We start from the raw sequence: 53,242 nt of genomic DNA, 5'->3' as shown, positions 1-53,242 counted from the left end.
TAAATACCCAGGAGCAAGGCTGCTAGGTGGATGGCAAGTATGCCATCTGGGTAATAAACTGCCAAAGCATTTTCCAAGTGGCTCCACCATTCTGTACTCTTATCAGCAGATCCAGTTGTCCCCCACTCTTGCCAACACTGAGTAGCATCAGTTTCCCTGGTAATTAGTGATGCTGGGCATCCTTTTGTGTGTTTTCTGGCCATTTATCTTTTATTATAAAGGGTTTTCAAATCCGTCTTTTAAAACATGATTATATTGCAGAGACTTGGGCACAAAAATTCTCCCTAAATCTGAGACACCTATCACTAATAGATGATAATTAAGTTTCTGGTGAACTCAAAACATTTATTGGGGCTGGGGTTGGGCCTCAGTAGTAGGCACTGGCCTCAAATGTGCCAGGCCCTGGGTTGGGTCCCCTGCAACCACAAAAAGGCAAAACCAAAGCCAAACAAAAAAAATATTCAGCGCCAGACATGGTACTAGTGCTTTGTGAGTTGTTTTCTTTCTCGTGATGGAATAGAAGCTTCATGTGGACAGCAGCTGTGTCTACTTCCCTCATCTTGTGGACTCAAATCTAGGATGTTGCCTGGTGCTTAAGAGGCACTCAACAAATGTCTATTGGATGAGCGAAGCAATGAAATAAGTAGGTGTTTATTATTCCCACATTACAGATGGGAAAAGCTAGGTCAAATTACATATAGATCATGTAACTGGGAGGTGCTGAGCCTGAGCCTTATGTCTTGGTTCCTTTGACCATAAAGCTCAGGTTTTGGCTACTCCCTGAAGCTGCCTCAGCCTCTCCTTCCTGCAGTGGGAGCTGAGGTTCAGCATAAAAGCAAGAGGCTTGATGGAGGTATCCTAAAAATAAAACCAGCCAGCCACAGGCTCCAGACTGCTGTTTTGGCCAGGAGGCCATATTTCCATCACATTCAAAGGCTTCCAAGGGTTTGAGATGGAAGGGATACCAGCAGTTTGAGTAAAAGATACTTAGTTTGATCCAACACCACACCGAGCCCTCATCAGCCACAGGCTCCCCTGTGCTTGTGGTCACTGAAGGAGCCGAAGCTGCTAAACTGACTGTAGTGTCCTGTTGTTTATGTTCTCTCGCTGGCTGCAATGCCCAGGTATTTGAATCCGGTCACCAACAAATGCTGCTGTTGTCATGTGCAAACAACCAAATAAATGTAGGTGGAAAAACCCAAGTTTAGTGATTTGGAGAAATGAGTTTATCTGTCATCCAGCCAGAGGTGGTATTCAATCACTCTTTGTTTGAGGAGTGATCACTCTCCCCCACCAGTACCCTCTGTCTCCAAGTCCGGCTATTTTAGAGACGGAGCAGCCCATATTTCTGGTTGGAGTGCCCCCAGGGTGGGCGTTGTTTTTGTCCATGGTGTGGCCTGGTGGCCCTTGGACTCCACCTCTAATATCATAATCGCCTCCTTTCTCCTCTTCTCCACAATGATCCTGTTACCTGTGATATAAATTGAGGAAAATAAACTCATTGTGAAAGAATTTGCTGTTTCTTATGTGCTGTTCAACATCAGCAGTTTTCCCCTTTTGTGTCTTCACCATGAACGTTCTTTGTGGTGGTTGTTTTGTTTTGAGGCAAAATAGCCAACCCTTAAAAAAAAAAAAAAAGTGGACAGCAGCTACGTACGGACCCTCTAACCCAACCACAGCGCCCCCATTTTGTAGATGGTAAGTTGAGTAGCATGGAGGTCAAGGCATTTCCTTGAGGTCTCAGAGCTCCTAAGTATTGAAATCAAAACCAAACCTCAGGCTTTGTGGGCTGCAGTTCAGTGTTCTCAACACTATACTGAATTACCTGTTTCGAAAACTTGCCATTTGTAATTATAGGGGACAATTTAGATGCAACTGAATTCTGTGTTTGCTCGACAAATTTACAATCTGTTGAGTCTGGGAATGTGAAGCTCCCTACCATCCAGTGAACAGAGACAGGAAAGAGAAAGATCATAATGTACTGTGATAGTTGCTAGAGTGGGGTCCCACGAGGTTATGGGACAGCTTGAGGGGCGTCAGAAAAGGGCTCCCAGAAGCAGTTTGCTATAAGTAGTAAAGACTGAATTACAGGCAACTTGGTGGGAAGGAGGGTCTGTAAGAGAGAGGAACTCTCAGCTCTTCATCTTTTTGCTTGTTTGTTTTGGTAGTGGGAATTGAATCCACTGAGTCACATCCATGGTCCTTTTTTTTATTTAAAATATTTGTAGTTGTAGATGGACACAATCACTTTATTCTATTTATTTTTTTATGTGGTGCTGAGGATTGAATCCAGTGCCTCACATGTGCTAGGTGAGTGCTCTACCCCAGGCCTTTTGATTTATTTTGAGACAGGGTCTCATTATGTTGCCCTGGCTAGCCTTGAACTTGAGATCCTCCTGCCTCAGGCTCCTGAGCAGCTGGGGTTACAGGTGTGCGCCATCATGCCCAGCAGCTCACCTGTGAAAGCTCACACTGGCAGTATGTCCAGAGCGAGCTGGAGGGAGATGGAGCTGGAGCCCAGTAAGGTAAGGAGGTATCTGCAGGAATCAGGGTGAGAAATCATGGAACTGTCTGAGGCAGGAGGGATGGAGAAGAGGCAACAGGCTCAAGAACTGCTGCAGACATCACCTGCCCCCCATGCTTTCAGTTGTCCTAACAGAAACCTGGCACAGAGTGACCAAGTTAAAAGGGATAATGTGGCTTGTACAAGTGCAGAGAACTGGTGCGTCCAGGGGCTCACAGTGTCATCGAGGACCCAGGTTGTGCCTATTCCTCTACAGAGTGAGGCCACTGGCAGTCAAAACTACATGGTTTCTTGCAAACAGAGAAAAAGAGAGAGGGAGAACAGACAGACAGACAGATGATCTCTCTTGTCATGACTTTTCCAAAGAACAGAAGGAGGCAGTTACTAACTTAAAATTGGTCAGGTACCTGTTCCTGAGCCAATCCTGTGGCCAGGGAATGCCACATTCCGAACCCCATGTTCAGGGATGGGGTTTCCATCAGTTAACAAGGACAGGACAACAATGGCTGATTTTGATGATCAAAGCCCATCCTGGAATCCTGGATCGAGTGAATGTTTAAGCTAGTCTGGGGCAGGAGGGAAAGAATGTGGAGAAGCTGCATCCATTAGAACGGTTCTTCGGGACAAGAAATAGAATACTCTGAATCAAACTGGCTTGAACACAGTAATAGCTACAAAGCCAATTTATTATAGCAGAAAACAAGAAAACCAGAGGCAGGAAGCTCCAAGGGTCAGTTTATGCAGTAGTTCAACAGCATCAAGGGTTTTCCGGGTGTGGCAGCCCACACCTGTAATCCCAGTGACTTGGGAGGCTGAGGCAGGAGGATCACAAGTTCAAGGCCAGACTCAACAACTTAGGGGGAAACTCTGTCTCAGTACAAAAAAGACTGGGGATGTGGCCAGTGGTAGAGCATCACTGGGTTCAATCCCCAGTACCAGTCCCCCCACCTTAAATACAAAAAGAGGCAAGTTCTTTTCACTTCGTGTCTCCATTTTCAGTGTATCAATATTACCTACAGACCACACTTCCTCCAGGTTGGCAAATTCCATGACAGTGCCCAATGGAATAAAGGACAGCCTCTTCTAGTGTCTCTCTGACAGCACAGAACCCTTCCCAGAGCCTCCATCACAACTCCCCTTACCTTGGTCAGAATTATGTCACATTCCTACAGCCAAACCCGTCATTAGACTAATCCAACCCTTCCCTGAGGCTTGGGAAGGCCTCCCATTCCCTGAAGCGGACAGATAGACGGGGGCAGGTGGATGCTTCTCTGAAGAACAACAGAGTCCTATCAGGAAGGAGGGAGGAGAGTGAAGAGGTGCTGGACAGGCAGGGCTGCTGTAGCGGACAACCAGGACAAGCTCAGAGGGACCTCCAGGTTGGCTGCCTGGGCAGACACATGAAGGACCCAAGGCAGAGATGGTGCGCTCGCTCTTGGACTCCTAGGCAAGCAGACCAGTCCAGAGGCTCTGTATATAAACAAGGGTGGACCACCGTGTTCCCAAACCCCTTTGTCCTGGCTTCCAAAACGCACACCGTCCCAGTTTATCGTCCACCTCTGCCATCCCTTTTCAGATCCTTGGTTGGTACCTCTTCTATGGCCTTCCAGCTCTGGAATATTGGGACTCTCTGGGGTTCGGCTGTAGGCCTCCTGCGGATTTTTCCCTCTACACTCTTGCTCTGGGGGAGCTCGTCTTCTGTGGCTTCAGGTGCCCAAACCAATGGCCCCAGTCAACCTTCTAGGCCTCATATCTAACCACCACTGGGCATCTCAACCTGACCTCTAGTCCCTCACCATGAACTTTAGTCCCTCCACACTCCCTATTATCTCTACAAGGTCTTTTCCTTTACTTGTCAAATGACAATTTTGGCTAATTGGTTTTTTGTTTGTTTTATAGAAAAATGTGCTGTACAAAGTAATGTCAAGCTGCCTTCTTACCCAGCTCTATTGCTGTTCTGAGCCCCTGTTGTCACTTCCATTCTTTACTCTCTTTCCCTGATCACTCGCATGTGTGTGTGTGTGTGTGTGTGTGTGTCTGTCTGTCTGTCTGTCTGTCTGCAGGCTAACCCCTGCAGACTAAGTTTCTCAAGCTCCTCTGTCAGAGGTGTGCAAGACTGGGTTCCTATTACCGATTCTTCTCTCTTCCCTGTAAAAGGAGTACACATCACCTCCTTGCCAAGTGCAGGGGTACCTTAGAGGACCTCCTGCAGGTGAGTATACTTACTCACCCGCTAAAGTGAATGGAAGTTGTTTATACCAACCATGACGAGAAGCATTAGGAACCATTCTATGGTTCAGCCATTTCTCTCCTCCATGAGACCAAGAAATACATGCTCCCTTCAGTCAGGACCTCAGACTAACAGATATGTAAAGCTGAGCCAAGTCAACCTGGAGCTGACATGTGCTCTGAGGAAGAAATGTGTGTTGTAACATTTTGGTGGGAGGAAGGTCGTCTGTTACAACAACATTATCTAGAAAAATGCACTAAGGGAGTAACTGGTACCGGGACCAGAATGCAGTCCTAAAATATGGTATGTCTTTTGCTTCAGGGCCTAATGGTGAGTAGCAGGGAAACTGTAGCCTTCGGTCACTTGGAAGGTAGGTAAGGTACCACGTAGCTTCCTAGTTTAGGCAAAGAAGTTGGGGAAGAGATTGTGACAAGTGTGCCTTGATTGCTCTGGGCTGCATTTCACAGGATTCTACAAGACAGAAATGAGCTCTGAAAAGAAATGGCTGTTGTGGGAGACCAACCTTGCATGTGAGTGGGTCACACTCCCCAGCTGGGTGCTGAGGCAGAAATGTGGCAGAGCTTTCCCCACCCTTCTTGGGTCCGAGGGTGGGTGTCTCCTGCATGGGTGTGTCTTGCTACAGCCCCATGGGTGAACCTGTGCTCACCTGTTCCTTTGTAATAGAACCCCTTGCCCTGTTTAGGATAGAATCTTCCATGGAAGTGCCTTGTGTGAGTCCCCTTCTCTTACTGTGCCCTTGGGTGTGGCCTACCCAGGTGTCAGTCAACCTGCTGACAGTGGACATCACAAAGATAGACTCAGCCCCCTGAAACCTGACCCCGTGCCTCATTTAAATAACTTCTCCTCAATAAAAGGGGTTAGCAAATGCTCTTGCTCTCTCTTCTTGGGGACCTTTAAGGTCAGAGGAGCTGTCACATCGACCCCAAAGAAACCGGTATTTGTGTCTCTTGTGTGGTTATTTCGTGCAGCCCAGTTAGCCCAATTCAACTGGAGTGACCCCTGAGCCTTTTAGTCGTGAGAACAGAAACCTGGCAGGCTGTTTTCTAAGCAAGGTTGGAAGGGAAAAGAGAGAATCCAGAAGTTCCATTGTTGAGAGACTATTGTTTATCTCTAACCAAGAAAGGATAGAAATTGAGAAAATGCTTTGAGTAACAAAGATGACAAAGTCTCAAAATTTAGCTTTGATAAAGGGCATAAGTAGCAACTCCCACTAAATTCTCCATTGAATAAAATGGCTCAGAGAAAATAAATTCAGGGCCTCCCAAAGAGGCCTGATAAATGCAAGTTACCTTAGTAATTAGGCCTAGAGAGAAAAGAATCACAGGTGTGGTGTGTCCTTAAGAGCTGTGTTAAGTCAAAATGCCCCTGCCTGGGCAAGGACTGAGACCTTGACTGTTGGAGAACAGTCTTGGGTTCCCAAGTTTCAGGGACAGGAAGAAAGCTGAAAAGCTACTCAGGTCCCAGGGAGTATATATATTTTCTAGACAGAGCCAAGAAGGATAATGGAAAAGAATGGATCTTTCCAGAAGATAAAGCCAAGATACCAGAGAGCTACTTTCAGGCAGCTGAAGCTGAAAAAAAGGAGTGTTTTCTAAAACCCCTAGCAAGATTTTGGAATTCAAAGAATGAGCGATGGTGGGTGCCTCCCCCTCTGTTTATGAATGGCAGTATTAATTTTTGTGGTTACTCTTTCTTGGTGACAACCACTGCATATTAAGTATAGATGGAAGGGTAGATAACATTTGTTTGCTTTTAAGTTCTTAAGTCCCTGGTTTAAGAGAAGCCATATCTGGACACAATGCAGAAACTATCATAAGATACTGAACTTTGGGCTGGGGTTGTGGCTCAGTGGTAGAGCGCTCACCTCGTACGTGTGAGACCCTGGGTTCGATCCTCAGCACCACATAAAAATAAATAAGTGAAATAAAGGTGTTGTGTCCAACTACAACTAAAAAAAAAAAAAAATACTGAACTTTGACCCTGCTAGTATAAATGGTTGAGTCTTTTGAGTGTCACTCTTTGGGGAGAGATCATTTTTCAGAGTAATGAACATTGGTGACTAAGAAATTAGACAATGATAGAGGGTATTATTGTTTACAGTTATTTGTTTTTCTCCCTGTAAGAGAATTATACATGGTTATTGTTATGGTGTAGATATGAGGTGTCCCCCACCCCAAAGCTCATGTGTGAGACAATGCAAGAAGGTTTAGAGGTGAAATGACTGGGTTCTGATAGCCTTGACCAAATCAGTGAATTAATCCCCTGACAGGGGATTAATTGCATTTTGGATATGAGGTGTCCCCCAAAAGCTCACATGTGAGACAATACATGAAGTTCAGAGGAGAAACGACTGGGTTGCAAGAGTCTTAAACCAATCAGTGATTAATTCCCTGATAGGGATTAACTGAGCGGTAACTGAAGTTGTAGGGTGTGGCTGGAGGAGGTGGGAATTAGGGGCTTGGCTTTGGGGTATGTATGTATTTGTATCTAGGAAGAGGAGACCTCCTCTCTCTCTGTTTCTGATTGCCATGTGAGCTCTGCCACACTCTTCCGTCATCTTGTTCCTGCCTCAGCTGGAGCCCTGAGGAATGGAACCTGCTGTCTATGGACTGAGACCTCAGAAACCATGAGCCATTAAATAAACTTTGCCTCCTAAAGTTTTTCTGGTCAGATCTTTTATCCGCAGCAGTGAACAAGCTGATTAAAACAGGGATCAACAAAGTGGTAACTGCAGGTTGGCAGGGTGTAGCTGGAAGAGTGGGTCACTGGGGCACGCCTTTGGGGTATATATTTGGTGGGCTGAGCTTAGGCCTTCTCTCTGCTTCCTGGGTGCCATGCTGCCAGTGGCTTTCTTCCACCACACTCTTCCACCATGACTCTGCCTCACCTAGAGCTCTGCGGGATGGAGTTGGCCTTCTGAGACCTCTGAAACCAAGAGCCCCCAAGGAAACTTTTTTCTCCTCTAATTGTTCTTGTCAGATCCTTTGGTCACGGCTGACTAAAACAGCTATATACATGGTCATGCCCCACAGAACCCTCCAGAGGAGGTACATGCCCCAATGACATCAGGCAAAGTCACATGACCTTGTTGATAGAGTGTGAGTAGAGGTGACACATACTCTATTTTGAGCAAAAGCTTGAGAGCCTGAGAAAATGGTTTGCCATTTTCCATACTCTGTACGAAAACCAACATGATGGATGCTACTTCAGTCTGCGTATGAGCATGGAGAACATATGGGGCAGAGCCACAGCTGGCCCATGGCACCATCATGTAACCTGAAAAAGAAAGAAATGTTCATTCTGATAAGTAACTGAGATATTGATTTATTATTTTTGCAGTACTGGGGACTGAACCCAGAGGTGCTTTATCACTGAGCTATATCCCCAGTCCTTTCAAAAATTTTGACAAAGGGTCTTGCTACGTTGCCAAGAGTGGCCTTGAATCTGTGATCCTCTGCTTCAGTCTCCCCAATAGCTGGGATTTACAGATGTACCACTGTCATGGCAGTAACTGAGATTTTTTATATTATTTGTTATAGCAGCATAAACTAGTAAAAGCTGGCTAACATAGTTGGCTTCCACTTGGGCCCAGCTCATGGGAGAAACTGGCAGGAGATGTGATGAAGGGAAAGAACAGTCTTCCCTCCCTTTTGGTCTCCAGATGGACAGGCCCCTGAGCTCCTTCCTTTGGGCACCCTGCCTCTTCCTCCTGTCCCATCAGTCTAGAAACAACAGTGGCTCCTGCTTTGCTAATCTCTGTTTGGCTACTCTGCTCTTCTGCTGCCTACTGACCCTATATTAATGTCCCTCTGCCTGAAATACTTTGTGCAGTTTTTATCTGCACATTGTGGCTCTGATACATACACGACCCAATATATTAAAGGAGATCGAAAGCGAGAGCAAGAGCGAGAATCTTTTTTGGTAGATGGATGCCGCAGTCTGGCTGGGCAAAATAACCAGCGGGTGACAAGCAACTTGTGAAGGTTGAAACAGGGGGAGCCTCTTTATTACGGGACAGCAGAGGTATATATACTTAACTAATTACACCCAGCTTAACTTAATTAACATCATCTAGATACAGCAGTCAGTCATTAAGGAATCCTCATCATCTTAATGACTCGCTGGTGTTACTTCACAAACCACTCCTCCTGGCAAAGTGCCAGGCACCATCTTGACTTGATTGTGGCCCCAAACAGATGGACACAACACACGCCTTTCATTTATTTATTTTTTTATGTGGTGCTGAGAAATGAACCTGGGTCCCGTCCTTGCTAGGCGGGCACTCTACCGCTGAGTCACAATCCCAGCCTCAATATATAAATTTTGAAGTAACTATTGATCACTTCTTTTTTTAAATAAAGATGTATTATTTGATTATACCATTTTAACCATTTTTAGTGTCAACTTCATTGGCCTTTTGTACAATCGCACAGTCATACAACCATTAACACTGATCATCTCCACAACTTATTCATTTTCCCAAACTGAAACCACATAGTATTAATTGAAAACTCCCAATTCCTCCCCATCCCCCTCCCCAGGCCCTGACTACCACCAGTCTACTTTCTTCATCTGTGATTTTGACTGTTCCTCATGTAAGTGGAATCCCACAGTATGTACCTGGCTTATTTCATTTAGCATAAGGTCTTCAAGCTTCACCTGCATGATAACATGTATCATAATTCCACTCCTTTTTCAGGCCATTAGTCTGTTTGAGCCAAGGTGTTTTCGGTTTCAAGTGACAGAAACCTCAGTTTAACAGTTTCAATATGTTTTAGTTGTTGATGGACCTTTATTTATTTATTTATATGCAGTGCTGAGAATAGAACCCAGTTCCTCGCTCCTGCTAGGCAAGCACTCTACCACTCAGCTACAACTCCAGCCCTCTTTAAAAAAACAAAACAACAACAACTATATATATATATATATATTGTTTTAGTTGTAGATGGACACAATACCTTTATTTTATTTATTTATGTGGTGCTGAGGATGGAACCCAGTCACACGTGCTAGACAAGTGCTTTACCACTGAGCCACAGCCACAGGCCACCCCCCTCTTTTTTTTAATTGTAGAAGGACACAATACCTTTCTTTTTTAAAATATTTATTTTTTAGTTGTAATTGGACACAATACTTTTATTTATTTATTTTTAGGTGGTACTTAGGATGGAACCCAGTGTTTCACATATGCAATGCAAGTGTACTACCAGTGAGCTACAACCCTGGCCCAAGAATTCCCTTTTGAAGAACCCTTTTAGCAGTTTTCCCTTCATCCCACCAGACAGAACTATGACTTTAACATGCTGGAACACAAACCACTGGGAACCATGATTCTCTTAGCTTATTTAAAACTCATTCCTTGAGGATGGAACAGAGGTTGGCTACCCTGAAGCAAAGATGTGCACAGAGGAGAACACTCCTGAATGAAATCAGGATTCTATCAGGAAGGAGGGGGCGATAAAACCTCGGGGCAGGCAACTAGCCGTGTCTGCCGTCTCATGCTTCATCTCAGATCAATCATTTCAGTACATGACACACCATTCCATCAGATGTTGTAGCCAGAAACCTGGAAATCATCCTCAAACTTCCATCTCTCTTGTCACCTCCTCCATCAATCAGCAATCAATTCCATCTAGAACACAGCTCTTGGGGTAGTTCTTTTCTGCCTTGGGCCACTGCAGCAGATTTCTTGTTAGTCTCTGTGCCTCGGGGTCTTGCTAAGTATCAAAACAGGTTCTGAGATGCTGACTTTTAAAAGCAATTCAAATTGTCATTTTCCCATTAAAACTCCATCTTAGATGTCCCTTTACAGACCACAGTCTGCCATGCCTTCCAAGGCCTGCTGCCATTTGATCCCAGATTACTTCACCGGCTTTACCTCTTACTAATCCATTTATGGCTTCTGCCTTGCCCTCTTCACCTTATTAATCCTTATTTATAATTCAAGTCATAGATTAAGGGTCACTTCTTCCATAATGCAATGCCTTGTACTTCCTCTATCACTGTACTCACCCAAACTTATTGCAATCATAGTTGTAGTCTGTGTTCCCCTAGATTTTAAGTTCTGGAAGGGCTAGGACCATGTTTTTCTAAGTGCTATATCCCTACCACCTGGCACAGAACATGGCCATGTATTAAATAAAACTTACAGGCCTGAAAGTTTTCATGTTATTGGACCTACAGGGGATAGTGGATGCCAAAGATGTACATGAGATAATCTAGAAAGAGGGCGTCTCTAGAAACAGAAGTAAGGAAGACAATGAGTAAGATGAAGAGAAGGCTAAGGGGAAAATGAGGAATGAGTGGCCAGAGAAGGAAAAAGAATATGAGAAAAGCTACTCAGGCATGTGGCACACGCCTGTAATCCCAGCAGCTCGGGAGGCTGAGGCAGGAGGATCGAGAGTTCAAAGCCAACTTCAGCAACTTAGAGAGGCTCTAAGCAACTCAGTGAGACCCTGTCTCTAGATAACATACAAAATAGGGTTGGGGATGTGACTCAGTGGTTAAGTGCCCCTGGGTTCAATCCCTGGTCAAACCACACCACAACAACAAAACATTAGAATAGAATGCAGTCACAAGCCAGGAAATTGGAGGTACTCAACAGAGTCACCCTCAGCAAAGATGACAGGACATGGACTGAAAAGTGACAATGGATTTGGTTACAGAGCAAGAAAGACAATGTTTGAGAATGGTGGACTCTTCTTTGGTCAAACTGATGTTCTTTGTGTGTGTGTGTTGGGGGGGGGTACTGGGGATTGAACTCAGGGGCACTTGACCACTGAGCCACATCCCCAGCCCTATTTTGTATTTTATTTACAGACAGGGTCTCATTGAGTTGCTTAGTGCCTCCGCGGGCTTTGAACTCATGATCCTCCTGCCTCTGCCTCCTGAGCTGCTGGGACTACAGGCATGAGCCACTATGCCCGGAAAACTGATATTCTTATACTTCTTTTTAACTAAAAAAAATTTTTTTTGTAATTGTTGATGGACAGAATGCCTTTGTTTTATTTGTACATAGTGTTTGCTAAGGATTGAACCCAATGCCTTGTACATGTTAGGTACCTGCTCTGCAGCTGAGCTACAGTCCCACTCCCTCTTATACTTCTTTTTATGAATTTTCTATCTGCTGGTCTGGCATACATTCATTAAACATCTACTCTGGGGCAGGTACTGTGCTCAGCCCTAGGGAGGCATGGGAAATAGAACAAGTACCTCTTGGCTAGTGGGGCTCACTACCCTTGCCTGCTAGGGAAAGAGTCACGAACCAGGGCTAGGTGTTTCATTGAGTTGGTACTGATTGGCTCTCTGAGCATATTCAATGAAACCAGAGCCCGAGGGCAAGTCCAGAGGTCGTGAGACTTTATTATCTTGCTCTGAGCTGGCAGGAAGAAAAAAGGAAAGTGTGTGCAGCACATTATTATTGCATCATTTTTGACTGTTCATAAGTCAGTTGGAGATGAGATTCCTAGTTTTTCTGAGATAATTGGTACCATCTGTTTAAAGGAAGAAAAATAATAGAGCGGTTCAAAGGTACCTCCTCTTCAAATATTCTTCAGATTTGATCCTATTTAACTACTCACTCTGCAGAGATTTCTCTAACTTTCAGACCTTCCTTTTGTTACTGACTCAAGTATTGCACCACTATTTTTTTTTCCTTGCCCTTTTGTTCTAAAACAGTGTGGTGTTGTGTTCAAAAGGTCAGGGAGGTCAGCCTTGTGAAAATTAATGGGTGTCAAAGGGGCTGGCAGTTGAAGACAAATATGCAGGCACACTAATTAGAATTTTATCTCATTTTCATTTATTACTTGTTTTCTAACTTTTATTTTATATGAGACATTGTTTTGAAAAAAAATAAATTGTTTTAAGGTAATTAATGTCCTAGAAAAATGATATTAAAGAGAGGCAGTCATGGTGGTGTAAAACTGTAATCCCAGCAGCGTGGCAAGCTGAGTCAGGAAGATCACAAGTTCAAAGCCAGCCTCTGCAATTTGACAAGACCCTGTCTCAAAATAAAATATAAGGGCTGGAGACATGGCTCAGTGGTTAAATGCCCCTGATTCAATCCTTGGTACCAACAAACAACAACAAAAAGAAATGCTGTCTATCAATTTTTAAAATAAAACTATGCATGAAGCTGGAAATGCAGCTCAGGAAATGCAGCTCAGAGGTGGAGTGCTTTTCTGGCATGTGCAAGAGCCTGGGTTCCATCCCCAGGATCACAAAACAAACAAACAAAAAAGAAACTAGACAATCTTTGAAATATGAAAAATTATTTCTCAATTTATAAGTAGGATTTTAAATATATATTTTTTTTTTTCTTTTTACCATGTAAGTTTAGGAAAGTGATAACAAAAGATCTGCTTCTGGCCTCAATAGACTTTAGTTTGGGGGTCTGGCCTGACACGATGGACCAGAAGGTGGAAAACAAGCTCCGATGAGCCTATTCCTGAGATAAATGTACTCCAGGGACTTTGAGCTCATGCAGGGAACTTCCTAATGCTTCCATCTTAAGTCTCTGTGGACCTAGGGTGGGTTGGGAAAGGAGACTCAGGGTGGGGGGTTGGGAGGACACACTAAATTTGTCCTCTTGTCCTCGCTGTGGAGGGCAGGAATGATCTTACATTTCCTGCGTGTTTACAAGGAGCCAGGCTCTGCTTCAAGCACTCAGATAATCATTCCTAACAACCCATAAAATAATTACTATTATTATCTCCACTTGCCAGATGAGAAACTGAAGACAGGGAGGTTAAAAGCAATTTGAGCAATATCATATCCTAGAAGGTGGAGGAGTGGGTACCTTCCTGGTAGCCATTTTAAGAGATGTCAATCAAATGCTTTAACTTTATTAAAATATCGAGAGAAAGCAAGACTGCAAGCAGAGCCTGGCACAGTGGCTCACGCCTGTAATCTCAGCCACTTGTGAGGTTCAGGCAGGAGGATCTCAAATTAAAGCCTGCCTCTCAATTAAGTGAGACCCTCAGCAACTTCGTGAGACCTTATCTCAAAAAATAAAAAAACACTGGGGATGTAGCTAAGTAGTAAAGCGTCCCTGGGCTCAATTCTCAAGAAAGAAAAGGAGGGAAGGAATGAAGAGAAAGAGGAAAGAAGGTAGAGAGAAAGAGAGAAACAGCAAGCAGGGCAGGTCTGGGAAGCAAGTGACTTATCGCCTTCGGAGATAAGAAATTGCTCTGCAGGGGGCGTGAGAGTCAAAGGTGAGCTCCCTGCGTGCGTGGTGGAGAGGTCAGTGGTCAACTGCTAGCTGGCCTCGGCTGAGAGCTAGCGCTCTTACTCTCTACCAAGCCCCAGCTGGCAAAGACCAGAGAAGGGGCTGGGCGACTGGAGAGAAACCCAGTCACAGCTGGCACCAGCCACGTGGCCTAGGCTCGGAGCCAGGAGGCGGGACTGGGGGCGTGGCCTGGGCGTGCGACGCGCGGCGGGCGAAATGCGCCTGCGTGGATGGGCGGGGCGGGGGCGCGGTGATAGCTCCACCCGAGCCGCATTAAAGGCGGCCCCCACCGGCTCGCGGTCCAGCCTTCGCGGTGCGCAGGCGCTAGCTCTCTCCTTGTCAGTCGGCACCGCGTGCAGGCGGTTGACTGTGGCGGTGGCGGTCAATTGTCTCCGGCACCATGAGCGGTTTCAGCAGCGAGGAGCGCGCCGCGCCTTTTACCCTCGAGTACCGAGTCTTCCTCAGTGAGTGTTGGCGGCCTGCGCCGCCTCCCTCCCCCCGGCCGCCCATTCATTCCGGGCCTCGCTGCGGCCCGCTCTCAACCCCTGGTCTGCGGCGCGGGCCGGGCTCCTCGGGCGCGTCCCCACGTCTTGGCGGGAGGGACAAGATTCGCCTTCTGGCCATCCCCCTCTTGACGGAGGAGGCTTCTCATTTCACCTGCTCGGCGGGACCCACGTCCGGGCCCGGCTAGTTTTGCAGGTTCGGGCTCCGGCAGGGTCAGATGGGAAAGAATCCACTGAGTCACCCTAGAAAGGTGCCTGGAGGTAAAACAATCCCCGTAAGAGGATTGCGGGGACCGAGGGCGGTGACCGCCCGAAGACCTTTATCCCTCCGCCCTAGCCCAGATTGTAGGCGGTGAGGCGGGTCAAGTAGTCGTCCTCGTTTACGGACTAGGAAACTGAGACCCGGGTCACGCACGACCCATCCTCGGAGGTCGCGCTCCTGGCTCTCGCACCGCGTGTTTTCCCGTAGCGCTGATGCTAGGAATGCTCCTTCTGAAACAGAAAGAGTGCAGCTCCAGCTAGACAGGTGACGTCAATCTGGGGAACACGAGTGAGCAAGTGCCAAGTTTATACTCGGGTGCGGGGGTCGGCATCCTAGGATACCCATCCCAAGTCCTGCACCGAGAGGCGAGCAGGTTGCCTGGGCGCACCACCTTATTCCTTGCTGGTCCAGGAAAGCTACCCAGATTTATCTTGATCTTACCCTCCCACCCTCAGATACTAGGAATAGATAAATGGCTTTAACGGAGGCGTCAGAAAACTGTCACCAAAGTCGCTTCTATTTTAACCTCTTCAGTTTTATGTAAAGGAAATGGGCAGGTGCAGAGAGCTCTTGAGTTAGTGCATGAAGGGCAGGGAAGGGAGTACTGAAAGAATGAACAAAGCACCTGGCAAAACGTAGCCTGGTTTGAAAGGAAAAGGAAAGTGAGCCCTAAAGCTTACATGTCGAGTTGAAGATTAAACCACCAGATAAAATCCAGGAAGGGTGGGACTCCCCATTTTATTCAATGTCAGAGTTAAGCATCCAGGACAGTGCAGGAATTTTTGGCTAATAGTTCACTGAGAAGTGTTGGCTTCAGAATTTCCCTATAGAATAGGCTTAGAGAAGTGACTGGTTTCGAGGTGAGGGGAGAATTATCTTCAGACTACATAGGCAGAACAGACAACAGTGTTTTTACTTAGGTTGTGTATTGACAGTGAGTGAGTGGTGGTTAAGGTAGTTCACCCTGACTAAAGTAAACTATAAAATGGAGCTCTCTAGAATTTAAGAAATAATCATGTAATTTTTTTTTTTTTTTTTTTTGTACCAGGGATTGTACCCAGAGGCACTTAACCACTGAGCCACATCCTAGCGCTTTTGGTGTTTTATTTAGAGACAGATTATAGCACTGAATTCCTTAGGGCCTGTGAGTTGCTGATGCTGGCTTTGAACTGGCAATCTTCCTGCTTCAGCCTCCTGAGCTGCTGGTATTTATAGGTGTGTTCCACCATGCCTGGCTAGAACTATGTAATTAATTTCATGTGCTTTTTGTAAATTAGATTTCTTAGCTTCTTTCCTTAATATGGAAAGTAAAGTTTTTACCTTTACATTACATTTGTTAAAACTTCTAAGTGTTCTGGGTATTGTGGTGCCTGCCAGTAATCTCAGTGATTTGGGATGCTGAGGCAGGAAGATTGCAAGTTTGAGGTGAGCCTCAGCAATTTAGCAAGACCCTAAACAACTTAGTTAGACCCTATCTAAAAACAAACAAACAAAAAACAGGGCTGGAAATGGGTTATAGCTCAGTGGTAAAGTGCCCCTTGTTCAATCCCCAGTACAAAAAACAAAACACAACACTGTTAAGGGTCTGAAAGGCTGTGAAGTCACAATTGACTCTGAAGAGACCCCTACAGGACTGGGGACAGTCACAAGTTTTTCTGTTCCACTTTGTTTTTTAAACTTGATGAGATTCAATGTGGATGGACTGTTAGGTCTTCTAAGAACAGAATAGTGAAAAGGATGTATGTGTGGTTATTTGTTTGCTTGCGGTGCTCGAAGGTCCTTACACACAGCTAGGCTAGGCAAGTCCTCTACCATTGAGATACATCCTCAGTCCTGGGAACATTTTAAAAAATGACTTTTGGATAGTTGAGTCTCTAGAGTATAGAAATTACCTGCAAAGAATTGTTGCAACTTGATTAGTCTTAAAAGCCATTATTTAAGATAGCCATCTTAAAACATCACTTAAAGCAACATGATTTATAATTTAGCATCTAAGTGCCCTTCTCCAGGTTTTTTTTTTTTTATAAAAGTTATGTATACATTTGAGTGATACAAGATGAGTCAAAAAAAAAAAATTGATCATCTTTTGTATACTAAGCAGTGCTAGATTTAGGGGATGCAAGGCAGTTCCTGTTCTTGTAATAGGTGTTCCTGCCTGTTACATGCCTACAGAGTGCATTGGGTAAAAAATAGCCTGGGAGGAAGCACAAGAAAAATGAAATATGCAACCAGATTATTTTGTTTGGATGTGGGAATAAAATTTTAATATTCAAAAATATGTACTTCAGTCCTTAATATAAGCAACTCCAGAGGCTGAGACAGGAAGATCACTTCCAGGCCAGCCTCAACTACATATTGAGACATTGTCTCAAAATAAAAAAAGGGCTGGGTTCAATCTCCAGTACCAGAAAATAAAATAAAAACAAAAGTGTATACTTCATGCATTTGGCAATATAACCACAGTAATAACCTTTTAAATTTATTTTGCAGAAAATGAAAAAGGACAATATATATCTCCATTTCATGATATTCCAATTTATGCAGATAAGGTAAGGTATCCCTGTCATTTGAACATGGTCTTTTACTCAGATCAGCTATTTCTACATATGGGATTGTTTCTAACAAATGTTTAAAATGTCTTGTTGTGCTTAGTTAAAAGTTTATTGACTAGGAGCTGGGGCTGTAGCTCAGTGTTAGGTTTGATCCTCATAACCACATAAAAATAAATAAAGATATTGTGTCCATCTTCAACTAAAAAATTTTTTTAAAAAAGTTTATTGACTAAATAAAAAATAAGTCTGTTCTACCACTGTACTATCCCCAACGCTTTTTCGTTTTTAAAATCTTTTTTGTAGTTGTAGATGGGCAGAGTGCCTTTATTTAATTAATTTATTTATTTGTAAGTGGTTCTGAGGATCAAACCCGGTGCCTTACACACTCTAGGCAAGCACTCTACCAGTAAGCTACAGCCCCAGCTCTGATTTCATTTTTGACATAAAGTTTCACTAACTTGTTCAGGTTGACCTTGAACTTCTAGCCTCCTGAGGTGTCAGCCTTCCAAATATCTGGGATCACAAGTGTGTGCCACCGTGCCTGGCAAGAAATCAGTCTTAAAACCAGATTATTCAGTTAAAGAAGCAACTACATGTTGGGAAAGATTAGAGGAATAGAGGCAGAATTTTTTAGGGTGCTTTATTAAATAAAAAAATCACATTGGTCTTTGTGTTTAGAACTAAAATCTTAGTACTTCATTACTCTAGCACAAAATCTTGTCTATAATGTTTGTTTGTTTATTTTGGTACCAGGAATTGAACCCAGAGGCACTTAACCACTGAGCCACATCCCCAGCCCTTTTTTATATATTTTATTTTAGAGACAGGGTCTCACTGAGTTGTTTAACACCTCACTAAGTTGCGGAGGCTGGCTTTGAACTAAAAATCCTCCTGCCTCAGCCTCGTGAGTCTCTGGGATTATAGGTGTGCACCACCATGCCTCACTAGTGATCTGTTCTTATATGTACCCAATGAGCTGGAGATTTAGTAGATTGGTATGTTTACCATAAATTAATAAGAACCTTTACTTTTCTAGGAAAAATATTTACAACTAGATATATATTAAAAACTGTAGGGCTGAGGTTGTGGCTCTGCGATAGAGCGCACGTGTGAGGCCCTAGTTTCGATCCTCAGCACCACATAAAAATAAACAAAGGTGTTGTGTATAACTAAAAAATAAATATTTAAAAAAAAAAAAACTTTATAATCCTTGGGTAGTAGGATTAACCAGTGACTTTTTTGTTTTTGTGGGGTTAGGGATAGAACCCAGGGCCTTACTTACACATTCTAGGCAAGTGATTACCACTGAGCTGTATCCTCAGCGCATATTTTCACAACTTTAAAAGCGGGGAGTGCTGGGGATATAGCTCAGTTGGTAGAGAGCTTGCCTTGCATGCTTAAGGCACTGGGTTCAATCCCCAGCAACACACACAACACACACACACACCAAAAAACCCAGGGTTTTTTTGTTTTTAGCCTCCTTTGCAGTAGGAGTAGTTTGTACTGTGTCCAGGAACTTGACACAGGACATATATCTGGTTTTATACATTTCATATTTCTTTTTTTCTTCAAGAAGAAGTTTGAGTTATAAAAGCCACATAGGCTACTGACCTTCCTTGGGTTAGTGTTGATCCATACTACATATGAATGTCACATTGCAATGCATGTGTAGAATAATAGTAGATGAAATTTTTTCCTTGTGTGTGCTCAGTCTTACTGTTTTCTGGGCTTGACTCTTAAGAATAGACAAATATATTGTACTGTTCTTCTGCCAGGAAGTTTGCTTAAGTTCCCTGTTGACACTTAGGCACTGGCAGAAAATCCATTTCATGTGTTGCTTCAGAGGAGCCTGCCTGAACTAGGCCCCAGTTGGAGACGATAGAGCACAGAGCCCCAAGACAGTTATGTGCCATAGTTATACAGGAGGGACCTCTAATTGGCATGTGTTTTCCTGTAGAAGACTCAAAATTTTATCTATTCAAAAACTCGGTTTGTTGCATCTGATTTCCTGAGAGCTTATGAATTATGATTCCTCCCCACCTCTTGAATTGGTCTCATTTGGTGAGTTTGACCTGTCCATTTGTTGAATAATAGTTTTACATCATACGTAAAGAACTTCATGGTAACGACTCCGACCATTGTGAATAATGAAGGTGAGTTCAGAAAGGAAACCACTTTACACATAATTGATTTTTGGTGTTCATAAATAATTAGACAGTGTTCTAGCCAAGAACAGAATGATCATAGAAGTCATAGTACCTGCTCTTATTGCTGCTTCAAATATTCCAAGATAGGAAACTTTTGGTGTTGTACAAAACATCTTTACTCAGTTACCCTGTGACACTGAAGTCTTGTATGGAGTTGCTTGTATCTGTGGTATGGTTACTCAGGAAGCCTCTACCCTCTGCCACCCTGTGCTGGCTCAGACGTGTGAGCTCTGGATTTCTGCAGTTGTCCAGAACCTAAGGACCTTGTTGCTTCTGATTCCTCCTTGAGAAGCTCTTTTGTTTTGTTTTCAGGGAAGTTGTTGAAAACACAAACATAGGTGTGGGCAATACGGGTTAATTTTGGATTATTACCTCCCCCCCAAAGTTTCCTTTCTCTTTTTCTTTCTTTCCTCTCCAATTCCAATGTGATTAAGTTTGCGTGATATATTTTTGCGTGTGTGGTCATAATCTTTATACCTAGTATGGTAAGTCTTTGAGGTAATGAGGGAATGTCACTAACAGTAAAGATGTACCTTTAACATAACTCCACTAAAGAAAAATGTCCAAAGGCTTGTATATTGTACTGCACATCAGGATCTTTCAATGTGGGTAACATCCAATTTGATTATGCCATTAGGTTGTCAAGTTAGCCAGGACTGGAAGTTGTTATGACTCAGGTGTTTTATGTCCAAATGTAGTGGGTAGAGTAGGTGAAGGCAAGGAGTCGCTGGATATATATATATTTTTTTTGTACGAACTCCCTTTGCTCTGCCTTTGTTTGGGGATCAAATATAAAGTACCTGAGACTGGGGTTGTGGCTCAATGGTAGATCCCTTGCCTAGCATATGCAAGACACTGGTTCAATTCTCAGCACCTCATATAAATAAATAAAATAAAGGTTCATTGACAACTAAAAAATTAAAAGATATATACACACATGTATCTGTGGCTCAGGAATATCTTCTAAGAACTTCTAAGATACCAGGAATTTAAAAATCCCAGGACATGGTAAATAATATGAACACTGAGTAGATAAAGATACAAAGTGCTCATATGTCATGACTTGATATTATAATTTTAGAAGTGTGGTGTTTTCCTAGTCCATGGACCTTATTTATTTATTTTTTTTAATTTTTATTTTTTTAAATTTTCGGTGGACACATCATCTTTGTTTGTATGTGGTGCTGAGGATCGAACCCCGGGCCGCACGCATGCCAGGCAAGCGCGCTACCACTTGAGCCACATCCCCAGCCCCAAAGTCCATGGACCTCTAATGTTCATGTTAAAAACTAGTTCTGACTATGTAGCATCTTTGTTTTTCCTGAACTTGTGGGAACATATAGTAGTTTGTGTAAATATGGAACTGTCTCTTATTCCCCTCCAAAAAGGTCAAGCTTCTAATCAAATAGGTTGATGTTTTAGAAACTTTTATTTTCTGCAGTTTTGGGGCAGTTGTGCATTTTTCTTGGGAAAGGTTCTAGTTAGTCATTGCAAATGATAAAAATGTTGATAACTAGAAATGTAGGCTCTTTTTATTAAAAAAAAAATCAAGCAAGAGGAGAAAATAAATTACTGTTAGAATATCTGTTTTCAAAATTTAGTAATTCTGAAGTTATCTGAAGGGGAAAAGTAGGTGTTTATTCTTAGTTAAGACTTGGAGGATTAAGTTACCACTCTGTGTTGGTACATATGGCAGGGTGTATTTCTAACTATCAGGATTGTTTGACTGCCATAAGCAAGAAATCTTTGTAATTGCATAATAACAAAGTTCAGGTTGAGCATCTGAAACTTTTTTTTTTTTTTTAAGTTGTTGATGGACCTTTATTTATTGATTTTATTTATATGTGGTGCTGAGAATCAAACCCAGTGTCTCACACATGAGAGGCAAAAGCTCTGCCACTGAGCCACAATCCCGGCCCAGAATCGGAAACTTTGAATGCTCAAAATGTTTCATGTTCAGAGCAATGGAATTGGATTAGGGATACTCAACTAGTAGAGTCTATATAACTGTTCCAGAATCCCAACACCTGAAATCAAATGCTTTTGGTCCCAAGCATTTTGGATAAGGGTACTTGGCCATACTGGCCGTGTTTTTTTTTTTTACTTTAATAGGTTAAATCATCTTCCTCTGGACTGTTAACACAATCTTTTTGTTTTCTAGTTGGACACATTATCTTTATTTTATATATTTTTATATGGTGCTGAGGATCGAACCCAGGGCCTCGCACGAGCTAGGTGAGCGCTCTACCTTTGAGCCACAATCCCAGCCCTGTTAACACAATCTTTGAGCAAAAAAATTTTGTGTGTAGGGGTGGGGATTGACATGTTTTCCTTTGCTGTTACAATTTTAAATAGGGCACAATAGTATAAACTTTGTTCATCATATTTCTTTCCATTAGCTTCTAAAATAGACTATCATTTGTCTATTAAATAATTTAGGAATCCATTTATTTGTAACAACTGGAGAGAATATCCTTCTATAATCATAAAACCAACTTTGATGCCTAAACTGAAAAGTCACTGTTAAGAGCCATTGTTGCTCAGTGATCACTGAATAAGGTAAAATATTCTTGGAATGATGAAAAACCTGATGCACCTTTTCAAAACCATTATGGGGCTGGATCATTTCCTTATTACCTATGTGAACTCTTTTTTAATTGTTGATGAACCTTTGTTTTATTTATTTATATCCAGTATTGAGATTTGAACCCAGTGTCTCACACATGCTAGGCAAGCACTCCACCACTTATCTACAGCCCCAGCCCCTATGTGAGCTCTCTGATAGGGATTTTGTACATCTGAAATTCAAAAAAAGTATAAAGCTACTCATTTGGTATTAGCTTCTTTATATCGAATCTCTAGATGGTTTTAGAAAAATATTCTTTCTACAACCACCACTGTCTTACTTCTACTGAAAACATTAAAAAATGAGTGGTGGGGGGCTGGGGTTGTCACTCAGTGATAGAGTGCTTGCCCAGCATGTGTGAGGCACTGGGTTCGAGTCTCAGCACCACATATAAATAAGTAAAATAAAGGTACATTGACAAGTAAAAAAGTACTTAAAAAAAAAAAAATCAGAGTGGTGGGATCAGAGGGTGATTTTTGTTTCTTTTCAGGTCTGGCCTTTACTTGATTTCTGTCCGAAGTTTTCTAGAGAAATAAATCATGAGTCAACTTGAAAATGCTTATTTCAGCTACTTGTATAAATCTATGATATAGTGTGTCATGTTCACTAGGCTTTAGATCTAGTGTTGTAAACAGATCACAAGTCATGAGGGATGCAGCACTCCTGGGTTCAATCCTCAGTATCAAAAAACAAAAATAAAAAAATAACCGCTACTTAGTTGAACTTTCATGTGGTAATAGCTCCCCCTTGTGAATCTTTAAGATATTGCTCATGAAAACTTTTAAATCCCTGACATAGTTTACAGATCTTTCCTTTTCATAGTTAAGACGTGATAGTAGATAAATGTAGTTCTTGAAAACTTACAGTGGACAAAGTGAAATTTAACCAGAGGTTGGTCCTGAGGCTTCCTACCCATGAACAATTGTTACATTTTCTAAACCATCTAGTTATTACTTAATAGGGATATAGGAAAAGAGTGGTTCATTCAGTCCCAGATTTAAGTGAAATCTCTATTTTATTGGCTTTATATGGTATTCCATAGGCATCAGGAGGCTTGGCAGAGTGTACACACGTGTAGCTTTTCTGCTTGTTTAAAAACAACAGCAAGGTGATTTCTGACTTGATACCTTTGACTTATTCCCTGAAGTTTATCAGCCTTGTCTTTTCATGCAAAATAGCAGAGGGGTACTTCTAAAAAGTTGGTGTAAGTAATTTTCGTTTCATTTTATTCATTCATAGGTTGAGCCCAGGTTCTCATGCATGCAAGACAGATGTTGGGCTACCAGTGAGCTACAGTGCCAGCCCTATTTATTTATTTTTAGTGGAATATCACCATGTTGCCCAAATTGGTCTAAAACTCTGGGGTACAAATGAGATCCTCTTAGCTCACTCTTCTGAATAGCTAGGTCTATCACTCAGCTCTAATTTTCATTTTCTTTTTCCCTTTGGTGGGGCTGGGAATTGAACCCAGGGCCTTCCACATGCTAGGCAAGTGTTATACTGCTGAGCTACATCCCCAGTCCCTTAAAGGTAGATGTTTGTGGGGGATTGGGAAGTACTCGGAATTGAACCCAGGGGTGCTCTACCATTGAGCTACATCTCCAGCCTATTTCAGTTTTGATCTTGAGATAGTCTACACAAAATTGCAGAGGTGATCTTCAACTCATGGTTCTCCTGCCTCAGCCTCCCAAGTTGCTGGGATTACAGGTGTGCACCACCACACCCAGTTTAAAGACACATTTTTGTTAAAAGAATGATTGCAGATTAAGCTTCATCTGTGTCCTTCTAGGGGCTGCAAACAGAAAAACTCACTACAAGTTTTATTCCTTGGTAAAAATCATAGTCTGGAGGCTGGGGCTATAGCTCAGTGGCAGAGCTCTTGCCTAGCATATGTGAGGCACTAGTTTGATCCTCAACATCACATAAAAAAATAATAAAAATATTATATGTCCCCCTACAACTAAAAAAAAAATTTGTAAATTTTATAAATCATAGTCTGGGGCTGGGGTTCTGGCTAAGTGGTAGAGTGTTTGCCTAGCACACTTGAGGCACTGGGTTCTATCCTCACACCACATAAAAATGAAATAAAGATATTCTGTCCACCTATAATAAAGTAAATAGTCTGTTTAAAGCTCTGTTTTAGTTAAACAAAAAATATGGACTTGCCATTGGTTTTCTAAATATCTTTTTTTAGTTATCAATGACCTTTATTTTATTTATATGTGGTGCTAAGAATCAAACCCAGTGCCTCACATGGGCTAGGCAATCGCTCTACCACTGGGTTACAACCCCAGCCTCTGCCAAGTCCATATTTAACTTGGTATGCAAAATGAGATGAAAAAGTATGCATGCTCCTGAAAATCATCTACTTTACAGTAAACAGTTTAAGCGGGGGTGGGGGGGGTGGGGGGGCTCGGGCAGTAAATACATACACACACAACTTAAGGCTCTTAGCTAATTATAATACTACTGTGTTTGCCTGACATTTTTGGAATATGTTTTTCTTCAATGCCAAACAGACTTTAGTCCTTTTGGGACTTGATTTTGAAAAGCAGTCAAATTTGGAGAATAATGTAGGTAATCTAGCTGTATAATTTTGTTAAAGTATGATCAAGTAATTAGGCTGATTTAGGGGTTTCTCTCTCCCACCCTGTACTGGGGATTAAGTCCAGGGATGTTCTCTCATCCCCCATCTTTTTTTTTTGTTTAAAGATAGGGTCTTACTAAGTTGCTAAAATTGACCTCAGACTAACAATTTAACTTTGGAAGAAACACACATGCTTTCGGTAATAAGAGACAAATTAGCTCCTGTGGTCATCTTATCTTTGCTTTGTTTTTCCAGGATATCTTTCACATGGTTGTTGAAGTTCCACGTTGGTCTAATGCAAAAATGGAGGTAACGTTTCACCTTCAATATCAGACTTAGGATATTAGGTATTAGATATTATTAGGATATTAGGTATTATTAAGGGTGAAACATCTGTACTCTTCTCTGTGCTCACACTAAACTTAGCCATTTACTATTTGTAAATATGCTCCAGACTTTCCTTCCCCACACCTTTGCTTCTGATGTTCTCAAACTTTTTTTTTCTTGTATTCTTTTTTCTGGTACTAAGGAATGAACCTGGGGTACTCTCCACCAAGCTGTACCCTCAGCACTTTTTCTTTTTCATTTTGAGACAGGGTCTCACCGAGTTGCCCAGGCTGGTCTTGAATCCATAGTCTTCTGTCTCAGCCTTCCAATTGGTAGAATTACAGACATGTGCCTCCATACCAACTTCCTCCTCTTATTCTTAAATTCTTCCTTGACTCCTCTTTAGCCTTCCCAGCTAAAGTAATCTCACTGGAATTTCTGTTGCGTTTTGTTAATTTCTTCTGATGACTCCTAACATGGATGCCTTTTTGTTATTATTGAATTTTTTGAACATGTTTTGCATGTAGTATACATTCATACCTTTTTTTTTTTTTTTTTTTTGGTACCAGGTATTGAACCCAAGGGCACTTAACCACTGAGCCATGTATCCATGTATTATTTTTAATACAGGGTCTGGCTAAGTTGCTGAGACTTACTTTGAACTTGAGATCCTCCTGACTCAGCCTCCTGAGCCATGGGGATTCCAGGCATGTGCACTGCACCCAGCACACTCAGATATTTTAATAATTTTAAATGCTTTAAAAGAAAGATGAAATTGGATTATATTTGTTTTGCCCTTATAATAAAAATCTTGGTATTTTTTTCAAGTGTTTCCAGCTAATTTTAGTTGTTGCTGTCTATAATTAGTAATTGATAATTGCCTAATTAAGCTTTCCACTTAAGGGCTAATTGTGAAAACATGTTAGTCCAAATTATAAAAATGTTAGGGATAAAATTAATTGCTAAAAGTGGAATTAGGAGACAACATGCCATAATTCATTTCCTCAGATATCTATTTGAATCTTTCAGATTGCTACAAAGGACCCTTTAAACCCAATTAAGCAAGATGTGAAAAAAGGGAAACTCCGTTATGTTGCGAATTTGTTCCCCTACAAGGGGTATATCTGGAACTATGGTGCCATCCCTCAGGTATGTTTGCATGTACTTCCTGAAAATATACTCTTTTAACTTACTAAAAATTAACTTAAGTGGTTAGTTAAAAATATATTGAACACCTTCAGAAAATGTAGACTTAAAAAACTTAGGAGTAATTAATACATTTTAATACTTCCTTAAATACCTTTTTTTCATAATTAGCTGAAATTTAAATACAACATTTAAACTCAGATTTGAAAGTTTATTCTTTTCCAAAATATTTTGGTTTTTTTAATGGACTGGTTATAAGATATATGCATTCTTTCTTTCCAGATTAAATGGCATGTCTACTAATAGAGACTTCTTTTTTGGGGGGAATGTTACTGAGGATCAAACTCGAGGCCTCATGCGTACAAGGCAGACACTTTACCACTGAGCTGTATCCCCAGCCCAAGTCTACAACTAGTAAATAGAGAACATAAGATGGTGGTTAAAAGCACTGATTTTTGGTTCTGGACTTATCTCCCTTTCTTTCTCCCTGAGACATTAATAATAATCAGTTCCTGAAGTTATTGGCAGAGATAAAGCATATAGTACCTCACATGCAAGTTCTTATACCCATTGACTTTTAGGTTTCGGGTCCCGATTCCTCCTTTGGGTCAAGCTCTTTGTGGTAAAGTAATGATGGGAGTCCTGTTTTCTTAAGCAGTTAGCCCTTCTAGAAGGGTATATTTTGCATTGTTTACTAATTTATCTCTACCAAAATGCCAGTACGCAGCAGATTCTTATTTGATATTTGAATGAAGAGTCACTATTATGAGTCTATTATGAGTAAACAACATTTATTTAATTCTGGTTTAGCTAGGCTAACGCTGTGGCACTTACTAACTGTTCAGTTTAGTTTTTCCTCTTGATAAGTGGTTTGTTTGTATTCACCATTAAGTCTATTAAATGAAATCTACTGTGAAACAATTTTTAAGTTACTAGAAAGAACATAAGTCAAACTCATGTAGCTTATTGGATAATCACAAAGTTGTCTGCCCTAACTATAGTGCCTTACCTTGTACTTCAGTTCATTTAGTGTTAGCATTTAAGTGTGGTGCCTTTAGGAAAACATTGCTGAAATGCTTTGTTGGATATGGTCTTCTTTATTTATCCCTCTTCATTTTTATCTTTTTGCTTTCACGTCAGCTGAATAGGCAAACAAATCCAAGTCATAAATATGCTCTGATAGAAGAAGAAAAGAAAAACAGCAGTTGCATTTCAAACCTAACTTCCTGACAAGCACAGGTCTCAGTTCTTTTGTGTGGTGCTCTGCAAGGGTCCTGGCTTCCCTTTTAGCAAGGAAAGCAAGCCAGGAATTTAAGCTTCAGAAAATCCTGATGAGACTTTTTAGTTGTGGTTCCTGGTCAGCAATGATGCTTTTAACATAAGAAAGTATTATGCCTACCCACATCTGTTTTAGTGTCTTAGTGTCTTATTTAGATGCTTAAAGTGAATAAAGAATTTTAAAAATGAGAAAAAAATAGTTGAAGATGCATGTTTTTGCAGAAAGAGTTATGGGATGTTATCTGTTAATGTCAACATAATCCACTTTGTCAGCAGCATATACAAGAATGATATACCCTAATCCTTGTTTTTTAGACTTGGGAAGACCCAGGACACAGTGATAAACATACTGGCTGTTGTGGTGACAATGACCCAATTGATGTTTGTGAAATTGGAAGCAAGGTAATGAAATTGGACATTTTATTCTACTGTGTTAAGATGAAATTAATGAAATATATCAAAATTCATGCTTTAAAAAATATTGTGAATATAGTATATGACTATTAGTGAAACAGTGATGTCTCTTTGGCGATTGGTTTCTCTTTCCTTCCAAGCATTTATACATTGCCATTTGTACATTTAAACCTAATCTGGGAAAAAATATGTATTTATGTGTATATGACTGAACGTACATGTAGAAGAAGGGGATATTCTGCAGTGTCCTGGGAGATGGACAGCTAGCCAATAGGTGAAGGGCACCAAAAGGCACATTTTATCTCAGTACAAAGCAAACTGAACCTAATGATTTGAAGAGATCGGTGAAATGACTCCAGCCAAATGGACCACATAAGCTTATAATAGTGATTCTTCTATTAAGTAGGGTTGCTCTAAAATTCTGGTTACAGTTCCTTCTTTCTTTCTTTTTTAAAATTGGTACTGGAGATTGAAAATAGGGGTCCTTCACCACTGAGCTACATTCCCTGCCTTTTATTTTGTATTTTGAGACGGGCTTGCCAAGTTGCCTAGGGACTTGTGATCCTCGTGCCTCGGTCTTAGTAAAGCACATTAAGAGATGTATCTGAAGCTAAGTGTAGTGTTACATGCCTGCAATCCCAGCAATTCTGAAGGCAAAGGCAGGAAAATCACAGGTTCAAGACCAGCCTTGGCAACTTAGCAAGACCTTATCTCAAAAATTTTTTTCAAAAGGGGAAATAGCTCAGTGGTAGAGACTTGCCTAGCATGTAAGAGGCCCTTGGTTCAAACCCCACTACTTCAAAAAGGAGAAAGAAAAAAAAAAGCCAATCTAAGTCTGCTGCAATGATACATGCATGTAATCCTAGCTACAAAAGAGGCTAAGGCAGGAGGATCACAAATTCAAGGCCAGCCTGGAAATACATAGCAAGACCCTGTCTCAAAAAAAGGAAAATTGTTTCTGAAACAAATTATGGTGAGCTTATTCTTCAGCACAAAGACAATATGAAAATATTATTAATTACCCTGAATTATGTTACTGATTTTCTTCTGACCTATAAGAGAACAGGACTTACAGGTCTTGTTTTCAACCTTAATAAGACTGATAAAGCATTTATATCTTTTAAAAATTTGCTTCAAGCTGGACAAGGTGGCGCACCCCTATAATCCCAGGAACTCGGGAGGCTGAGTCAAGAGGATCACAAGTTCAAGACCAGTTTTAACAACTTAGCAAGACCCTTTCTCAAATGTAGTTCTGTGGTGAAGTACCTCTGGCTTTAATCCCTAGTGCTTAAATAAATAAATAATTTTAAAGGTTTACTTCAAGGAACAATCTTCAAGTAAATTTGCAGAAATTTGACACCTTTCTTATTTCCTTCCTATTACTCCCAAGTAAAACTTTGTTTCAAACTTCCATTCTGTAATTCTGTCCTGACTGTGATTATTGCCCCTCAGGTATGTGCAAGGGGTGAAATAATCAGGGTGAAAGTTCTGGGCATATTGGCTATGATTGATGAAGGAGAAACTGACTGGAAAGTCATTGCCATTAACGTGGATGATCCTGATGCAGCGAATTATAATGGTAAGAAAATTAAGTCTTTCTAACTTTCTTAGGCAAGACCAAACTTTACCCATAATTATAATTGGAATTGTAAACCCCTGACTCCACATTGTTAAAGAATGGAGGAACAAAGCATTGTTATTTGTACAACTGAACTTGGGACAATTAACTAAAAAGTAAGCTTCTCTTTTGTTCTGTGAAAGGAAAAAAAATCTGTTTGGGTTTATTGGATTTTCTTTTAATGTATTTAGTAAGTTGTGTGATCATCACCACTGTCTAATTCCAGATAATTTCCTTTGCCCTAAAAGGACATTCTGTATTGTTGACATTATCTTTTGTGTGTAAGGAGGTGAGTATTGGAGATTGAACCCAACAGTGCTCTACCTCTGAGCTACATTCCCAACCTCATTGTTTTTTGAGATAGGATTTTGCTGAATTGCTGAGACTGGCCTCAAATTTGCCATCCTCCTGCTTCAGCTTTTGGAGTTGCTGGGATTACAAGCATTGACTACCATACCCAACTGATTTTATCATTTTTTTTGTTTGTTTTTGTTTTTCTTAGTTGTAGTTGGACACAATACCTTTATTCTTATTTGTTTTTATTTTTATGTGGTGCTGAGGATTGAACCCAGCACCTCACTCATGCTAGGCGAGTGCTCTACCACTGAGCCACAACCTCATCCCCTGATCTTAACATTTTTAAGTGTATAATTCATTGGTATTTAACACATTCACTGTGTTGTGCAACCACCACCACGAGGTCAGTTTACTTCCTTTCCCCTCCTTCTCCCAAGTCCTAGCAACCACTAGGTCTACTTTTGTCTCTAGAGGTTTCATGCACATGGGCCTGTATGGCACGCAGTCTCGTCTGGCTCCTTTCACTCATGTTGCCTGTATCAGTACTCACTCCTTTTTATGGCTGAATTTTGTTCCATTGTGTGGATGTTAACATTTTGTTTGTGTCCACCAGGTGTAGACATTTGGGTTCTAGTGATTATAAACAATGCCATGATCCTGTATGTGTTTTTGTGTGGAAATGTTTTTAATCAAAACAGTGGTACTGTTTCTTGTTCTGTGGCTGGTCCTTTCATTTTCTTAATAGTATACTTTGAGGTACTCGAGTTTTAAATTTTGATGGAAGTCCAGTTTTTCCTTTTAATCATCTGTTTATTTTTATGTGGTGCTGAGGATCGAACCCAGTGCCTCGTATGTGTTAGGCGAGTACTCTATCACAGAGCCACAACCCCAGCCCTTTTCTTGTGTTTTTGGTGTTGTGTCTAAGAAACCATTGCCTGATCCAAGGTCATAAAGGTTTGAGCTTATATTTTCTTCCATGAGTTTAGTAGTCTTTGATTTATTTTGAGTTAATTTTTTCATAGGCGTGGAAAAACAGACTTGTATAACATGCAGCCTTTTGTGTCTAGCTGCTTTCACTCACTGTCCATTTTCTAGCTCATTCACGTGTGTAGGATGTAACAGTAATTAACCTTGCTTCTACTTCTAACCGTTTATCTGGTTATTGAATTAGTCTTATAAGTCAAATGGGTCTCACTGGGGAAGTGTCAGCAGGGCTGTGTTCCTCTGCGGGCCCTCGAGGAAAATCCATTTTTTTCTCACTGCAAACTTGAGTTCCTTGTCACAGCTCCTCTGACTCATCTTCCTTCTTTATGTGTAAGGACCTCTGTGATTACGTCAGGCCCACCCAGATGACCAGGGATAATACCCCAGTGTTAAGGTCAGATGATGAACAACCTTAATTCCATCTGCTCCATTTTTCCCCCTTGCTATGAAACAGCACTTTCACAAACTGGGAATTGAGAGATGGGTGTTTGTCTACCACAGCAGTAAAATTATTTTGTATGGCCCTGTACGGTGGATACATGATAAAGTGCATTTGCCTAACCCGTAGATTTTCCTAGTGGCAGAATAACGCCCCCTCTAGAAATGCCCAACTCTTAACCCTGAAACCTGGAAGATGTCACCTGTGGCCAGTGGGCTTTCTGACATGATTAACATAAAGGACCTGGGATGGGGGAAGTATCCTGGAGTAAGTATCCAAGTGGGCCTAATCCATCACACACGTCCTTTCCCAGCTGTGTTGACAGAGCAATGTGATAGCAAGAGAAAGCTCAGGGAGGTGCCACGTTGCTGGCTTGAAAATGCTGGAGGTGAGGAGGGGGCAATCTATGAAAGCTGATAAATGCAAGGAAACAGATTCTCTCCCAGAGTCCTTAGAAGGGTGCACAGCTGGGCCGGGTTGTGGCTTAGTGGTAGAGTGCTTGCCTAGCATGTGTGAGGCACTACCACATACAATAAACAAATAAAATAAAAGATATTAAAAAAGGTCACACAGCCCTGCAGACACCTAGTGGCACCGTGGAACTTCCGACCCACAGGACTGTTAGATAATAAACATGTTATTTTAAGCTACCAAGCTTGTGATTTTATTGTTTGTTTTACAGAATAGATTAGCTAATATACAGTATGGGAGTGAACCTTAGTGGATGTAAATTTTTTAAAGAATCATTTACAAGGTCAATTCCAGGATGAAATGTAGATTATAATGAAAGAATCTTACTTTATTACAAATGTATGAAAGAACCTCCCTGACCTTAGTTGCTTTAGGGATGAGTGAAATTAGTAAGACCAAAGGCAGAAAGAACTGCACATAGCATAGTTGTTTCTGTTGGGTCGCTGCTTCACAGGCCTAGTCACTAAACACATACTGGATCTGAGCAATTAAATAAATGGATGGAAGATGATGAACCAGGCTTCTCCCTGTTGCAATGGGAGGTTATAGATAAGCAAGGAGATGTGGCTAGAATTGTACGTGTAGTAATGGATTAGAGTTGGAGATACCAGTATGAACCCAAATTTATCCCAATGTAGAAACAGATGGAGACATAGAGAAATAACTTTTAGAGCATAGTGCAATGGTGCACACCTGCAATCACAGTGACTCTAGTGACTGAGGCAGGAAGTTTGCAAGGTCAAGGCCAATCTCAGCAACTTAGTGAGACCCTGTCTCAAAAAATAAAAAGGTCTGGGGATGTAGCTCAGTGGTAAAGCACCCCTGGGTTCAATCCCCAGTACCAAAAGAAAAGTTTTTTAAATACATGTATGTACATGACTTGGTATACACATATCTGTTTCTTTATCAGCTGGGAGGGCTTAGGAGAACTTTTCAGTGATGATGAGCTCCCCTGGAACCCAGATTCTACAATGAAGAGGATCTAAGATCCTGGGAGGAATGGCAGATTCTATGACTACAGCAGGGAATGAAAAGATGAGCCCCAAGTATCTTATAGTGTGAGGAAGTAAAGAACTACCCCCTAAAACATAATGGGAGGTCTGTCAAAGTAAATATTTGATGTTTTTGTTGAATGCATAAATAATAATGCATCTTGCAAATTCCTTATACTCTATAGATATAAATGATGTCAAACGACTGAAACCCGGCTACCTAGAAGCTACTGTGGACTGGTTTAGAAGGTACAAGGTTCCTGATGGAAAACCAGAAAATGAATTTGCTTTCAATGCTGAATTTAAAGATAAGGTGATATGTCATTCATAACTGTAGCTTTAGGCCTGTTATAATTCTCATTTAAAAATTAAACAAAAGACTAAAGACTTAGACAGTCTTTGTGTCTTATTAACCTTTGTTTAAATGTTCTCTGATTCAAAATAAAGTATCAGGGTTGGGAAATGTCTATCATATTTCTTAGTAATAAACAATTTTTAAATAGTGTCAGCATGATTTTTTAAAATAAAAACTTCACATCATGCTGGGCGTGGTGGCACACGCCTCTAATCCCAGTGGCTTGAGAGACTAAGATAGGAAGATTACAACTTCAAGGCCAGCGTTGGTAACCTAGCGAGGCCCTCAGCAGCTTAGTGAGATCCTGTCTCAAAATAAAAAGTAAAAGGGACTGGGGATGTGGCTCAATAGTTAAGCAATCCTGGCTTAAATCCCTAATTATGAAAAAAAAAAAAAAAAACTTCACCTCATAATGGTCGCACCCCACTTCTTTATTGAATTTGACAAAATCTGTGACAATTATGCATGGACATATGGTAACGAAAAAAAAAACACTTCTATACTGTAACTAATACATCTCTCTTTAAATTATAGGACTTTGCAGTTGATATTATTAAAAGCACTCATGACTATTGGAAAGCATTAGTGACTAAGAAAACAGATGGAAAAGGAATCAGTTGGTAAGTATTCCCCTCTTCTGCATGTTCAATACAGAACAAGCCCAAGGTTTGTACCCAAGGTTTCAGTAACCGTAAGACACTGTACTATTACATTCACTTGGTAAAGAACTACTTTTGTCAGTGCTCAAGTGAATGCAGACACTCTGAACAAGTACAATCTAAAACATAAAGAGGACAGTGAGGTCAGAGCTGTGTGAGGGTATATGTGAAAGGCTGCTGGCATCAGGGCATTCAGAATATAAAAGATAAAGATGAGTGCAGGGTTAGTATCCTCTGATGTAAAAACTTACATCACAACTACACCAGCGTCTACCATGTACACCAAATTTATCAACACTAATAGTAGCTAATGTTTATGAAGCAGTTAATATCTGCTGAGCCTGTAACGAGTGTGGGGTAATTGAATATAATATAATTACAGTCACTTCAGAATAAGTGTCAGAGCAAGAATTCATACTCTTGTCTGGCCCCTGAACCTGCGTTCTTAACAGTACAGTGGACTTCCTCAAGAGGCTACCCACTGTGATCACTTACCTATTCTGAAAATACTAATCAATGAAATAGATAATGGAATGAGGTGTAGGAATATTGGGAAGGGCAGAGCAAGTGTTGCAGATGATATTGTATATCCAGATATATGTAGTAGCTCAGTGGTAAGAGTACCCCTGGATTTAATCCTTAATACCCACTCCCTACCGCCACCCCACTCCATGCACAAATAAAAAAAAAAGTACCAAGGTTAAATAGTAAATCTTTAAGACCCAAGAAAGGGAAACTTTAAGATTCTGTTGAGGAATATGCAAGATGTTAAATAGAAAGATAATAAACTGTTCGAGCTGGGCACAGTGTCACACACCTGTAATCCCCACGGTTTAGGAGGCTGAGACAGAATGATCGTGTGTTCAAAGCCAGCCTCAGCAATGGCAAGGCACTAAGCAACTCAGTGAGCCCCTGTCTCTAAATAAAATACAAAAATAGGGTTAGGGATGGGGCTCAGTGGTTGAGTGCCCCTGAGTTCAATCCCTGGTACCCAAAGCGGGGAAAAAGAATGACATTCAATTTCTTCTAGAAACAATTTACATGTGAGAATAACCAGGAAAATTCAGGAAAAAAGAAAAAACAAAGGTAGTAGAGGTATAAAGGAGTGTTAATTATAATAGTAGGTTCATGTTGTTTACGGTTCATAATATAGAATATATTTTGAAGGCTGTGGTTATGACTCAGTGGTAGAGCACTTGCCTTGCATGTGTGAAGCACTGGGTTTGATTCTCAGCACCATGTAAAAATAAAATAAAGATATTGTGTTCACTTAAAACTAAAAAATAAATATTTAAAAAATAATAATAAAAAGAAAAAATTTATTAAAAATTTCTGGGCTGGGGTTGTGGCTCAGCAGTAGAGCACCTGCCTAGCATGTGCAAGGCCCTGGGTTCAATCCTTAGCACCACATAAAAATAAACAAATAAAGGTATTGTGTCCAGCTACAACTAAAAAATAAATATTAAAAAAAAAGCAGATATTTTGCTTGTAGTAGGCATGACCTTTCTAAATAACACTAATTTTAAAAAGTTTTATAAATGGTATTATTTTTTATGTATCGGAAGACGTTTCCCACTTTCTTATCTTTTTTAAACAATGCATAACAAAGGCCTGATTCCTTAACTTATTAACTTCAATAAGCTATTTATAAGAAAAAAGATGAAGGGGAAAAGGTAGAGAAATAGTTTGTTTATAAGAAGATATCGTCTTATTCATTGTTTAAAATGTAGTTAAATGCATGATTTTTTTTTTTTTTTTTTTTGTAGTACCACAGTGAATGTATCTTATAGATGTGGCCTTAGATTTTTTTCTTTAAGAAAATCCTACTGTATAAAAATAATTCTCCTAAGAATCTTCTATATCAGGATAATATCCTATAAACTGAAAATATCATAATTCCACAAACAGAGGAAAATCCGAGAAAATAAACAGTCAGGGTTTGGTGGTGCACGCCTGTAATTTCAGTACCTCTGGAGGCTGAGGCAGGAGGATTACAAGTTCAGGGCCAGCCTCAGTTATTAAGGCCCTAAGCAACTTAGTGAGACCCTGTCTCAAAATAAAAAGGACTGGGAATTTAGATCAGTGGTAACAGGTAATTGCAGATATTTCATTTCTCATTTTAATATTTTTTGTTATGCACACATTATGTTATATTAATGCTGTAATAAGAATTTAACTATAGATAAGCAAAAAGATCGTTAATCACGCTTTCCAGATACCTCTATTAATATTTGGAGGGGTTTTCCCCTAGTCCTTTATATTAGTACATAATACTTTTAAAAATAGTTAAAATTATATTGCATGCACAATTAATTTTATGCTTTTTTAATTTAACACCATACTACAAGCATTTTCCCATTATAATATGATGTAACATTCTGTTTCTGTATAATATTCTATCTTGTGGTTAAACCATTTTTCATTATCCCTTATTGTTGGACATTTTGGTTACTTCCAATTTTTCACTGGTTCACCATTCACAGTATGGGAATATCTTTAGAGATTCAGTCTTGTATTGGGCTCTCAGAGTGGAAATTTCTCTATCAAAGCTTATGAACTTTATAAAGATTTTGATTACATTTTAATGAGTTATTTTTCAGAAATGTAGAGTTCAGGTATTACTCTTACCAGGAGTTTCTTGTTTCAGATGTCCCATAAGCCCTTATAGGAACAGGGGTACATTTTTGTTTCATTTTCTTCAACTAGGAAAGACGTTTCTCATTTCAGTTGGTATTTCTCAGCTAAAGTATCCAGTCTCAGATTCTTAAATCTGAACTATAGATATTTGAGTAAAATTAACCACAAGAAAAATTCACCTTGACAAAATAATTAGTGTTTAATATAGGTGAGAGAGCTTTCAACCAAGCTTGAATGTCAGAAGGTCTAAATCTTCAACTTATTTTTTAACTCTTTTAAGAGGATTTTTTGTTGTTGTTGTTATTTTGTCTTCTGACTACTTTTGTTTTATTCATAGCATCTTCTGACTACTTTTGTTTTATTCATAGCATGAATACAACAGTGTCTGAGAGCCCCTTCAAGTGTGATCCTGATGCTGCCAAAGCCATTGTGGATGCTGTATGTAAAAGTTTTCTTTAAAAAAGAGGATGGGAGCTGGGTTGTGGCTCAGTGGTAGAGTGCTCGCCTAGCATGTACAAGGCCCTGGGTTCAATCCTTAGCACCACATAAAAATAAATAAAATAAAAGCATACTGTCCATCTACAATTACAAAAAAATTAAAAAAAAAAATGAGTGATAAATGATATGTTACCAAATGGAAAAAAAGTGCTTCTTTCACAGATAATTTGAGTACCCCCTATATTGTGTGAAGTCTTAAAATGAGAACCCATAAACACAGGTAAACATTTGACCAAGGGGAGAAGCTGAGGAATGATCCTACTGAACTGTAAGTTGGACAGGCAGCAAAATGGTATAATTCATAAAAGTCAAAATGACTGCAGAATGTGCCAGGTAACCCAAGTGCCTGTTACCTGTCATAAGCCATTTTTCACAAGAGAACCAGTATGGATTTACTTGTCTTCATTTTGGCAAGGACTGAGGAAGTTACTTAATTTTAGGTACCACTGCAGATTGTAATACTAGAAAAGAATGTCATGGGAGATACTAAACCAACCATCAAAATAATCGTTTTGTTTTTGTATTATTTTTAATTTTGTGGTTTAGACTTAAAAAAAAAACTGAACCAGATTACCTTCAATTATTATCACTTATAGTATTTAATAAAAAGGCAAACCGCTAGGTATAGTGGCATATGAGGCAGGAGGATGGCAAGTTCCAGGCCAATTTAGGCAACTTGTGAGACTTTTCCTCAAAATAAAAATAAAAAGGGCTGGAGATACAGCTCGGGGGTAGAGCACTTTCCTCGCATGGTCAATAAGTAATGGAACTCTGACTTAGCTGCCTTGCAGCATAGGGAAAAGGGACAACAATATGAGCCTGTTACATGTTTACTATGAATCCTGACAACATTGAGATAAATAAGAAAAACTGGGATGGAAAATCCATTGATCCATTATTATAACTTGACTTTTCCAACACTGCTTACGTTTTATGTGTGTGTGTATATAAAATTATTCTATATGCATAAAAGATAAGAGTCTTGAATATGTTAATGTCTCGTAGCAGAAGAGTAAAACTTGCACTATTCCTGTATATTACCAACTATTTTTAGAATCTAAAAATTAGGGTAGCCTTTTATCAAGATTCTTTCAAAGTTTGCAGTATACTTTTAGTTGTTTCCCCCCACATCAGACTAATGCATTTTAATATTTATTTTAGTTACCACCACCATGTGAATCTGCCTGCACAATACCAACAGATGGTAAGATCTACATTCCAGTAGAATCATTAAAAACTGGGTATATGTATGTAAAATTAAATATTTTATTTTTCACCGACATGTATATATGGAGCACAGAATGATGTTTTGATGTTATAATATAGGATGATTAGATCATGCTTAAGTCTGTCACCTCACATACTTTTTTCATGGGGTGAAAACATTTAAAATATACTGTTTGATCTATTTTTAGTGTACAGTGGGGTTGGGGCTGTAGCTTAGTGTAGATCTTAGCCTGCTCAAGGCCCTGAGTTTAATCCCTAGCATATAAGGAAGGAAGGGCCATTATGTAGTACAGCTGCCATTCTGTGCAGCACATTCCTACCTTATTCCTCCTGTCTAGCTGCCACTTTGTACCCTTGGATCAACATCTCCCTTTCCCTATCCTCCCTCTCCCACTCTCTGGCCCTTGGCAACCACCATTCCACTCTGAGCTTCTATGAACTCAACTTTTTTTAGATCCTACACATAAATGAGATCATGCTATATTTGTGTTTTTTGTGCCTTGCTTACTTCACTTGGCATTATGTGCACCAGGTTCATCCATGTTATATATAAATACATTTTTAGTATACCACATAACATATGGAGAGAGAAGGAAAAGAGAAACATTTTTAGAGTTCCTTAGCATATGTGAAGACGGATGGACTGCTACATAGCACCATTAGTGCCACTCTGTATCACACTGGTTTCCGAACTGTGACCCAGTGTTCCTCCGAGATCTATGTACATGCCTCATGGGCAATGTGGGAGGGACCCTGAGTTGGCTGGGCTCCACGTTCCCATCTGATAACCAGCTGCTTTGTCTGGAAAATGGTTCTCTCCCTGTTTAGCTCTTAGAAACCTGTTTTTTCTGTTAAGAAAATGGTTCTGCCACTTTAAAACAAATTTGAGAATCACATTGTACAATTAACATCAAGAGTAAGGAAGCCTGGGGCTGGGATTGTGGCTTAGTGGTAGAGCGCTAGCCTAGCTCGGGCGGGACCCGAGTTCGATCCTCAGCACCACATAAAAATAAAGGCATTGTGTTGTGTCCATCTACAACAACAACAAAAAAAACTTCAAAAAAAAAAAAGGAAGGAAACCTAGGTTGGGTATGGTAGCGTACTCCTATAATCCCAGTGGCTGAGGAGGCTGAGGCAGGAAGATCACTATATTTATGTTGAGATAATCTGTAGTGGGATCCATTAAAGCAAGTATAGTATTGTATATTGTGTGTAATTTTGATTCTCAGTAGCAATTCTGATCTGTTTTTCTTTTCTCTGAATACAGTGGATAAGTGGTTCCATCACCAGAAAAACTGATGGGATTTCTCTGGAATATAAGCTGATACTGCTGCATCCTACTCATCTGGAACTATTAGATGCAAAAGTAGTAGCTTTTCAAAGCTTTAAAATTATAGAACTCATCTAATTAAAGCAAATTCTTTTTTGACCAGTCTAATATATTCGGAATGTTACCTATCCAAAAGCATTTTTCGTATTTCAAGAAAGATAACTTTAGTACATGCTTAAATGTCAAAGCAGTTGTGGTTAGAAGTCATTTGTGAAGATGGGCAAGATGAACACATATTGGATGTGTATGTTTATCATGTGTTAGAAAATAAAATTATTTTGCTGAAACTTGGTTCAAGATGTTTTCATTTTATTCTGAAGTCAATGTTGTCACAAACAGGTGTGATTACTTTTTGGTGTTTTCTGTCAATGACCTTATAATTGAATTGTGTGACTTTTTTTTTTTTTTTTTTTTTAATCTTTGTTTTATTTTTATGTGGTACTGAGGATCAAACCCGGTTCCTCATGCATGCTAGGTGAGCACTGTTCCTCTGAGCCACAACCCCAGCCCTGAAAATTTGTGATTTGTGATTATTAGATAATGAGTGAGTGCTCATTTTTGGGAACCTGACAATGAAGTTCCTTGTGCTTATGTTGGTCTTGATGCTGTACTCTTACCTAATTCCTGGCTTCCCATGCCCCCCGAGTAGTGGGGATTGAACCCAGGAATGCTTTACCTCTAAACTACATTTGAGACTGGGTCTTGCTAAGTTGCTGTGGTTAGCCTGAAACTATGATCCTCTTGCTTCAACCTCCTGAGTCACTGGAGTTATAGGCATGTGCTGCCATGCCTGGCTCATGTTTAGTCTAAGAAGCTATGAAATTGTTTTTCAGGGTAGCTATACCATTTTACATTCCCAGTAGCACTGTATGAGTAATTTGGTTTCTGTACATCCTTGCCAACATTTGATTTGTCACTATTTATCTTAGCCATTCTATTGGGTGTATAATGATGTGTCACTAGTTTTAATTTGCATTTCTCTAATGTTGACAATCTTTCATGTGCTTATTTTAGGCTATCTGTATATCTTCAGTGAAAAGTCTGTTCCTATCTTCTATCCATTTTTTAGTTAGATTGCATATTCTTACTGTTCAGTTTTGATGTGTGGTTTGCAAATATTTTCTCCCAGTCTATATCTTGTTTATTCATTCTCATCACACAAGTTTTCACAAGCCAAAATCTTTTTTAAAAAATATTTTTAAGTTTTAGGTGGACACAATATATTTATGTGGTGCCGAAGATCCAACCCAGTGCCTTGTGCATGCTAAGCAAGCACTCTACCACTAAGTAACCGCAACCCCAGCCCAATCTTTTGATTTTGATAAAGCCCAACTTAACAAATTTTCCTTTTACGGATTGCGATTTGGGCATCAAGTCTAAGAACTTTTTGCCTAGCTCCTATGTTTGTTTCTAAAGTTTTACATTTGAGTCTACAGTCCATTTTGAGTCTATTCCTACGGAAGTCCAGTTGCTCCAGCACCATGTGTTCAAAGGTGGTTTTTGTTGAATTGGTTGGCACTTTTATCAAATAGCAGTTGAACATATTTGCATGGGCCTGTTTCTGAGTCTTTTCTTCCACCGATCTATGTCTTTCCCTTTGCCAATATCACATTCTCTTGATTAGTTGATAAGCTTTTAATATTGAAGTAGTATTAAAATTCTTTCCACTTAACTGAATTTCTTATGAAGATTATTTATTCAAGGGCTATGGCTTTTCAGAGTAAATTTTGCTATGTCTATTGTCTGTGCCTATTAAAAAAAAAAAGGTTGGGTATTGGGGATTGAACCCAGAGCACTTAACCACTGAACTACACCCCAAGTCCTTTTTTATTTTTTATCTAGAGACAGGGTATTGCTTAATTGCAGAGTGTCTCGAAAAGTTGCTGAGGGTGACCTTGAAACTTTGAATCCTGCTTCAGCCTCCAAGTTGCTGAGGTTACAGTCATGCACCACCATGCCCAGCTTCACTTGGACTTTATTTTATTTTTAAAATTTTTGGTACCAGTCCTAAGTATATGTATGAAAACACGAATGGTGTTAACTACTATGTGTACAGAGATATGATAAATTGTGCTCTATATATGTAATATGAATTGTAATTTATTCTGCTGTCATATATAACTAATCAGAATAAATTAAAAAAAAATTTTTTTGGTACCAGAGATTGAACCCAGGGGCGCTTAACCACTGAGCCACATCCCCAGCCATTTTTATATTTTATTTGGAGGCAGGGTCTTGCTAAGTTACTGAGGCTGGCTTTGAACTAGTGATCCTCCTGCCTCAGCCTTCTGAGTTGCTGGGATTGGAGGTGTACACCACCATACCTGTCTTATTTTGAGACAGGGTCTCACTGAACTGCTTAGACTCTTGCTAAATTACTGAGGCTGGCCTCAAACTTGGAATCCTCATGCCTCAGCTTCCAGCGTCACTGGAATTACAGGCATGTGCCATTATGCCTGCCTTCACTGAAATTTTAAGTAGGCATTGCATTAAGCCTTTAAATCAATTTTAGTTTTTAGAGTATCTAATGCATTTCTATTACTAATTTCTGGCTTGGTTCTATAATGGTCAAAGAAAATTCTGACCTCGTCTTTTAAGATTTGTTATCTTCAGTGTGCATGTGTGGTGCAGGGGATTGAATGAACCCAGAGTGCTCTACCAGCCGTTTTTATTTTTTATATTGAGACAGGGTCTTTAACTTGCTGAGGCCCCAGACCTGCAATTTTTATGCCCCAGCCTACCAGACTAGGATTATAGGTATGTCCTACTCACTGCATGCAGTTTATTGAGGTTGTTTTAGTCATCTTGGGAAATGTTCCATGTGCACTTTAAAAATATTTATTGAAGTCTGGCACCATATCACACCCCTGTAATGCCAGCAACTTTGGAAGCTGAGGCAGGAGGATTGCAAGTTCAAAGCAAGCCTCAGCAGTTTAATGAGGCCCTAAGTGAGACAAGTCTCAAAATAAAAAATGAAAGCCAGGCACAGTGGCAAATGCCTGTAATCCCAGCACTTAGGGGGGCTTAGGCAGGAGGATTGCGAGTTCAAAGCCAGCCTTAGCAATATCAAGGTGCTAAGTAACTCAGACCCTGTCTCTAATAAAATGCAAAATAGGGCTGGGGATGTGGGTCAGTAGTTGAGTGCCCCTGAGTTCAATCTCTTCCCCTCTCCATGCACACACACACACACACAAAAAAAAAAAAAAAACTGCTGGGGATTTGGCTCAGTGGTAAAGCACCCCTGGATTCAACTCCCAGTAGTTTAAAATAAAAGTGTATTGAGAAACTGGGAGTGTAACTCAGTGGCAGAGCACTTGGCTAGTATGTGTGAGGCCCTGGCATTTGATTACTAGCATAGCAAAAAAAAAGTGTTTTCTACTGCTATTTAGAGCTCTAGTTTCATCGGTTGCTGAATGGGAGGTATGGAAGTCCCAAATTGTAACTGAATTTGTCTGTTTATCACTCCTACCAGTTTTTGTTTCTGGTCTCTGGTTTTTGACATCTTTCTGGTGGACTGACTGACCGAGCTATCCTTACATAATGTCTCTTATCTCTAGTCCTTTTTTTCACTCCACAGGCTACTTGATCAGCTATTATTGTAGTTCTTTTTAGAAAATCAATGTTTGCAAGGTATATATTCTGTTCTTTTACTTTCAACCTACCTATGTTGAATTTGAAGTAAATTTTTTATGAGCAGCATATTATTCAGTAATAGGCATGTATGGGAGTAGGTTCTGGGGATTGAGCCTGGAGCACTTTCACTGAACTAAATTGTGGTCCTTTTTATTTTTTTGTATCTTGAGACAGGGTCTCACTAACTTGCTGAGGCTGGTTGGACCTTGGAATCCTGCCTTATCCTCATGAGTAACTAGGGTTTCAGGAGTGTGCACTGCATCTGACCAATCTGTCTTTTGTATATGCAGCATTTACATTGAAGTAATTATTGAAATGTTAGTACATTTCATCTGGGATCTTGTAGATTTGTATCTTCCACCAAGCTTTTTTTTTTTTTTTTTTTTTTTTTTTTGCCATTTCTTGATCTTTTTTTCCTTTCTGCCCAACTCTCTTCTCTATCTGGGACTCCCTGATAGGAATGTTGGCTCTTTTGTTCCACAGTCTCGATTATTTGTTTAGGTACTGGGGATTGAACCCAGGTGTGCTTTACCACTGAGCTACATCACTAGTCTTTTTTATTTTGATACAGGGTCTGCTGAATTGTCCAGCCTGACCTGGAACTTGCAATCCTCCTGCCTCAGCCTCCTAAGTCACTGGGGCATGCACCATCAAGCTTGGTCTCTCTCATTCCCCAACCCTCACCCATTTTTTTTTTTTTTTTTGGTACCAGGGATTGAACCCAGGGGCACTTGACCACTGAGCCACATTCCACAGACCTTTTTCCCGTTTTAATTTTGAAACAAGGTCTCACTAAGTTGCTTAGGACCTTGCTAAGTTGCTCAGGCTGGCTTTCAACTCAACGATCCTCCTGCCTAAGCCTCCTGAGCGACTAGGATTACAGTTATGTGCCACTGCCTATCCTGCTGTCATTCCTTTTATGTTATTTCTATTTCTAATATTCTGGTTCCTTTGGAATTATTTCTTAGGAAAAAGTAGATTGCCACATCATGGGAAATAGAGATTTCATTACTCTAATGGTTTTCTGCCAGGGATTTGCAATTTTGGTGCAGCATGACTGTATTTAGCAGATCAGACAACCTATCTGAGCCTTAGTTTTCCCATCTGTACAACAGTGATGCCACCATCCCAGAGCTGGAGGGAATATATGAAGGACCTCCCTCACTGCCTGTGTCCTAACAGATGCTCAGCAAGAGCTAGTTGTAATTTCAACAACACCAAATGTGATCAGTGCATTTTTTTCAGATTAGGAAACCCATAGCATTGGCCCAGTGTGTAAAGGATTTATTAGGAACTCTAAATGGAAAATTGAATATTTATTCCATCATCACTGAGCTCAGGCCTGCAAAGGCTTAAGCTCAATTTGCAACCATGTCCTGTCTTTAAGCACACTGGCTCTGTAAGGGCCTAAACTGCTTTTGCACATCCTTCTTTACATTTAGAAAAAGCTGATCCTGCTGCGTTCTGGGATTCTCTGGGCAGAATGGAATTTACTTTTACATTGACAAGGATGCAGTGCAGCTGGGCGCCTTGGTACACACCTGTAATCCTAGCAGTTAGGGAGGCTGAGGCAGGAGGATCCAAAGCCAGCCTCAGCAATTTAGTGAGGCCTTGAGCAACTTGGACCCTGTCTCTAAACAAAATACAAAAAAAGGGCTGGGGATGTGGCTGGTATTAAGCACCCCTAGGTTCAACCCCCAGTTTAAAAAAAAAAAATACAGTGCAGATTGTTTCATGTTGGGAGCATATTTCAGAGTTGAATCTGAAGAGTTATGGAAAATAATAATCCTACAAAACAGCCCTCAAAGATAAGCTGAGAGACAGTGCAGCTCGGGAGGAGGGAAGGAAAACTATCCAAGCATTGACCTTCCAGTAAGTAAATCCTTTCCTGATAACAATGGGCCCTGAAGGAAGGAGGCGAATTCGGAAATTCTGCGAGACGATAAATTCCAGAAAAAGAAATGCCCATCCCTCACAATCTGGACTCCTATCTCTCCAAATAACAATGAGTTTCAACCTTTTTACAGCTGCCCTCCCGAGTTAACATAACCTATATTACTATCTGAACGGCATACTCACAAGTTCCAATGATGAAACCACCCTATCAGTGCCCTATAAAACCAAAATCCCCTCTGTAACTGATGGCCATTTTCTTTCCTTTTTTTTTAATATTTATTTTTTTTAGTTTTAGGTGAACACAATATCTTTTATTTTTATGAGGTGCTGAGGATTTTTATGTGGTGCCCCGCCCATGCCAGGTGAGCGGGCTACCACTTGAGCCACATCTCCAGCCCCGATGGCCATTTTCGCATCCAGAAAATGAGTCCCCATGGCTCCCAAATCTTCGAAGAACAATAAATGGCTTCCCTGAATTTGTTAAGGTCAGGGAATTTTGTGCTTACAGAATCCATTACTGTGATTCATTGCTGCCTGTTGGTCTTTATGATCTTTCCTTTAGTTATTTCTAAAACTTTAACAGAAAATGCTCACTAGAAACAATATTAAGTAATGAGAATGACAAAAAGCTTGAACCATTTGGCACCATCTATCAAAATTTTAAATTCAATCTAGGTACCATGGTCCATATCTGTAATCCAGCTACCTGGGTGACTGAGGCAGAAGGATGGCAAGTTCAAGGCCGGCCTGGGCAACTTAGCGAGACCCTATCTCAAAATCAAAGCACTAGAGATGCATCTCAGTGGCAGAGCATTTGCCTAGTGCTCATGAGTCCCCATTACTGCCAAAAAAAAAAAAAAAATCCCAAAATGTTTTTTTTTTAGGGAGAGAATTTTTTTAATATTATTTTTTTTAGTTCTCAGCAGACACAACATCTTTGTATGTGGTGCTGAGGATCGAACCTGGGCTGCACACATGCCAGGCGAGCATGCTACCGCTTGAGCCACATCCCCAGCCCTTTGTTTTGTTTTATAAATAAATTTTACTGGAGCATTGCCACGTCCATTCATTTCCTAACTGTGGCATAGAAACCATATGGCCCAAAAGCTGAGAATATTTGCTATTTGATCCTTTACAGAAAATATTTGCCACCAGCCATGGTGACATATGCCTTTAATTCGGCTGCACAAGAGGATGGCAAGTTCGAGGACAGCCTGGACAATTTAGCAAGAGACCTCTACTCCCTAGATATCTATTCAAAGCTCAGTTGTAGAGCATTTGTCTAGCATGTGGGTGGCCTTGGGTTCAATCCCCAATACCTCCACCCCCTGTCTGAGGCACATAAAAGAAGAAAACGATGTTTGCCAATCTTCGCTTTCATATAATCTTGTTTTTGTTGTTGTTTTTTACACCAAGGGAGCACTAGGGAAAAGAGCTACATCAGTGCATATGCTTGTGAGGACACAGACAATTTCTGGGGACAAATCCTAAGACCATAGTTAATGATTATTTCTTGGGAATGGGGTTGTAGAATTAGGGGAAGAGATGGGCGCCAGGGAGTTTCCTTTTACTTTGAATTGTTTTTCTAAAAACATGCATATTTTGTTTGTAAAATTCATTAAAGAAAATCAAAATTAGAGAACACCAATATAGCAGGCTCCCAGCTCATGGCAGCTTCTCTCCAAGTGGTCCCTGAACAACTTTAAGAGATTTGTTTAAAAACAACAATTAGGTCTGATTAAAACTGGGAGGGGCCAGGTTCTGAAACCTATTTTAATTTTTGCTCCTGGAGGGGTGAACCCAGAAGTGCCTCACCACTGAACTTCAACTTTGACCTTTATAATTTCTAATTTAGAGACAGGGTCTTGCCACTTTGCTAAGCTGGCCTTGAACTTGCTATCCTCCTGCCTCGACCTCCCCAGTCTCTGGAATTACAGCCATCACTGTGCCTGGTCTACTTTTCAGCCAGTTCCCCAAAGTTCTAATACATGCCCTGGAGTTTCAAGTTTCTAATCTAGTCAGAAATGCCAGAAATGGGCCAAAGATTTCTTGTCAAGTTTTCCTCTAATCAGCATGAGATAAATCAGCAGTGGCCTGCTCACAGCAACAGCAAGAACAGCTCTCATTAGCGAGCACTTCTTGGGTGTCAGGCTTCGTGCTATAGGCTTTATGGGCTTCACTTACCTGATTTTACTCGGCTTCACGGTGCCACATGTTCTATGGCTTTGGATGGGGGGCAGAAGCCCAAGTGGCCTGCTGAGGTCTCTAAGCACCTAGTTTGGGCCTGGCCCTGGCCTACCAGCTGGGAATGCAAATGAGAGTGACAACAACCCAGCCCTACAGTACTGCCTTGGTGACACATCAGTCTGCCTCTCTCTGTTTACCTGGCAAGCCCCGTGGCACTGGTTTAGTTTCCGGAGGTCATCTAAAGAGGCTTACTAGCTGGGTCATCTTCCTCATAGTTTTTACACCTCGCCTGGCAGCGATGCACACCTGTAATCCCAGCTACTCAGGAGGCTGAGGCAAGAGGTTTGCAAACTCAGGTCAATCAGAGCAATTTAGCAAGCCCTGTCTCAAAAACTGAAAAGGGCTGAGGATGAAGCTCAGTGGTAAAGTGCTGGGGAAAAGTCCAATTCCGGGTACTGGGAAAAAAACCCACCATTTCCACACCTACCCTGTGAGGCTTAGCCTAGGTGACCCGGAAGGCCTCCCCATCCCCAGCCTGCCATGCCTCTGTCCTAAAGCAGCTTTGTCATTCTTTTTCATAGCATGCACATTCCATTGTGACACGTGGCTCCTTGCTGCTGCACCCATGTCCTCAAGGCCATCCTACTGTCCCCCAAGGCCATCCTACTGTCCTGGTACCTCTTGTCTCTCCTCTAGGTTCCACCTAGTCGACTCAGCTCTTCACATGCTGAGGCCATGTCATTGTGACCTTTTGACCCCTGTTGTCCCGCACAGTACCGTCCACGGTAGGAGTTCAGTGAGTGCCTTTTGATTGCTCTGGAATGGCTTTTCAAACAGGACTTCATTGTGCTCCTTAGGATGGCAGAGCTGGTAGCATTTAGCAGTTCTACATGGGTGTCAACATGGAGTGATGTGTGGCTTTCCATGTGGGACACAGCCTGTGCCAAGGGATACTAAAGCCACAGTGCAGACACAGACAAAGCCCTGGGGCTTCAACTTCACCAGGAAGAGAATAATTACAAGGTTCTGCAAAGGCTATATGACACACATGTATTATGGCTCTGAATGCCAGTTTTCTTGAATTTTAAAGGGGAAGAAGTACCATTTCTGGGCAAATTGCTGTTTGTGGCTACTGTCTCATGGCTGTGCCACTAGACTATTGGAGTTGGAAGAGTTGGAAGAGTTCTGTCCAGGCTCGGCCCCTTGTGACATTGAGCAGACCCTCTCACCTCTCTGGGCTTGAGTTTCCTCGTTGTGTATACTGAGGTAGTAGGCTCCTTGATCGCATATTTTAACAAGAAAGATGTCATGTCTGATTTTGATATAGTCCAGGGAACAGGATCTGAAGGGGACAAGTGGACAAGGTTGGGAGACCAATAATTAAGACCTGACCCATGTTCCATTGCTGGTAGAGTGTCTGCCACGAATGCACGAGGCCCTGGGTTTAATCCCCAGCACCACATTTGCATGATTTTTCTTTTTTTTCCTAATTCGGAGGATTGAACCCAGGGGCACCTTACCCCTAAGCCATATCCCAGCCCTCTGTATTTTTGATATATTTTTTTTTAAAGGCCTGAATGAGCTGAATCGCTTCAACCTTAGTGGAGCATTAGAAATGTTTAGCACAGGGGCTGGGATTGTGGCTCAGTGGTAGAGCACTCGCCTAGCACATGTGAGGCCCTGGGTTCGATCCTCAGCACCATATAATAATGAAATAAAGATAATGTGTCTAACTAAAAAATAATATTTAAAAAATATGTTTAGCACATTGTTTATAGTAAGAGAGTAATTAGTTGAACAATGAAATCATATCAGGTTCTATCAATAAGATTCCTCTTTCCTTATTTTTTAGATTGAATTTATATTTTTTCTCACTGTGAACATGTCTATCATATTGTTGAATTGTAGAAATATCTGGAGAACATATTCAGACATAGTGGTGTATTCTTAAGAGAACAAAGCAACCCTCCAAGGCATAAGAAGTTTGTGAATTTTGTACTGACTTACCAGTAGTTCAAATGGACATAGAAAAAGCTTGACTGCACCTGAGTTAACATATTTAAACTGTTTCGTATTCTGACTTCCAATGTAAACTGGTAACAAGTTAATGATTTGTGTTTCAAACACTGTAGGCAGTTGGTTCCCACAACATCTGCAGAGGCTCATTGCCTTGGGGAAGACATAAACTTAAACCATATTGGTATATCCACATCACCATCACAAGTGGTTTCAGATGCTTCCTATCCCTTTTGTTTTCCATTAGATTTTTTTATATCATTTTTTACTTTTACTTTTAATTTTTTTATATATATGACAATAGAATGCATTACAATTCATATTACACATATAGAGAACAATTTTTCTTATCTGTACATTGTACATGAAATACAGTCACATCCTTCGTATCTTCATACATATATTTTTGATTTTGAGACAGAGTCTCACACTAAGTTGGTGAGGCTAGCCTCAGACTTGTGATCCTCTGGCTTCAGCCTCCAGAGTTCCTGGGATTACAGGCCTGAGTCATCACTCCCAGCCACATTTGCATGAATTTTGAATTGCAGAACACAAAGACTGGTGTGACTCTTTGCTGTGTCAGGATATGTTCATAGCTCCTCCCAGAGGATGTGTCCTAGCAAGGTGGGGCCTGAGGTGTAACCTCCATATGAGGGTGTGCTATGGTCACTTGGTTTTGCCTCTTCCCTTCCTCAGGAGTGTCTGCAGTGACAGAATGCTAAAGGCAGTGGTTGGAAGGTATTGGAAGTGGACAGAGCCCTCAGGTTTTGGAGGGCACCTCAGAGTCAAGTCTAGTGCTCAGGTCTTGTGCTCAGCTGCAGGATACCTGCCAGTCTCTTCAAGAAGCACCCATGAAGAGATCTCCTGAGAAGATATGGAGTGGGAAGCGCAGAACCAGAGAGAGCTGCCTTCTTTTTGAGCAGATTTCCTTTCCAAAGCAACAGCGAAAGGAAGCAGATCCAGCATTTGGGGTGACTAGATTGAACACAACGACTGCAAATAACGAGAATCGATAGGTGTCCGTACACGTGCACGCTTGGGTATGTAAAGTTATGAAACAAAAGTGAGAAACTCAGTTGCAGCTTTATAACCTATTTTTTTTTTAAGTTATAGTTGGACACAATACCTTTATTTATTTATTTATTTTTATGTGGTGCTGAGGTCCAAACCCAGCGCCTCACACATGTTAGGTGAGTGCCTTACCTCTGAGCCACAACCCCAGACCTGTAACCTGTTATTTTAACTTAACATGGGAACTTTTATTCTTTTATAAAAATACTTAATACTAAATAAAATGACTCAGTCATATAATGAAGATATGTAACAGTTTATTTAACCAATCTCCTATGATTTGCCTTTTGGTTTATTTCTAGTTTTCTCTGACTTTAAATAATGCTGAAATAAATGAACAACTTTTTAAAAAAAATCAGAATATATATCTAACCCTTTTCCCTGAGGATAAATCCCTAGGGGTGGACTGCAGGTGGATGAGTATGTACCTTTACAAAGATTATGATATGTGCTGAACTGCCTTCTGGAAAGCTCTGACATGGCCTCCTGACTAAGCCTTTGGCAACCACTATTTGCTACTTTTTGTCTCTATAGATTTGGAGTGACTGTTAATTTTTTTTTCTTTCTTCTAGTACCAGGAGTTGAACCCAGGGGCACTCAACCATTGAGCTACATCCCCAGCCCCTTTAATTTTTTTAAATTTCTAGACAGTCAGGGTCTCAATAAGTTGCAGAAGCTGGCCTCAAACTTGTGATCCTCTTGCCTCAGCCTCTTGAGTATCTGGGATTATACTATACCAGGTTCTTATGGGTGTTTGAGAGGAGGTGAAAATATTCTTAACCAATTGTAGTTGTAGTTGCACAATCTTGTGAATATACTAAAAATCACTGGATTATATATTTTAAATGGGTGAGTTTTATAGTATATGAATAATATCTCAATAAAGCTATTACAAAAAAAATTATTACCCATGAACTTTAGAAGTGTTGAAATGGGAGAAAGAAATCAGACCTGCAAATGTGGGGAAGAACCACCTGGAAAAGGCTGTTTATAGAGGTTTTGCTTGACCTGGGTCTTGAACAATAACATAAAGAAGCCGAAGAGCCCACACAAATATATACAAGAAGGAAGGAATCCCAGGCTGAAAAAGATATTGATGGTAACACTTGATATTTATTGAATGTGTGCTAGAAACTAAAATTATGTAATCTTTTTTTTGTGTGTGTGTGTGTGTGGGGTTCTGGGGATTGAACCCAGGGCTTTGTGCATTTGAGGCAAGTACTCTACCAACTGAGATACATCCCCAGCCCCTAAAATTATGTAATTTTTTTTATATAACTTTATTAATTTATTTATTTTTATGTGGTGCTGAGGATCAAACCCAGTGCCTCATAGGTGCTAGGCAAGTGCTCTGCCACTGAGCCACAACCCCAGCCCAAATTATGTAATCTTAATCTCCATAAAAACCATTCAGTGCCAGGTTTGTTGGTGCATACCTGTAATCCCTGCAATTTAGGAGGTTGAGGCAGGAGGATCACAAGCTCAAAGGCTGCCTCAGCAATTTAGAGAGGCTCTAAGCAATTTAGTGAGATTCTGTCTCAAAATTAAATAATAAAAATAATATGGCTCAGTGGTTCAGTGCCCCTGGGTTCAATCCCTGATGCAAAAAAAAAAAAAAAAAAAAAAATCCACGCTAGGAGGATGGCAAGTTTGAGACTAGGGTTGGGGATGTAGTGCCCCTAAGTTCAATCCTTAGTACCAATAAAATATAAAGGACTAGGGGCTGGGTATATAGCTCAGTTGGTAGAGTGCTTGCTTCTCATGCACAAGGCCTTGGGTTCAATTCCCAGCACTGCCAAAAATAAAAAATAAAATAAAATCCCCCATCCGTGTGTGTGTGTGTGTGTGTGTGTGTGTCTATGTGTAAAGGACTGAGGATGTAGCCCAGCTCAGAGGTAAAGCACCACTGGGTTCAATCCCTAGTTCCAAAAAAAAAAAAAAAAAAAAAAGAAAAAAGAAAGAAAGAAAAACAAAACATTCACTTGATTAATAATTAAACTTCACTGAGTACCTACTATACAATAGAGCCAGTCATTGGGGACACTATCAAAAAGTCAATGTCTTATTATCCTTTCTATGTATTATAAAGTTCAATAATTTACCGCAAATTTGACAGCTAATGTCAGATGACCAGAGTCCTAGCTAGATGAGGCCTGACTTCCAGGAGTCCCAACACTCAGGTCCAGCCACTCACCCCAGAAATTAAATGGAAGAAATAATGGTGAAAGGCAGGAAAGGAATTTATTCAATATAGCTGTAGAAAAGACAAAGGGGATCAGGTGTCTTCAGCCCTTTCTTTAGGGATACTGATATGAACTTCCAGAGCATGCATAGTCAAGCAGGCTTGGTCAAACTGGTCTGGTTGATCATTATCTCAGGATTGGCCACTTAGAGCTTTGCCAGTAGCTAAAGTTGCTGTTGCCCCGGGGTAGTTTGGACTCATCACAAAATGTTTATTGATAAGGCCTGTGTTCCTGGAATCCTAGTGACTGCAGGAGAGAATGACTCAGAGAACATTACCAGTTAGAAAAGCAAGATGGTGTTAGTCCTTCAGGTGTGGGGCAATGACAGGTGGTCATTTAGGCACCACTTGGTGGTCTGGAACAAGATTTTGTAAAAAGCTGACAGTTGACAATTAGTTGATTATGATGTCCCTGAAAATCCGGCAAATGCTTTAGTTACTCTACCTTGGGGTAGGATTGCCAGCTTTAGATTAACACTTCTTAAATGATTAACATGTCTGTGTGCAAAGCTAAGCAAGAATCTGACCCAAAGTTTAAGGTAATAAAGAAGACAGATACAAAATGAAGGCAGAAATGCCAAGCTTTATCCTGTTTTTAGTTACCCCACTGGGGGTAACCACCATCTGCAGTTAGTTACCCCCATCTGCAGGCCCAAGTAAAGAGTCAGTGTTGTTAGCAAAAGCAGCTTCTAAGTCCTTGTTATGCTAGTAAGTAGAAGAGCTGGGATTCAAACCCAGCTTGTCTCTAGAACTATTTTTCCAAAAAATGGCATTACCTATACATCCC

General features: G+C 40.7%; 1 protein-coding gene across 1 annotated transcript; it reads left to right on the top strand.

Moving 5' to 3' along the window:
• Positions 1 to 14,282: 14,282 nt before the first annotated feature.
• Positions 14,283 to 39,697, top strand: Ppa1 (inorganic pyrophosphatase 1). Its single transcript, XM_077105418.1, has 11 exons — positions 14,283 to 14,465; positions 17,257 to 17,315; positions 24,994 to 25,047; positions 26,095 to 26,214; positions 27,805 to 27,891; positions 29,356 to 29,482; positions 32,890 to 33,017; positions 33,594 to 33,679; positions 36,724 to 36,793; positions 38,015 to 38,057; positions 39,348 to 39,697. Exons 1-11 carry the CDS (start codon positions 14,402 to 14,404, stop codon positions 39,377 to 39,379), a joined length of 870 nt encoding a protein of 289 aa, XP_076961533.1. The 5' UTR covers positions 14,283 to 14,401; the 3' UTR covers positions 39,380 to 39,697.
• Positions 39,698 to 53,242: the final 13,545 nt, after the last annotated feature.

The sequence above is a fragment of the Callospermophilus lateralis genome, chromosome 15, assembly GCF_048772815.1.
Source record: "Callospermophilus lateralis isolate mCalLat2 chromosome 15, mCalLat2.hap1, whole genome shotgun sequence".
Lineage (NCBI taxonomy): Eukaryota > Metazoa > Chordata > Mammalia > Rodentia > Sciuridae > Callospermophilus > Callospermophilus lateralis.
This window is presented reverse-complemented; position numbering and strand designations above follow the sequence as displayed.

What these genes read in the sequence shown, in the direction of transcription:
- Ppa1 (XM_077105418.1), top strand. Translation starts at nt 14,402, where the DNA reads ATGAGCGGTTTCAGCAGCGAGGAGCGCGCCGCGCCTTTTACCCTCGAG. An exon ending in CGAGTACCGAGTCTTCCTCA is followed by an intron (nt 14,466 to 17,256) that starts GTGAGTGTTGGC and finishes TTTATTTTGCAG; the next exon opens with AAAATGAAAAAGGACAATAT. An exon ending in ATGCTGAATTTAAAGATAAG is followed by an intron (nt 33,018 to 33,593) that starts GTGATATGTCAT and finishes TTTAAATTATAG; the next exon opens with GACTTTGCAGTTGATATTAT.